The 72,089-nt window shown below is 33.6% G+C and overlaps 4 long non-coding RNA genes across 4 annotated transcripts; 2 read left to right on the top strand and 2 right to left on the bottom strand.

Annotated features, from left to right (window-relative positions):
- Positions 1 to 25,393: 25,393 nt before the first annotated feature.
- LOC123313854 lies at positions 25,394 to 26,348 on the bottom strand. Its single transcript, XR_006537782.1, has 2 exons — positions 26,298 to 26,348; positions 25,394 to 26,074 (listed from the first exon to the last, which is right to left on the bottom strand). It is a non-coding gene; the product is annotated as an uncharacterized LOC123313854 (long non-coding RNA).
- Positions 26,349 to 29,775: 3,427 nt separating this feature from the next.
- Positions 29,776 to 53,078, top strand: LOC123314300. Its single transcript, XR_006537795.1, has 3 exons — positions 29,776 to 30,126; positions 31,285 to 31,936; positions 51,966 to 53,078. It is a non-coding gene; the product is annotated as an uncharacterized LOC123314300 (long non-coding RNA).
- On the bottom strand, positions 41,913 to 43,948 carry LOC123314299. The gene is made up of 3 exons (XR_006537794.1): positions 43,734 to 43,948; positions 43,303 to 43,510; positions 41,913 to 42,382 (listed from the first exon to the last, which is right to left on the bottom strand). It is a non-coding gene; the product is annotated as an uncharacterized LOC123314299 (long non-coding RNA).
- A 3,959-nt stretch (positions 53,079 to 57,037) lies between the features above and the next one.
- On the top strand, positions 57,038 to 58,014 carry LOC123313915. Its single transcript, XR_006537786.1, has 3 exons — positions 57,038 to 57,178; positions 57,242 to 57,805; positions 57,867 to 58,014. It is a non-coding gene; the product is annotated as an uncharacterized LOC123313915 (long non-coding RNA).
- Positions 58,015 to 72,089: the final 14,075 nt, after the last annotated feature.

The following is a 72,089-nucleotide window of genomic DNA, read 5'->3' as shown; positions in this document are numbered from 1 at the left end:
ATTTCTTTCATAAACTTCATTAATGGTACTTTCCTACTAAACTTCTAGTCGAGACACTTCTTTTGGAAGTCTAATAACAGTTAGCCATTATAGGATAGTGTTTTCCTGCAGTACCTGGAATTAAACTCCTTAACTGGAAACAATATTTTTACTTATGTGTAGGGCATAAGAAGAATAGGGACCAATATGACTGCGTTAATTCAACAATGAAAAAACATCCTTGAAAAACTTCAACAAGAGAACATGCTGGACTTATATTGATGAACCTTGTATACAGATCCTTTCTGGGTTATTGAAAATTGAAATAAAAGATTAGTTTTCATCACATTTCTGACAAGTTTGAAAGTAGTTTTTGAAATATCATACTAAGTATACTTAAACGGTTCTGTCACATATTTCCTGAAAGTTCATCTTCACTCATCTGCCTTTCCTAAATCATGATACTCACTCAAGTAAACTTTTACATTATCAAGCAGTTTTCGTTGTCCTACTGCATTCATTTCCGCAGGTATATTTAGGTCAGATAATCATATAGCAACATTTTTTTCTCCTTTTCATTTAGCTCATATGCCTTCAGTACTGAACTTCAGAACTATATTGCTGTTGGTGTACTTCAAATTTTAAATGTCTGCACTAACTGTTCTCTTATACTGTATTAGATATTATTGTGATAAATTCGATTTCATAACTCTGGATGTACAAGTTTCTGATCCAATATATTAAAAACCAACGTTTTCTCTACGGATCAGATCATTCTGCTTAAAAATGTACATCTGTCCTCTAAACTCCCATTTCAGTTCACTGAGGTGAAATTTCTAATAATGATAGCTATCTACTCCAATTCGCGCTAGTGTGATGTCATTGGACGCAGCCGAGTATTTTCGTTCTCCACTTACGCCTCCTTTTCTATATCTCCTTGCATAAAAATACTTGTCACCCAAAAACGCTGGATTTTTCGATGTTGCACCAATATATCTTTTTGTTGTAGAATTGATTATGAAATGAAAATGGGTGAATTTCACCGATAAATTCCACGAAAAAAAGTTTCTGATATTGCCCAAAACTAAAAGAATTGTGTTAGAACTCAGCTTTCTCCTGGGATCCCGAATCGAACACTTCTTCAAAATATGATGGAATAACCATACATAATATGTTAGTTCTAGTACTAAGTTGAGGTCTTTGAGGTAAAAATTTTTGCTTCAGATCTTAACCAGTTTTATTCAACATTTCCAGTAACTTACCATGAATCCCTTATTAGTTTTTATCTTCTCAAACTTCGATCAGTACGGACTATTGGGAAGGCCATTTTTTATGTCGTTCCAAAACAAAAAATAGACATGAAGTTAAGCAGAATGACAACCTGTTATGCAAATAACGAAGCAGTCTTTCAATCTTCCAATATCCAAAGTTGAACCGTTTAATAGGTAATAGGTAAGTCAATTTTCGCAACCCATAACGCCTGGTTTTATTATCTGACAAAACAATTCCAACTCACGTTGAATGTCGATAACGAGATAGTAGGATATTTCAGGTTTCACTGCGGGGAATTCGATTATTTTCAAGCACTTCTCTAGTTGAATAGTAACGATGTTAGAATTGTTACGGCCCTATGAGGTTTACCTAGAAAACTCCAGCACTGTTCTGAGTATAATTGACGTAGAAACACGTTTATACTGTATTAATTAGCTGCGGCAAATGGAGAAATGAAAAATGAATGATTTTCAATGCAACAGAAACAATTATTACCAATCATTTTGCGGTTTCAGGTTTCAACGACTGTTAACTAGAGAAAAATATAACTATTACGCCTTATAATTCCAGAATGTGTCCTAAAAAAACTTGTTTAGAAAATATATATAGTAATATGCATGTTGCACAAGTTGAAATTCTTTCTACAAATTTTTCCGATCATACTGGGCAAAAAATTTCAATTGAAATACCTACATCGAATCTGAAAGAACCATTATATAGAAGACAATTTGATGAAAACTCCATGAATAGCTTCAAAATTACTTTAAGTGATCAAGATTGGAAAAGGGTGCTTGATATTGACAAGGATGATGTTGATAGTCAAAGGGAAATGTTTATGCAAACATTCATGCTCATTTTTGAGGAAAGTTTTCCACTGAAATGTTTTAAGAGTCATAATAGGTCAAAAAGTTATTATAATACACAGGAAGTAATAAACTGTAAAAAAAGACTTGATATACTTTTAACACTTAAACTGAAAAACAATGCTTTCAGGGAGGAATATAATAAAGAAAGATTAAAATACCAAAAATTTTTGATAAAAGCTAGGAAAGATTATTACAATGATAGGATTAAGCAATCGAAAAATAAGAACAAAACTATGTGGTCGATTTGTAACGAGATAAGGGGAGATTTTACGAATAGAAATACTAGTGAACGAATTTTCATGGGAGATTCAAGGGAAAAGGCAAAGGAGAACAACAGTTTTCTTGTAAAGAAAATACCTAAATTGCTCGGTGACTTGGTAGATGCACCATCCTTTCACAATATTCCTTTGAACAATAAATCATTTGAATTAGAACCAACAACGCCAGAAGAAAAAGAAGAAATAATAAAAAACTTAAAAATAAATTCACGAGTGGAGTGGGTGTACCCCCCAGTGTGATCAAAAATTGTGTAAATGAGGTCAAAAATATTCTCTCTTATATACTGAATAATTCCTTTCAGTACGGAATTTTTCCAAAACAATTGAAAATGTCACTTATTAGGCCAATTTATAAAAAAGGAGAAGTAACATGTATGAAAAATTATAGACCAATTAGTTTGCTATCGTCTTTTTCCAAAATTTTGGAACAAGCAATGTGTAAAAGACTGTTGAAATTTATTGAAGAACGTAACATCTTAAGTTGTTCTCAGCATGGCTATATCAAAGGAAGGTCTATACTACACAGTCTGCCACATACCAATTCACTTAAGAAATTCTTCGTTTACTTGAGGAACATGAATTAGCCCTAGGATTATTTTTAGATCAGTCAAGTGCTTATGATTGTTTAGTCCGGGAACTCCTTTTAAAAAAATTACATAATTTAGGTATAAAGAATACAGCAGGGAAATGGTTTCGCTCATATTTAACCGAACGTCTACAAATAGTTAGTATTGTGAATAATGGAAAAGAAACTAAATCTGAAGTATTGGAGTCGAAATTTGGTGTGCCACAGGATAGTATTTTGGGGACCATTCTCTATTTAATCCTCATAAATGATTTGTATTCCGCGATTTCAGACTTCATAACTGGTTTTGCGGATGATTTGAATATTATTATACATGTGACAAGTGACTAGTGACTTCAAACATATACTTGATAATGCAGATGACTGTTTCAGCAAAATTAAATTATGGTTCAATAATAATAAACTTATTTTGACCAAAGAAAAAACAGCTGCAGTATTGTTTAGTACAAGTAAATCAGGAATGAAAGAAAAGTCTATCAATTTGGATGAAAATAACATTAAACTAGAAGATTCAACCAAATTTTTGTGAATCTATATATGTAGATGGATTTTTGAAGTGGACACCTCACATAGAATATTTGTCGATGAAATTGAGTAAAATAGGGTATGGAATAAGATCTCTCCGTAACTATTTGAGTGAGCATTGTATAAAAGTGGTTTACTTTGCAGATTTTGAATCACTTTTGAGATATGGTATTTTATTTCGGGCAATAAGTCCCAGAGTGAATGACATTTTTATTGTACAAAAAATAATTAAAAGAGTATTATTTGGATTAAAATTTTCAGAGACATGTAGGGGAACATTTAGGAAACATAAAATTTTAACAGGTAATTACTTATTTGAATGCTTGATATTTTTTTTCAAGAACAAGGAAACAATGTTACAGCACACAACAGTTCATAATCATCAAACAAGAACTATGGACTTACATTATCCAAAGCATAGATTGAGCTTAAGTGAAAAACATCCATCTTATAATTGTATAAAGATATATAATAATTTACCAATTAGTTTAAGGGTTATTAATAATGTGAAATCCTTCAAGAGAAAAGTAAAAGAGATGTTAATAGATTTAGAATCATACTCATTGTCAGAGTATTTTGATTTTAGGTTCAGTAATCCATCAAAGGGTAGTTAATTGTAAATGTATATTTTTTGGACACTATTTCATTCTATGTTGTACATAATTTGTAATAAAGATATTTATGTATCTATCTATCTAAAAAGATCGCAAAACTTTTCACACTTGTAATGCAAGGTAATATGTTGATAGTAGTCACGTTGCTATTATAAATTCACAACCCCAGATTTTAATATAATGCTTTAACGTTGAGGTTATAAATTCATATCGAATAGGTTATTAATTGAAAATTGGGATGAAACGAAACACGGAACTTTTTTCTTATTTTCCCATGAAGTATTTCATCTCTCATTAAGAAGCTCTTAGAATGAAATTTTCCTGGAACGCTTGACAGTGAAACGGTTTCTGACCGGATGAAGATTTGGCGAATTAGTTGGGGTTGAAGAAACCGTTCCGCAGTGTAGCCGGCAATCCTAACTGCCATTGAGTCAAGTGGGGTTGTTAATACTAACAGTTAACAGGTGAATATAAACGGAAGTTACGGCATTATTATTGACGCTTGATTTTCATATTGGTACTGGTAATACGGAGGTCTGAATAATTATTTCACGCTTAGATAAGTTACGAAGAGTAAACTGCAGGCAAAGTCATTCGGAATGGTACACTATTGCTAAACAAGATTCATTATGTTAGATTGCTAGAGATAGAGATAGAGATACTATACGGGGTGTTTCATCATAATCTTGACAAACATATATGGTCGGTAAATGACACATATACCGCCGCCCCGTTTTCGACGCATAAGCGAGATACAGTGTGCTCAACGTCATTTTTGAGCAATTTTTATATAAGTGTAGTCAGTTATGTATAAACTTCAAAGTAACGGTTTCTGGCCACATCTGAGTATTATTCAATTCAGAAAAAACTCCGAAAAAAATTTACGAAATGGCAGAAAACCTGCAATGTGATTTTTATATCGGTTGTCAAATTAAATTTCATTTTCTGAATGAACACAATTTTCGAAGAATTTCTGTGAAGAAATTTTTTTCATAAATCGAAAACAATATTTTTTTACAGGTCAACAGAGGAAAAAAACATTTCACTTGAAATTGTTAAACTGTTTCCCGATTGTACTTAGTTTCATACCTGACAGGAATATAAAAATTCAATCGAAAAATATCGAACTATTTTCTTTACTGCAGAAGTCCAAATATCTCGCAGGAAGCACTAACATAAACAAAGAAAAAAAATGGTTGGGAAATTTTTAAACTGAGCTGTCGAAACATTTCAGATGCTAATATGAATTCATCAAAAAGAAAATTTTTCGCTGAAACTTTGTTGGGCGTCGAACTTGAGAATTTATGGTAGTACCCTCAACTGTTGAATGCGAATTGAAACTGATCTAAGATTAGTTTCAATTTACATTCGACAGGAGAGGGTAATACCGCAAACTCACGAGTTCGACTCAACTTTAATTGAAATTTTTTGTTGTTGATAAATTCATATTATCAGCTGGAATATTTCGACTGCTCAATTTGAAAATTTTGGGACTCAAAGCCCAACCATTTTTTTTTATTATGTTAGAGGTTCTTGCGAGATTTTTGGACAGCTGCAGTAAAGAAACGGTTCAATATTTTTCGATTTGGTTTTCATAATCGTGTGAGGTATAACAATCTGAAAACATTTCAACATGTAAAAAAAATTGTGTTCGATTTATGAAAAAATTTCTTCACAGAAATTCTTCGAAAATTGTGTTCATTCAGAAAATGAAATTCAGTTTGGCAACCGAGAAAAAATGATTACAAACATTGCAGGTTTTCCACCATTTTTAAAAAAAATTCGGAGTTCTTTATCTTTTCTGAATTGAGTGCTCAAAAATACTCCGATTTACTTTGAGGTTTATACATAACTGACCACACTCATTAGAATATTGCTCAAATACGACGTTGGTCACCCCCTGTAACTCGCTTATGCGTGGAAACCAGGGTATATATCCTAAAGCAAAAATGATTCTCCCGTATCACTGATAGGTATATACCGACCATATATGTTTGTACAGATTATGATGAAACATCCTGTATATGTGTGTAACATTAATCAGTAATATCAGATTGGGAGGAAATTATACCTTCAATTGTTTTCTGAATTGAGAAAAATAAAGTGTCAATTGTCACTGTCAAGTGACACAATTGAAATGTTGTCTCAGTTTGACTAGTTATAATTTGGAAATTTTTTTGATGATATTGGATTTCCAGCTCGAAATGCAGAGCATTTTTTTTTCGGCTATAGGCTACTGGTACAGAATATTTTTTTCAATCTCCTCTTGTTTTACATAATGTGAATATAAGACAGTCATAGATTACCAGTTTTTGGCGGAGAATTTGAGTAAAGTAGATGGCCTTACCGAGTATTTTTCATGTTAGGTGGATCATTAGCTCAACACCTTGAAATGTCTCTGGCACTTTTCTCATACAATGCGTTGCTATGAAAATATCACCATTTTATGAAGTCACTTCTTTTTTTGAAACTCTGGCTATTACTTCAACATTTCTTCGGTTATGTTGGATTTTTTGCCGGTGGTATAAAGCCACCATACTTTCTCCGTTGATATGTAAATACCGATATTTTATAAAATCCGATTTTCTCGTGAAATTCGTCTTCTTATGAAAAATAATAACAGAGATTCAGTGTTCACAGCATCAACGAATACTTCGTAATGAAAATGATATAAAGCAGTTGCTTATATGTGGTATAAAAAAAAACCTTAATTTTATTTGAAATGTTTGTTAACAGTTTTTTGTTTTATAATTGAAGGGCGTGATATTCTAATTATATTCCTTGTATTCAATTTCAATATCGACTTTGTTGAGACCAGAAAACAAATATCCTGGGCGACAAAACAAAAGTATGGTTTTGTTTTGTGACCAGGATGTTGGTTTCCATCACAACATTCGTAGGAATCAATTGATATCATTGAAATATGCTGTCGGATGTGCTATATTTTTATTTGCAATTTATGAAAAAATTATAAAAATTCAAAATTATGGACGAAAAGATCTTTGACTAGGACACAAAAGTATTTGGTGATCTGCTCCACGTCAAAGGTGTTATTTCTGTGCAATACGTTGTTTTGAATCAATAAACTTAGTTGAATTTGTACAATTTATATCAGAAATTAATGTTTATGAACAACTTTTCAATATACCATCATCACATTCACATTTGAAGAAATGTTTTACATATATTAGTTCCAGAATCTGCAGAACAACAATTAAAAAAACCTTACAGAGGTATACAAGACCTGTATGTTGGTCAGTCAGTATATATTCTTTATGACATAATATACAAATTGAATAATGAATGAAAAAACACACCAGGTTTCTGAATATGTTGAAGGAGTAGCAATTGAGAATCATTGAATGGACGTATAAAGTTCATAATTTCCCCTAAATGGGCCCTTCATGTAAGGGATGCTTCCTGCATACAACAATTTACGTGGATGAACAGTTCTCAATTGACTTGCCGTAAAATGTTCAGTGCACTTCGTAGTCTGTGATTGTCTTTACGCCCTGAAAATTTACTCTATTTCGATGTACTGAAAATGAAAATAAAAACCAATGAATGACCGAGTCACATGTTAAGTTTTAATACTTACATTTCCATTTTCCTTAGTAATAACACTTAATCAACTTTATTAGATCCACAGTTCTGTACCACGCAATAAGTTTGAGGTTTTCACCAAGAGATTGAACAAAAAAATTCAATAATCAACAACGAGAATCAAAACATTCAAAACCTCTTTGATCGAAATGGCCATATGGAATTTTATAAAATTTCATATGTTTCTGAGAATGGCCCTCGAACTAATATTTTAACCAGTCTCACGGTCTTAGAAACACAGATGGCGCTCACATCACTTTAGTCGCTTCGTTTCCCATCTTTCTAAGCTATAATAATCTTTGGGTATAAGAATATTAATTGTAATCAAATTGTTTTGTCGAAAATCAATATGATATTCTATGAATAGATGAAAGAATAATCATTTATTTATTTATTTAACAGGGGAACATACACAGGTAAACAAATACCCATAAGAATGATAATCATAATTACCTTCTGAGATAAAAACGCTTCAAATTTTACTTCCACTGCTCAAATTGACATTTTAATGAAAAAAATTATTTGTATTTTGTCGTACCATCCTTCAAACTATCCATAATTCTTCAACCACATTCTGATTCCCAATCTATACAATACATTTTTTTTCATTTCAGAAAATGGCTGCAGCTGAAAAGCCTAGAAATTTTGTCCGAGTTTCATCTATATATTTTCATCGGTTAACAACGTTATGAATGACATTGCTATCCAAAAGTCTCGTTTGTTGAGATCTACCTTTTCCCTTGCCCTTTACATCCTCTAACATTGAAACATCACGTTTCCGTCAGAAGCTTTTGTAAATAAATGGATTTCTTCAACGAAGACCTTCGATGTCCAGTAATAATAGTATATCGAGTTCGGTGGATCCCACAATGGGATACAATTAGACTGGTGATATCTGCTGACAGAGGCTCTGCAACCGTTAATGGAGGTCTCAGACGGCTAAACGGAAAGCAAGGTTTTTCGCTTCGGAAATCGAAAATTGATTCAATCAAACTGGGATATTGGGAGAATCCGAGGAATTTATTTTCTCTCACTGCCCCGTTAGTAAGTCGGATATAAAAGGGAATCTTTTTTTGAATGAACACTATGGTTTCGAGTGAAGCTTTCTACTTTACGTGTTTAGCTTTAGCTTGCCGCTGAGCTTGTGTTTTATTGAGTGGTGGTTATAAATTTTGGATCTTTTAACAGAGATGAAAGTTTTTACAATTTGAGCAATTGCTTTGAGGCCCTTCTTAAGGTTAGGTTAGGTTAGGTTAGGAATGTTTTTTTTGAATGAACACTATGGTTTCGAGTGAATCTTTCTACTTTACGTATTTAGCTTTAGCTTGCCGCTGAGCTTGTGTTTTATTGAGTGGTGGTTATAAATTTTGGATCTTTCAGCAGAGATGAAAGTTTTTACAATTTGAGCAATTACTTTGAGGCCCTTCGTAAGGTTAGGTGAGGTCGGAAGCGGAAACCAAAAACATCCACTAACCTTAGCTGCTTGTTCTTTGGTTCCGGACATCTCTGTCTTTGAAGCGTTGGATTATTTGTTTTTGTACACTATCGTGATAGTCAGAAGAAATCAACACAAAAACCTGTGTTTGTTCCGTTTAGACACCACTTCTTAGGATTTAAAAAAATATACTGCCTACTTTTTTAAATACCAATTTTTCCTCTGGTGTCCTGAATTCTGGATTCGAATGTTCGTTCCACGGTTCCACGATACCTACAAACAGCTTCTCAGCTTTCTTCTTTAAAAATCAAATAGAAGTTTCCCTCTTCAAATCTCAATAAATCAGTCTGTGCCTGATAAACCGAGGTTCATTGATTGCATATCGTAGCATCTAATTTTATATTGAAGTTATGTGGCCGATACTTGATGAAAATCCATATATCGATTGAAATTTATTCTGGGAGGATTCTGCATTTCTTCATAAACTTTTTAGGGTTTTCACTCCCAATCTCTGAAACAAAATCAATTAAAAATGAAATCAACGGTTTGCTCCTGCGTAAGTTCTTGCACTAATTTGTCAGGAGCAAATTAACTAGATAAAATTGTTGCCTGACAATGAACTGAAAATAAATAACGTTGAAATTATAATTCTAAGTTGTATTGACAATTAATGTCAAACAAAAGCCACAATTCAGAAGATTTTCGAAAATAGATTTTTCGTCTGATGAAGGAGTCTGATATAGACTCCGAAACGTTACAACTTAGAATTATAATTTCAACGTTATTTATTTTCAGTTCATTGTCAGGCAACAATTTTTTCTAGTTAATTTGCTCCTGACAAATTAGTGCAAGAATTTACGCAGGAGCAAATCGTTGATTTCATTTTTAATTGATTTTGTTTCAGAGATTGGGAGTGAAAACCCTAAAAAGTTTATGAAGAAATGAAAATCCATAATTGAACTTGAAACAGATTATACGATTTTCACAAAATGATTTTTCAAACCACGACATGTGTTTCGTCATCGCAATTTCATCTTCAGGCAAACAGAGTTTACCTTCACCCACCTGAAGATGCTTTTGTGATAGGTCCCTCAAGCTGGAGACCCGCCTATAACATTCTGGCAAATGAACATGATAGAAATTTTGTGTAAATTTTGTGCCGTAAAAAAAAATTTGTGCCCGTATATTTTCCGAGATATTCCGACTTTTCCGATGGGTCTCCAACTTGACGTTGGAATTGACAATTGGAATTTCTGTTGCGTTTACTTCATTTGCACCTTGTAGTAACGGAGGTGGCTATGAAGAAGGCTCTTAGGGTACGTTCATACCGAAGATGCATGGATGAGCGCGGTGGAGGTCGCGGTCGCGGTCGAGGTGTACATCGATGCCTGGCAGTACATGTCGAAGATGCTTTCCTTTCAGTGAAAGCTCATAAACGAACTGAAAAATAAATACGTTACCCTGGTGAATGTCACGTGATTTGAAGAGCGCCAATAAGCGTGCAAGGTACCTCGCGGCAACTGCCCGATCGCCATATAAAATCAAACTATTTTGTTCTGCTATCGACATCGCTGAAAACCGCGATGATGAGCGGCGAGGGTGAATGGGTGAAACATCCTTGGTATGTACGGTCTCATTAGAATATGAAGGTTTGTTTTGAAATCGATGTAAAGATCGCGACCGCGACCTCCACCGCGCTCATCCAGGCATCTTCGGTATGAAAGTACCCTTAGACTCTGGGAACAGGGACAATGGCGTGAGAGTGGACTGTTTAGGAGGTACGCGAGAACTCTCAAGATGGTGGAGGATGCCAATGCATTTCTTCTCCATAGAGAGGATCACGCGACCACAAGCTACATATTTTTACAATTTTTGGCTTATACAGGGTGTCCTCGCCATGGGGTAGCGGTGGATTACTCTAATTCTATAAACTTTACAAAAAAAGAGTTTCAGATAAAACTTTCCTCTTTTCAACTAGAGCGTCTCCTAAAAGTATTTAGAACTATACAAATTGTTTCGTTCCTTCTGCACAGTTTATTTTAAATGGAACACCCTATATATTTTTACATTTTTGTATTCCCTGTTAAATTTGAATTTGAGTTTAATGACACAACTATGTCTGAATTCTCAACGGATTTCGAGAAATTTGACTTCTTATTAATGTTTTGACAGTTTGACGTACTCACATAAAGGAGTAGAGCTCCGTCCCTATCCTATGTATTTGATTAAAATTTGGACTATGGATTTTTTTCGTAAATAACCATAATATATACAGGGTCCACGAAAACGTAGATCCACGTAGATCCATTATCAAAACAGAAATTCGTCAAAATCTTCATTTTTTCAAATGGCAACCCATATTTTCTTTTTGTTCATTATTTGAAAATTGTTTGTTCGCTTTTAGTTGTTTTGAATAATGAACAGGAAAAAAATATGGGTTGCCATTTCAACAAATTAAGATTTTGATGAATTTCTGTTTTGATAATGGATCTACGTTTGCATGGACCCTGTATATAATATTGTTATTTACAAAGAAAATTTTTTGTGTTTCATTTATTGACTAGCAATAGACCAAATATGAATCAATTACATATAAAAGGGACGAAGCTATAGTCATTTATGTAAGTACCAAATTTCTCGAAAACCGTTGAGAGTTAAGACATTGTGTCAACAAACTTATATTCAAATTCAACAAGGATTTCAAAAATGTGAAAATATATAGGGTGTTCCATTTAAAATAACGAAGTTGATAGCTGTGAAGAAGAAACGAAACACTTTGTATAGTTCTAAATAATTTCAGGAGATGCTCTTCTCAAAAAGAGGAAAGTTTCATCTGAAACCCTTTTTGTAAAGATAATAGAATTAGAGTAATCGACCGCTGCCCCATGGCGTGGACACCCTGTACATTCTTCGTTTTCAGTGAAATCGCAAAAAATAATGAAAAGAGTATTTTTTAGGTCCCGCCTCTACAAAAATGAGTCTTACATAAACTTGCTACTTCTTTTATTTTCTATAGTGCAGTTCTCTGTCTTTACGTTGGGACATGACATGACAGTTTTGCTGCAGCCAGTTTTCTTTTGTTATTTGTCTCTAGATTTCTCTGTTTACTTGATCATATTTGTGTTCGTTTCCTTTGTCGAATTTTTGTCTTTCAGTCATTAATTCTTATTGTAAACTATGATTATTGTGTCCTCCACGGTTAAACCAAAAAGAAATCTTTTATTTATTTATTTATTTATTTATTTATTCATTATGCTTCGCATAATTTATGAACGGTACAACCCATTTGATACATAATATGAAGAAAAATAAAACAAACTGCATACAATAAAATTTAAACTCTACAACAAACTCAAAACTAACACTTTAAACAACGATAATGATAAACCAAAAAACATGAAAACTGTTGTTTCATTGTATAGTAAAATTAAAGATCCTATTGATAAAGAAATTAGATCAGGCGTGATATACGGGATTCCTTGTCTAGACTGTGATAAGATATATGTAGGCCAAACCAGACAACATATACAGAGTAGAATTAAACAGCACAAATATTATATTAGGGACATTAAGAATAGTGAGAAGGCAGCTTTGTGTTCCCATTATTTCAAAAATGAACACAAACTTGATTTTTCTAATGTAAAAATATTAGATAACGAGCAACATTTTCAGAAAAGAAACATCTTGGAGATGATACACATTAATATCAATACACTAATAGCAAATACTCAGGGAAAGTACCTTTTTCAATATTTCAAGTGAAGTAGGATGTACTTTTCAAAATGCCCAATCAATCGAGATGTGTTTCATTTAAATTTTAAATAGAAGGAACTCGAATAATTAAACCCCGGCGAATTGCTACCTAATTAAATATTTCGATATTCGAAATGATTCGAATGATTGAAATGCATATTCAAATCATAATATTCCAATTCATATGATAACGAAACATTCAAATATTCGATAATTCGATTACGTGAAAAAACTATTATTTTATTTCGAGCTCGTAGTTAATTTTCAACTTTGATGTATTTTGACTTTATCATTCTTTCCTGGAATTCCTGCTATAACTGGCTATCGAGAGAATCTTAGGAAGGGGTATATGGACAATAAAGGGTTCAAAGGCAGACTTTAATCAAAAATAATAATTTATATGGTAGGAAGCGCAAAGCCTACATAACACGTGCCATGCAATCAACTGGTTAATAAATTTCATCCCTGTCTTTTCTCTACCATTATTCCCCCTAATATCCGAAGGCCGAGAAGAGGGGAACGTTGACGGACCTGGATCAGACCCTTGTCTCTTGCATATTTAACCAAATATTTTCAATTCGAAACGAGAATATTCGAATCGATAATTCTGCATGAATAAGTTCCGAGAATTTTCATAACTGAAGTATACACTCCAGAATATAAATCTGCTATTGTTGAAGGCGAATCGACTGCTCCCGCATTTAGTTATCTTGCTCTCCTTTATACACAGGTTTATTCGATATTTTTATATATTCGAAACGTTTATAATTTTTCGGCTTTGGCTCTATCCCCACCTTCATTTCAGCATCTTAATGGAGTTCTAGTTGATAGAATTTTCGCCATGAAGATATTATACAGGGTCTTCATAAAGAATTGTAAAATAGCAGTTGGCATGAGATTATTTTATAATGCACTTTATCGGACGATTTTGTAGGAAATATCATGGATTTCCGAAATTGATGCCTACTGCTATGTTATCAACATTCTGTATAATTGAAATGGGACAAGAGAACTTAGAGTGAGGTGTGTAAATAAATGACAAGATGAAAATCATTGTTTTGATATGTATTCATATCTATCTCATTCACTTTTATTTGATCAACATTCTGACAATTATGTTCCAATCGAGAAGAGTTTGATTTTTCTCCCATGATATTTATTGACGTCGTTGTGTATGGTGATTCTATTTTATTCTTATACCTACATATTTGAAATGCATTCTGTTGAACTCTTATCATAAATTAATATTTTCCAATTATTAAGATACAAAACAACAAGATTTAACCCTCTAATACCCAAGTCCGCCTTGAGACTGGTTGCATATAAGTGGATAAAAAATTATTCTGCCCATGTCCGCCTTCAGTATAGGTTCATTTTGTGAGTACAGGTGTTAATGTAAATCAGTTAACTATTTTCGAAAAAAAGATGTAGATTATACATAAGCTAATTTGAAACTATACGGAAATAATTTTAAAAAAGAAAAAAAACTTGGGCATTAGAGGGTTAAGTACAAACTCATGGATATTAATGATATTTTTCTTTACTCATGACTTCGGACAGTTCAATAATCAAATTTGGTTCCTTTAAATTCAAAGCTTCTGTAGTTTCATTTTTCGCAAGTCTAAAGAAAAAGGGAGCTTGAAGGGACCTAAAATTTCAATATGGAACTGCCGTCCGGTAGGGATGTCAATAATCTACAGAATTTTATTCATTGTTAAATTGCCCAAGATGGATTTTGATACGTTCGGCACATGTCCGAATCATAAAATTCACTTCATTGACTTTTTCGCCAAAATAATATCCAACATCGAATAATTTCTTTTCTGATGCCACCACAAATTACAAATGAACTATATCAAAATTGTATATTGTGGTTCAAAATGATAATTATTATCTGATATATATTCACTGCGATAGGCTGTTTAATCATGAGACATATTTTCGATTAAAATTGAAAAATATCAATAACTCCTGATCGTGTTATGTACCTACAATATTTTTGCTCCATCCTCCATCCAAACAAGTCGCTACTGGTTTCTATACTCCATTCACTTCTATTTTAGCATTCGGTTGGACCATGGAAATTCGACCCATAGAGTACTCTAACTATTTATCAAAATCAGCTGACCGTTCAATACGTGGGGCACACAAAGCTTTTTATTATCAGTGAAAAGAGGCATTTCTTAGAAAGTTATAGTCTACTCACTCTAATCTAACGTAGGGAAGAACATTTTTTCCAAAAACATGCACAAAACACAATACTCGACCAAAACAGCATGCGAATCAAAGGAGGGAAAAGCTTGTGTGCCCCACACAACGAACGCTTAGCTGATTTTGACAAATCGTTAGAGTTCCCTATAGGGTACTCTAACGATTTATCAAAATCAGCTGACCGTTCAGTACGTGGGGCACACAAAGCTTTTTATTATCAGTGAAAAGAGGCATTTCTTAGAAAGTTATAGTCTACTCACTCTAATCTAACGTAGGGAAGAACATTTTTTCCAAAAACATGCACAAAACACAATACTCGACCAAAACAGCATGTGAATCAATGGAGGGAAAAGCTTGTGTGCCCCACGACAGCGGAAGCTTAAATGATTTTGACAAATCGTTAGAGTTCCCTATTCGTATATAACGAAAATGTGAGGTTATGACGCTTGTCAAAACATTTTTGGGTTTTAAATCAGCACTATGTTGTCCGTTCTACGTAAAAGTCTCAATAATTACGTATTTTATCACAATGACGAATCACTTCGGAAATATGTCGAAAATACGTGACGAACATAATTGAGGTTTATACGAACTGATTGAAGGCATACCAAATCTAGTTATTTGTATGGAAAATACAAGAGATCAGTATTGCTTTGAAATACAAACATGCGTTCTTCTAAGATCATCTCAAAAACTAATACATTCACCAATTCAGCACATTTTTATTATATGAATTTGTCATTACAGATTCGAGGATAAATATTTCATGAGAGGGCTCATTATATCCACTTCCGGATGCAGAATACAAATTTTTACAGATTCATTATATGGGCGGTTCAACACAAGGGGTACCTAGACCAAAGTCTTACAACAGCTTACAATTGTTCAATAAGGCGACTGAATGTGAAACAACAGCAAACTTTTCAACATCAACACAAGAAAGTAGTTGATTTTGTTCCAGAGATTGGTAGTGAAAACCCTAAAAAGTTTCAGGAAAAGAAAATAGTTCCTTTGTTCAAAACTGAAATAAATCATATACCATCTGATTAATACAAAATTGCTGTCAGAGCTGATCAGATGCATGTTGGATAACACGTCAGGCGTTTAAATGCATTTACAAATGATGAAGACATCATTGTTGTTGTGTGCGACAACTTGGAAATCAGTAATATTGTTTTACCGAAACAATCAGCTGCAAAAAGTGTATGAAACGTACCGTTTATATGATACTTTACAGCATACTATTTTATTGTGGCAGGGTAAAGAGGGTGATCACTTCGTTTCAAGATGGTAAATCCTTTCACAGGTAAATATATGTATAAAAATTCATACACATCGTTTTTACTTGGGCTTATTAATTTTACAATTTTTTTAGGCGCTGAAACTAACAAAAAATCAGTTCCGTGAATTACTTTTCATATCTACTGATAGTTTATGAAAATAAAGAGAATCACATTTTGAAATGTCGTCTATTCCGCTAATATGCTCTCAATATGTACGTCAATCATAGATTGAGGTGGAGTAGATTGAAAAATCTAACAATATCACGGAACATACAGTGACTCTAACAAGACATTGGCGACAATTGGAAATTTTGCAAGAATAAGACGGCTTAGAAGCACAAATTATAATGCTATGATCTGTAATTCGGAATGCGGATTGGGTAACGTCACGTCACGTGACCAACTCCGCCATGTTATTGCAAAAACTATACTTCATTCACTTTTATTTTAGCAGTCGGTTGGCCATGGAAATTTGACACATTTCACTCGGTAGTCGGTATAGTACGAAAATGTGGGGTTATGACGCTTGTCAAAACATTTTTGGTTTTTAAATCAACGCTATGTTGCCCGTTCTACGTAAAAGTTTCTGTTATTACGTATTTTATCACAATGTCGAATCTCTGCGGAAAAAAAGTGACGAACATAATTGAAGTTTATACAAACTGATTGAAGGCATACCAAACCCAGTTATTTCCATGGAAAATACAAGAGATCAGTATAATATCATAATATACACTAGCTTGAGGAGAGTTGATGTTCGTTATCTTCTTTGGCTTACATCATTAGTAGATTTCAAAAATATTAACCCGAAGATGAAATGCATATGAGGCAGTGGTTGGGAATGGGTATCTTCCGAAGGAATTAACAGATAATTACAAGAATGTTAAATTCTTCAACAAAAATCATCTTGCATCAATATAAGTAAAAGGAATTGAAGAATTGAAGGAAGTTTCAAGTTAAGATGAACTTCACCTTTGAACAAAAATTTCACATGAATAAACAAGTAACAGGGCAACTTGCGCGTATTTGTGGCTATTCATCTCAATACATTTATGTAATAATAATAATTATAGGTATTTATTAGTACCTTAAGACATTTACATTGTATAGGACAAGTCAAATGAAAAATAGAAAAATCCATTTTAGGGAACTGGGAACTTATTCTCCGATGACATTTATTGAAAAAACTGTAGTAAACTTTATTTCGCATTAATTCACTCAAACATAAAATTCTCAAATACCACCACTCCCAATTACGAAGGCGTAGAAGGGCGACATAATATTCTAAAAATATTTTTCCTTAAATTCCGACTTTTAAGTCGGAATTTAGTTAAATTCCGATTTCAAAGTCGGAATTTAACGAAATTCCGAGTTCAAAGTCGGAATTTAACTGAATTCCGAGTTCAAAGTAGGAATTTAATAAATTCCGAGTTCAAAGTCGGAATTTTATTCAGTTCCGAACTTCTACGACGACGTAGATTTGATCCTGAATTACAGTTTGCTTTACTACAAATATTCAAATTCATATAATACAAGGTGTTCCCACATTTGTGATGAATGAATAATTGTGTACACAGGGTGTACATTATTATTTGAGTTTTCTTCTATGAGTGGTCATAACAATGATCTGACAACCTTCTGCAGACATGTAATGACATGAATATTTTTTAGACACAACTGTTTTGGTATATTCCGGATATTTTATGAAAAAATTTCCTTCTCATATGTACTCGTGAGGCTATCTCAATGGACAAGAAATCAGTACACCCCGAGGTACACCCGGTGTGCTTTAATGTTTCTTACATGAAGAGATCATTACAACGGTGAGAAAACCTCATATAGGCAGCTCTATGACGAATTGGTTCATTTCCAAATATGCTGAGATATTCATGAGAGGATTCAGATTTCACAAAATAAACACGTTGTTCTTTAATAAATATTGAACTTGATGTATTTTATTGGAGATAATTGTCATTAGGTCCATGTTTTTGAATAATTATGAAATTATGGTCGTAGACAGGTAGAGGTAAGGTTGGGCTCAACTTCTTTCCCCCCCCAGTACTGAAATAGTAATCATTAACTAACATTGAGCTACCACCCAACTCGGAATTTTGTTAAATTCCGACTTCGAAGTCGGAATTTAAGGAAAAATATTTTTAAATTATTATGTGGCCCTTCTACGCCTTCGTACCTAATAGAAAGAAATTCTTTGCATCCTCTTCATTCACAATCTTTCTGATTGTGGAAATATGCAGCTGAAATATAAGTCGTTTAGATTCAGACGAAACATTATATTATACATTCTCTTACATTGAATATGTTCGCTACCGTCTGACGTATTGTGGATTTTAGAATATCAGGGTATAACTATTTGAATGAGCGGACCTGAATTCTAAATAGCACTTCCTGAAACCCTGTCTCTTTTTTCAATCAGTTTTGGCATTTTCGTAATAAAAATTGATATTAGTTGTGGCAACGACGTTATGAAATTAACGACATTTCATGAGTACCAACCTAACTTCGTTCTAGTTACAAAAACTTGAGAAAAATATTTCATGGCCAACCGACTGCCAAAATAAATTTGAATGAATTATATGAAAAACGAGACCACCAAGGCGCGTACAGTCATAGAACAAAACTTCGTATCGTAACACCGTCGCGTAACAAGTCTTGGCGACGTAACTGTCTCAAACTATCATTTATAGTATTATAGTACTATCTAATTCGTTGAATAATATTCCACTAAGTATAAATTTTTATACTGTTCGATGATGAAGAATTTACAAAATTTCTTGTGCATCCGATCGGAAAAACGAAAAGTATGTTTTTAAATTATTCAACATTGGACTTTCAAAATGTTGCCTCAGAAATGGAAAATCACATGAAACAGAAAAATCTCTTGTGAAATTTAAGACGCCCTGAAATTTTCACAGTATGTATATCAACAGTTGTAGTTTAAGCTCCTAAATATCCAAAGTGATGGCAAATTTAATAATTTTAGCTATAACGCTAACCCCTAGAAAATGAATAAAATTAATTTTGAAGGTCGTGCTGTAAAGAGCTATTAGAGCTAGTTCGAGAGGCTTTCTTCGAAAAAAAATTTTTTTGACAACTTAAAATATTTTTGATCGTATAATATGATGGTTAGTTCCTGACTATATTGTGAAGTTACCGTCCCCTGGATTCTCTGCAGCGACTACCACTCGGCCACATGAATTGAAAATTGCGGAATATCAATTGAGTTATATATACCACAACCAGAGTAAACATTCAGTTTCATGGGAACTTTTTTTCCACTATATCGATTTGTGTAATTCTACATTATTATTCATTCATTTTATCGCATAATCCTCAATGGGCAAAAAATGAAAAAGGCTTGAAAATAAACAAACATTGGCCATTCTCATAGAGAACCAAAAGTTGAACATACCACTGTTTTATATTCAACATGAATTATTACGTTTCATTCAACTCCATCCCTAGTTGCAGCTTGGCCCTGAGGCTCAGTATTTGATGACGCGTGGCGGGTCTCCCTATGCGGCGTCCCTTCCCAACATTATTTCATCCCTTGATGTTCCAGAAGACACGTGTCTAATATTTCATCCAAATCAAATAAAATCGTAACAACAAATATAAGTACCTACAGTATGGCTCTCTCTCTGTGAAATGAAAAGTTTTTTTGAGGTTGAATAGATACTTCGTATACAGGGTGTCCCGGAAACCTACGTCAATCCGGCACATGGTGATCGCTCAATTCTTTTCAGAATATCAAAATTTGATTCTAGTAAAAGTGTCTTGGTTTTCGAGATATTGACAGTTTTGTGGAATTCGTCGAAATCGTGATGATTTCGATGAATTCCATTGAATGTTTTCAGTACCACGGCTACAAAATAAAACTAGAACAAGAAATTAAGTCTGCTTTTTAAGAAAACAGTGCGAGTAAATTTTTTTTCTCAGCACACCATAGGAATCGTGGGATAATTTTTGATCATGTTGAATAGGCTGCTTCATCCTTAATATTCGATTAAAAAAAAAACAACAAAACATCAACATCGTGGTAGGTACTGAGAACAATCAATGAGGTGATGATTTCGACAAATGTCACAAAACTGTAAATATCTTGAAAAACAAGGCAGTTTTACTATAACTAAATTTTGATATTCTTGCCAGAAATGAGTATCACTATGTGCCGGATTGACGTCGGTTTCCGGGACACCCTGTATGTTTACAAAACCAGTTGAGTATAATTGTCATATTTTGCCTCTGAGATGAAGGACATCGAATATACCAACTCATGCAGATACAAAGAAAGACTCATACAAAATATTTTCAATCAATGAAGTAATAAAAGATAGAAATTTAAAAAAAAAGAAACTGCGCATTTGTGGAGATTTCTCGCAAAACTCTCACATTTAATTTAGTGAATCCAATTGTTTTTGAGATATGAGTTCATCGATAGCTTTTTCGAGGCCTATTAAAATTTTTATGACTATTCTTGAAGCGCACCTACTGTTTTAAGTAGTACTATGCAGATAAAAATTCCACTGAACGTTCCTCAACTTGCTATCAACACAGTATAGACACCTGGTGTCTATACTGTGCTATCAAGGAATAGAATATTTATGAATTCAGTGTGTAAGCCTGATAATAATTAACAAATTTCCAACCAATTGGCCATAATCCATTTTTTAGTATAATGATAATAAAAGACTTTGTACGTAATTAGATTTTTATTTTTTATATATTATCACTCTACATGTTTCACCTTACTGGGGCATCTTCAGGAGTTCTGTAATTTGGGGATTAGATTTTACAATGAGTTTCAATGATTATATACTTAGATATCGATTGAAATTTATTCTGAGAGGATTCTGCATTTCTTAATAAACTTTTTAGGGTTTTCACTCCCAATCTCTGAAACAAAATCAATTAAAAATTAGTGCAAGAATTTACACAGGAGCAAATCGTTGATTTAATTTTTAATTGATTTCGTTTCAGAGATTGGGAGTGAAAACCCTAAGAAGTTTATTAAGAAATTATATACTTACGTCCAGTTTCATAATCAAATTTAAAGTCACTTTAAGCTAAAAGCTTCCTTTACTGTTATTTTTGGTAGGGTTAAAGAAAGCTTCAAAATCAAAGGGACTTTAAGTTTTATTATGAAACCGACTGCTACTCGTCCAAATTTACAGCTATTGCACATATATTCTCTGGTTATGCTGAACTCAATAAAATTTCCTAGATGTTAATAATCAAGCCAGTGGCGGCTTGTCCTATGAGGCAGGTGAGGCAGTGCCTCACCAAATAAATGCTGGAGATTACACGTATTAATCGAATATTTTATTAATCCATTTCATCATCTTTTCAGTCCAATTTTCGAATTTTCCCATTATATCGTACGGCACTCTGTTTTCAATAATAATCCTGCTCAATCTTACGATTCTTCTATATTCATCCCACTTCCTCTTTGAGAAGTAAGAGGTTTGAGGCATGCCTACGCGCTTCCTTGTCTAGCGCGTGATCTACATCGATGCGACGCGAATATATCCACACGCCTTTGAAAGCGGCTTCTGCTTCTAATGATCATTTTGAGGCATGCTTCGGCTCTCGTACATGTCCTCGGCAAACTGCAATTATTCTGCAGTGTTCGGGAAGCGGGAGATAGCGCTTGGATCTACCAAGAATACGTGAAGTTTAAAAGAATTATCAGGCAAAGAATTATTTTCCTATGTGTAGATATGTATACAGGGTGTTTCCGAAGGTGAGGCCTTCTTTTCAACGGAATAGAAGTGGTTAAAATGAAGCGTTTCACCAAGAATAAAATATCCGAAACTTTCAAAATGAAAAAGTTGAAAAAAATAATTTGAAAATTATTACTCAAATAGATCCTAATACACCTTAGACCGTTTGTTAGGTGAATTATCGCAAAGCAGTGAGAAAAAACTTATCTCCTGATTCGACCATGTGTTTTCGTTTAGGATAATCGCTCGTTCGATATTCACGTGGTAATGAAAATGGAAACTTAGGATTGCCGAATTGTTCTCATTATTTTTTAGTAACTTTAGCCCGTTTGCAACAGCCGAGAATTCTTTAGAGAATTTACTCGAGAATTCATGCGCCGTGAATTCTTTACCGTTACATACGCACTTTCGGTAGAATTCACTGTTCAGTTGCATACAAAGTAATCTCTGCTCTTTTCATAACAAAATTTGGTAAAGAATTTTTCAGAGAATACTCAAAATCTCACCAATAAAATTGGTTTAAATTATTCACGAATTTTTCCACAATGGGCATCACAATCTTTTCGTTCGAACATTCCAACAATCGTCCTGAAAATGAGATGAAATGGGGAAATATCATAGCACTTTTTCAACATAACTACCATAGCACTTTCAAGAAACTGCCTCGATTTTCTAATTTTTTTTTCATCCTGAATTGAACGACATACCAATTTTGATTTTCTCAAAAGTGACCTGATGCATCTAATCCAATGAACTTGGTACTGAACCATTCATTGTCCAGCCATATGTTTATATGTTGTGTTTCGTTTTATCTTCCACAGTCCCGTACATGAAATTTAATGAAATTTCGTCGAACTTCTAGGAGTTGTATCTCAGCCATCTTGGATATTTTATGTAGACAATTTATGGTGAAACGACTGATTTGATGAGTTCCAAAAAAAAAGCCTCACCTTTGAAAACACCCTGTATACAGTAGTGTTCGCTCACAACGGCTCCGTTTTCAGCGAACTTTCGCATATAACGAACCAATTTTTAGAGAATAAAAATAATAGTTAATTCCTGATAGCTATTTACATTTATCCTATATTGCGAACTTTGCTTTTAGCAAACCGTTTTTGGTGATCCCTTGAGGTTCGTGTTTTTTTCTGATATGCCTCACCATCTCGTAGTGTCACTGGCCGCCAATGAATCAAGCTAACTTGATGAGAAAATTCTTTTAAAATCTTTATTCATGGCAACAGGCCTTGGCACGTTCAGGATCGCGACCTTTCGAACACAAAAGTTGGAGAGCCCAAGAAATTCTGGATTTACTCGAGTGTGTCAGATTAATATAAGGGGAGGTTCCTTGAACCCTGTACCTTCAATAAAAATCAGACCTGTGTATAGAGGGAAGTTTTTCCAAGAGAAACCGCGCATTTTTATATATTTTGGAAGTCGAAGTGCGCTCTACTTTTGATAAATTATGGGAATATTAATTTCGATAATTTTTGGTTTCAGCAATTATTCAACTTCACCTGTAATTTGTCATACGTTTTTATCTTGAACGATTTTCCAATGTTTGTTACCCTCTATATCAGATGATGAGCATATAGTCTCCCATGTCTATTTACTAATATTATTTTTTTCACGAAAAGGAATAAATTTTTGTCGCACCTCAGTAAAGACCCATTATATGGATAGAATAACTTAAATATTCGACATAATTGAAGAAATCGCAATCAATTCTGGATTTTCAGGTCCCACTAATTAAAATTGCAATGGAAAAATTTCAGACCCAACCGAGCCTTTGTTGTTTCTCCGATTACACAACGAATGTTGTTTCTCACAAAACGACACAAAACTGAACTTTTCGCTCGAAACTATGCTACACTCCTTACATATTTGTACTTTTAACCCCTTCTCACTATATACTATATATACAACCTACTTGTAACTTACATTTTCGTTTGGCAACAAAAATTCAAACAAATACCTCTTAGCATTCCATTTTTGAACTGCCTGAATTGGTATGCATGTTTAACTCGATACACCTACTGTTATCTATTCTACTGTTGTCTAACCTACTGTTATCTATTCTACTGTTGTCTAACCTACTGTTATCTACACCTACCAATTTTTTTTTCAAACTAAATTTTTCATTTAGAATATGCTGATAATGAATCAGCTAATACTAATAATTTTTAATTTTTTTTTTCAAAGTTAATGTTTCATTTTGTTCATAAAGCGCGGGATGGTGTCACAAATCCTACAAAACGTTTTGTTTTTATAGGTGTCGCCTTCTTCTTGATCTTAATGTACTCGTCTTGTTTAAAAAGTTTGTAATTAAGATCTTGTTTTCTTCTGATAGATGTCATGTTCAGAATCTCCTTCAGAATAAAAGACCTCGTCAAACGTTTCCTTAGATTTCCGTTCGACACATCCGGCTTTTTTTCGCCAACATCGGAATTTGATTTTTGCGTGATTATATCTTTCTGTTCACGATTATCTTGATTAACTTCTCTAATTTCAGCACAAGTTTCGGAGGTTTTCGAATTCTGAGAAAGATTTCCTTGCTTTCGTTCTCCTGCAAGTGACTTCAATAAATTCCGGATTTGAACTGTTCTCCTCAGGTTATTTTGCTTAGACTTCAATTTTTTCAATCCCGTTCTAAAGACCTGTTTTCTGTCCATCTCGTCTTCAAAACTGAAACAAATATGTAAGTATGAAACGATAATTCGATAATATCAAAGTTATAAAATGTAAACCACAACACAATATTTGCAGCACGTAGCACATTCACAACTGAATACTAAATAGTTGTGACATCTACTCCGCCGGTATATATATAGCCTCCACCATCCCTTCCTAGCACTCCCACCACCCTATTGCCCGTTCTGTTGTCTGATTGGCTGTTAGCTTGATCTGATTTAAAACTTCTACGGAAGCAACATATTAATTTGTGTTCAATCCATTTTTTATGATGATACTTAATAATGAACATAAAATATTTTTTGGTACTGTATCCTAGCACTAAAAATACGGAAAATTGGAGTGGAGAAAGTGTTTTATATACTTTTTGAAAGAGATATGCGATTTTGAATAACTATTATCCACAGGAATTTTTCTACAGCGGAATATACAATAGAAATATACTTTCTATTCTTTGGCAAAAACTTTCTCAGGAATTTGGACAATATTTTATTTTTCTCAAATTATATTTAATTTGCAAATAGAATATAATTTTTTGTTGAAGAATTCTATTCATGGATGATGACCAAGCTGATACTATTTATTGTTTCAAACGTTTTCAATGATATAAAACAATGAAATATCAATAATTAAATTAAAAGTTATAAGTTACAGATACACAGAATAAATATCTGCAGAAGAAAGCACTGAAGCTGTATTTATAAAAACCGCCGGAGAAAAAAAATGTAAAATTCATAGAACGTATTATGGAATTGTAGCAGATTGTAGAATTATTCCAATTCTAATATTTCTTACATGTCATCTAACATGTCCTTACATGTCATTTAGAATATATTGCCCTGGTTTGTGTAACGAATCCTGAATAAGGTTTTATTCCCGAAATTGGTGTGTCTTTTTTTTCGAAATCATTTATTTTGAACAGTTTGAGCTCCAAGTTTTCTTTTGGTTTTTTATATTCAACATATTTTTCTGTAACGGTATCACATATTCCAGAATTTATTCTTACAATTATGTCATTTTTGCTAATAGTACCTTTTCTATCTTCTTTTATGTCAGGAAAAATCATGGATTCTTCATATCTAAACAAAGAGTTTTTAGTTTTCGTTCTTCTATAAGCGCCCTCATAAAATTCCTGATTTCAACAATTCTCTTCAAATTCTTCTTTTTACTCCAGGTATTTTTGAATTTTTTCAATCCGGTTCTCAATATCGTTTTCTTATCCATCTTATTGTTCATCACACTAAAAAATATGTTTGGATAAAATGTTTATAGAGACAAGTTCACCGCCGAGAATCGATAATTCAGCAAAATAAGGGTATGCGGCGTAGGGCAAATGGTAATTGAAAGACTTTTTTAGCGAATATCTATATTTCGACACCAATTTGTGTCATCCTCAGGGTCTGAAAAAGTTGTCAGTCAGACAAAATTACGCAAACAACAAACACAATAACAGAAGAACTCACAGCCAATAGTCATGAAAAGTATGCTACAGTCATCAGCAGGACCAAGTAGAATTTCCTAAATATAAAATTCTCTCTATACTTCTTCAATAGTCAAAATGTCAAATGAAACGAATATCATAATTTTCTAGGTTGTGTATGAACTGTGATTTTTGAACTATTATTAATTTCTTGATTAGATGTGAAATGTCACTGATCTACTTCATTCTTTTTCTTAGCTATAAAATAAATACAAAATATACAAACTCTTTCAAAAAAACGATGTAATACAATCTTGAATCTATTATGAACTTCAGAACTACAAAATGCATGAACAACAACGTGTAAAATTAATATTTCAAGGTTATAAAATGTAAACCACAACGCAATGTTCGATATTGTTACGATACTGGTAGTTTATTATATTTGAGTCTATACACAAAGTGAATATTTTTATGAGCAAATAATTTCAGCATATGAATTTTTCTATGAGATGCTCCTTTCCCTATCTTTTTTACAAATGAGGAGGATATGAGCGAGTAGATATAATTTCAAAAAATATCAAACTATCGTATCGTTGATAAACATCAATGACTTTTTCTTCGAAAATCATGAAGAGGCATTTGCTTGAAGACTATCCTAATCTTTCAAGAAATTGTTATCTCTTTTGAAAACCTTGAAACATCCTGACTCATAAGAAAAGTATACTTACGAACTTGAAAATTTCTCTACCTAAAAGCTGAAATTTGATCGTATATCTAAAACGATTTTGGAAAGGCCGTTTTATAGAATAAATTCTATTTTGAGATGCTGGGGTTCGAATATGAATAGATACAAATTGGAATATTTCGGAAAAATGTGTCAACAATCATAAAACTCATTTCAAAATACATTAAAATACAATTTCTTGTTTTCGCAGGTAGTATTTATGACCTAATTGGTCCGTTGCGGGCGGAAACGTTAAGGGGTGGTTCATTGTATTGGTTATATTGTGCCCGTCACCCTATCAAAGTAACAAATATTTTCGTGTACCTACTTCAATGGTTTTGAATAGGGTTCTTATTTGCTTATCAAGATTCAAGAAATAGTTTTCTCGCAGATCAATTATGGCAGTTTTATGGTTTCCATGATATTTTACTGGTTTCTTTCACAGAGAAATTCCTTTTGTATTTATCAAAAAAAAAGTTTTTAATTTTTCAGTCAAGAAAATGAATGATATTTTGAACATGCATCAGATTAAATCAGTTTCACTCAATCATTCAATCGATTGACTATTTTGATGTTTAAATCGTAGTATTTTCTCAATTAAATTCTGAAATCAGTCGATAAATAATATATTTCAATCTGTAAACAGCCTATATGAGTGGAAGTACTTAAAACAGTACCCACCCTTGTCTTTTCTGTACACCTACTTCTAAATGAATTATTATCAGTAATAATAACAAGAGACTTTGTACGTAAATGGATTTTTATTTTTTATATATAATCACTCTACATGTTTCGCCTTACTGGGGCATCTTCAGGAGTTCTGTATTTTGGGGATTAGTTCTTACAATGAGATTCAATGATTATATACTTACTCGTCCAAATTTACAGTTATTGCACATATATTCTCTGGTTATGCTGAACTCAATAAAATTTCCTAGATGTTAATAATCAAGCTAACTCCCAACTTATACAATACAATTATTTTCGTTTTTTTAAAAATTATTCTATTTATTTTTCAAAAAACAAAAATTATTGTATTGTATAAGTTGGGCTTGATTTTAACATCTAGGAATTTTATCGAGTTCAGCATAACCAGAGAATATATGAGCAATATCTGTAAATTTGGACGAGTAAGTATATAATCATTGAAACTCATTGTAAAAACTAATCCCCAAAATACAGAACTCCTGAAGATGCCCCAGTAAGGCGAAACATGTAGAGTGATAATTGATAATATATAAAAAATAAAAAACCATTTAGGTACAAAGACTTTTGTTATTATTACTGATATTAATTCATTTAGGACATACAGCATATTCTGAATAAATCATTAAGTATGAAAAAATTTAAAAATGGTAGGTGTACAGAAAAGACAAGGGTGGGTACTGTTTTAAGTACTTCCACTCATAAAGGCTGTTTACAGATTGAAATATATTATTTATCGACTCATTTTAGAATTTAATTGAGAAAATACTAAACATCAAAATAGTCAATCGATTGAATGATTGAGTGAAACTGATTTAATCTGATGCATGTTCAAAATATCATTCATTTTCTTGACTGAAAAATTAAAAACTTTTTTTTTGATAAATACAAAAGGAATTTTTCTGTGAAAGAAACCAGTAAAATATCATGGAAACCATAAAACTGCCATAATTGATCTGCGAGATAACTATTTCTTGAATCTTGATAAGCAAATAAGAACCCTATTCAAAACCATTGAAGTAGGTACACGAAAATATTTGTTACTTTGATAGGGTGACGGGCACAATATAACCAATACAATGAACCACCCCTTAACGTTTCCGCCCGCAACGGACCAATTAGGTCATAAATACTACCTGCGAAAACAAAAAATTGTATTTTAATGTATTTTGAAATGAGTTTTATGATTGTTGACACATTTTTCCGAAATATTCCAATTTGTATCTATTCATATTCAAACCCCAGCATCTCAAAATAGAATATTTTCTATAAAACGGCCTTTTCAAAATCGTTTTAGATATATGATCAAATTTCAGCGCTTAGGTAGAGAAATTTTCAAGTTCGTAGGTATACTTTCCTTAGAGTCAGGATGTTTCAAGGTTTTCAAAAGAGATAACAATTTCTTGAAAGTTTAGGATAGTCTCCAAGCAAATGCCTCTTCATGATTTTCGAAGAAAAAGTCATTGATGTTTATCAACTATACGATAGTTTGATATTTTTTGAAAATATATTTACTCGCTCATATCCACCTTATTCGTAAAACAGATAGGGAGAGGAGCATCTCATAGAAAAATTCATATGCTGAAATTATTTGCTCATAAAAATATTCACTTTGTGTATAGACTCAAATATAATAAACTACCAGTATCGTAACAATATCGAACATTGCGTTGTGGTTTACATTTTATAACCTTGAAATATTAATTTTACACGTTGGTGTTCATGCATTTTGTAGTTCTGAAGTTCATAATAGATTCAAGATTGTATTTCATCGTATGTAGATTTTATTGTTTGTTGTCTTTTACAGTTTTTTCGAAAGAGTTTGTATATTTTGTATTTATTTTATAGCTAAGAAAAAGAATAAAGTTCATACACAACCTAGAAAATTATGATATTCGTTTCATTTGACATTTTGACTTTTGAAGAAGTACAGAGAGAATTTTACATTTAGGAGATTCTACTTGGTCTTGCTGATTACTGTAGCATACTTGACTATTGGCTGTGAGTTCTTCTGTTATTGTGTTTGTTGTTTGCGTAATTTTGTCTGACTGACAGCTTTTTCAGACCCTGAGGATGACACAAATTGGTGTCGAAATATAGGTATTCGCTAAAAAAGTCTTTCAATTACCATTTGCCCTACGCCGCATACCCTTATTTTGCTGAATTATCGATTCTCGGCGGTGAACTTGTCTCTATAAACATTTTATCCAAACATATTTTTTAGTGTGATGAACAATAAGATGGATAAGAAAACGATATTGAGAACCGGATTGAAAAAATTCAAAAATACCTGGAGTAAAAAGAAGAATTTGAAGAGAATTGTTGAAATCAGGAATTTTATGAGGGCACTTATAGGAGAACGAAAACGAAAAACTTCTTGTTTAGATGTTAGATGTGAAAGAATCCATGACTATTCCTGACATAAAAGAAGATAGAAAAGGTACTATTAGCAAGAATGACCTAATTGTAAGAATAAATTCTGGAATATGTGATACCGTTACAGAAAAATATGTCGAATATAAAAAACCAAAAAAAAAACTTGGAGCTCAAACTGTTCAAAATAAATGATTTCGAAAAAAAACTACACACCAATTTCGGGAATAAAACCTTATTCAGGATTCGTTACACAAACCAGGGCAATATATTCTAAATGATATGTAAGAACATGTTAGATGACATGTAAGAAATATTAGAATTGGAAAAATTCTAGGTTTGTATACCGAAAATACAAAAGTACTGTTTTGAGTACCATGTGATGAGAAATCCAATCCACTAAACATAAATGGCCTCATGTCAAAGAACCTAATAACTGAACTTAAAGCAGATACAATTTGCTACAATTCCATAAAACGTTCTATGAATTTTGCATTTTTTTTCTCCGGCGGTTATTATAAATACCGCTTCAGTGCTTTCTTCTGCAGATATTTATTCTGTGTATCTGTAACTTATAACTTTCAATTTAATTATTGATATTTCATTGTTTTATATCATTGAAAACGTTTGAAACAATAAATAGTATCAGCTTGGTCATCATCCATGAATAGAATTCTTCAACAAAAAATTATATTTTATTTGCAAATTGAATATAATTTGAGAAAAATAAAATATTGTCCAAATTCCTGAGAAAGTTTTTGCCAAAGAATAGAAAGTATATTTCTATTGTATATTCCGCTGTAGAAAAATTCCTGTGGATAATAGTTATTCAAAATCGCATATCTCTTTCAAAAAGTATATAAAACACTTTCTCCACTCCAATTTTCCGTATTTTTAGTGCTAGGATACAGTACCAAAAAATATTTTATGTTCATTATTAAGTATCATCATAAAAAATGGATTGAACACAAATTAATATGTTGCTTCCGTAGAAGTTTTAAATCAGATCAAGCTAACAGCCAATCAGACAACAGAACGGGCAATAGGGTGGTGGGAGTGCTAGGAAGGGATGGTGGAGGCTATATATATACCGGCGGAGTAGATGTCACAACTATTTAGTATTCAGTTGTGAATGTGCTACGTGCTGCAAATATTGTGTTGTGGTTTACATTTTATAACTTTGATATTATCGAATTATCGTTTCATACTTACATATTTGTTTCAGTTTTGAAGACGAGATGGACAGAAAACAGGTCTTTAGAACGGGATTGAAAAAATTGAAGTCTAAGCAAAATAACCTGAGGAGAACAGTTCAAATCCGGAATTTATTGAAGTCACTTGCAGGAGAACGAAAGCAAGGAAATCTTTCTCAGAATTCGAAAACCTCCGAAACTTGTGCTGAAATTAGAGAAGTTAATCAAGATAATCGTGAACAGAAAGATATAATCACGCAAAAATCAAATTCCGATGTTGGCGAAAAAAAGCCGGATGTGTCGAACGGAAATCTAAGGAAACGTTTGACGAGGTCTTTTATTCTGAAGGAGATTCTGAACATGACATCTATCAGAAGAAAACAAGATCTTAATTACAAACTTTTTAAACAAGACGAGTACATTAAGATCAAGAAGAAGGCGACACCTATAAAAACAAAACGTTTTGTAGGATTTGTGACACCATCCCGCGCTTTATGAACAAAATGAAACATTAACTTTGAAAAAAATAATTAAAAATTATTAGTATTAGCTGATTCATTATCAGCATATTCTAAATGAAAAATTTAGTTTGAAAAAAAAATTGGTAGGTGTAGATAACAGTAGGTTAGACAACAGTAGAATAGATAACAGTAGGTTAGACAACAGTAGAATAGATAACAGTAGGTATATCGAGTTAAACATGCATACCAATTCGGGCAGTTCAAAAATGGAATGCTAAGAGGTATTTGTTTGAATTTTTGTTGCCAAACGAAAAAGTAAGTTACAAGTAGGTTGTATATATAGTATATAGTGAGAAGTGGTTAAAAGTACAAATATGTAAGGAGTGTAGCATCGTTTCGAGCGAAATTTAGTTCAGTTTTGTGTCGTTTTGTGAAAAACAACATTCGTTGTGTAATCGGAGAAACAACAAAGGCTTGGTTGGGTCTGAAATTTTTCCATTGCAATTTTAATTAGTGGGACCTGAAAATCCAGAATTGATTGCGATTTATTCAATTATGTCGAATATTTAAGTCATTCTATCCATATAATGGGTCTTTACTGAGTTGCGACAAAAATTTATTCCTTTTCGTGAAAAAAATAATATTAGTAAATAGACATGGGAGACCATATGCTTATCTTCTGATATAGGGGGTGTCAAACATTGGAAAATCGTTCAAGATAAAAACGTATGACAAATTACAGGTGAAGGTGAATAATTGCTGAAACCAAAAATTATCGAAATTAATATTCCCATAATTTATCAAAAGTAGAGCGCACTTCGACTTCCAAAATATATAAAAATGCGCGGTTTCTCTTGGAAAAAATTCTCTCTATATACAGGTCTGATTTTTATTGAAGGGACTCTACAGGGTTCAAGGAACCTCCCCTTATATTAATCTGACACACTCGAGTAAATCCAGAATTTCTTGGGCTCTCCATTTTTTGTGTTCGAAAGGTCGCGATCCTGAACATGCCAACGCCTGTTGCCATGAATAAAGATTTAAAAAGAATTTTCTCATTTTTTCAATCAATTATTTGCAGAATAATTTTTTGAACGACACAAGTTAGCACAGATGTAGCACTACATAACATACTATAACATAACATTTATCCTTAGCATCAAAAATATTCATGCCTTCTCAGTTAACTTTGAATGAATTCTTGAATATTGTAAATTGTATTTTGCAGAAGTAGGCCCAGTAGATTTCCCTTCATATGATACTTAAATTAGTACTTTTGTCTTTTCGGTATACCTACAAACCTAGAATTTTTCTAATTCTAATATGTCTTACATGTCATCTAACATGTTCTTACATGTCATTCAGAATATATTGCCCTGGGTGGTGAAACGAAAACTGAATAAGGTTTTATTCCCGAAATTGGTGTTTTTTTCTCGAAATTATTTATTTTGAACAGTTTGAACTACAAATTTTTTCTTTTTTTGCAAAAGGTATCTTATCCAGGGTTTTTTTGAATATTACAGCCTTCGTCGAACCTACATTCAGATTTACTCCTGACGAATTGGGTTTTTTATATTCTACATATTTTTCTGTAACGGTATCACATATTCCAGGATTTTTTCTTACAATTATGTAATTTTTGCTAATAGTACCTTTTTTATCTTCTTTCATGTCAGGGGTAGTCCTGGATTGTTTCACATCTACACAAGGAGTTTTTCCTTTTCGTTCTCCTATAAGTGCCCTCATAAAATTCCTGATTTGAACAGTTCTCTTCAAATTCTTCTTGGTACTCTTGGTATTCTTCAATTTTTTCAATCCGGTACTCAAAGCGGCGTAGGAGGACAAATGGTAATTGAAAGAATTTTTTAGCGAATACCTATTTACCTATTTCGAGACCAATTTGTGTCATCCTCAGGGTCTGAAAAAGTTGTCAGTCAGACAAAATTACGCAAACAACAAACACAATAACAGAAGAACTCACAGCCAATAGTCATGCAAAATATGCTACAGTCATTAGCAAGACCAAGTAGAATCTCCTAAATGTAAAATTGTTTCTATACTTCTTCAAATGTCAAAATGTCAAATGAAACGAATATCATAATTTTCTAGGTTGTGTATGAACTGTGATCTTTGAACTACTATTAATTTCTAGATTAGATGTGAAATGTCTCTGATCTACTTTATTCTTTTTCTTAGCTATCAAATAAATACGAAATATACAAACTCTTTCAAAAAAACTGTAAAAGACAACAAACAATAAAATCTTACATACAATGAAATACAATCTTGAATCTATTATGAACTACAGAACTACAAAATGCATGAACAAAAACATGTAAAATGATTATATCAAGGTTATAAAATGTAAACCACAACGCAATGTTCGATATTGTTACGATACTGGTAGTTTATTATATTTGAGCCTATCCACAAAGTGAATATTTTTATGGGCAAATAATTTCATGAATTTTTCTATGAGACGCTCCTCTCCCAATCTTTTTTACGAATAAGGAAGATATGAGCGAGTAAATATATTTTTAAAAAATATCAAACTATCGTATCGTTGATAAACATCAATGACTTTTTCTTCGAAAATCATGAAGCTTGGAGACTATCCTAATCTTTCAAGAAATTGTTATCTTTTTTGAAAACCTTGAAACATCCTGACTTATAAGAAAAGGGTACCTACGAACTTGAAAATTTGTTATTTCCACAGGTAGAAACATTTCTCTACATAAGCACTGAAATTTGATCGTATATCTCAAACGATTTTGAAAAGGCCGTTTTATAGAAAATATTCTATTTTGAGATGCTGGGGTTCGAATATGAATCGATACAAATCGAAATATTTCGGAAAAATGTGTCAACAATCATAAAACTTAGTTCGAAATACTTCAAATACAATTTCTTGTTTTCGCAGGCAGTATTTATGACCTAATTGGTCCGTTGCGGGCGGAAACGTTAAGGGGTGGTTTATTGTATTGGTTATATTGTACCAGTCACCCTATCAAAGTAACAAATATTTTCGTGTACCTACTTCAATGGTTTTGAAAAGGGTTCTTATTTGCTTATCAAGAAATAGTTATCTAGCTGATCAATAATGGCAGTTTTATGGTTTCCATGAAATTGTTCTGGTTGCTTTTACAGAAGAATTCCTTTTGTATTTATCAAAAGAAAGTTTTTAATTTTTGTGTCAAGAAATTGAATGATATTTTGAACATTCATCAGATTAAATCAGTTTCACTCTATCATTCAATCGATTGACTATTTTGATGTTTAAATCGTAGTATTTTTATCCATTAAATTCTAAAAGAAGTCGAAAAATAATATATTTCAATCTGTAAACAGTCTTTATGAGTGGAAGTACTTGAAACAGTACCTACTCTTGTCTTTTCTTAAGACAGTATGTACGCTGCATGAATAGTCATAAAAAATTAGGATTGGCCTTTGAAAAAGCTATCGATGACGTCATATCTCAAACACAATTTGATTCACTAAATTAAATGTGAGAGTTTTGCGAGAAATCTCCACAAATGCGAAGTTTCATTTTTTTAATTTGTATCTTTTGATACATTGAAAATATTTCGTTTAAGTATTTCTTTGTATCTACACGAGTTGGTATATTCGATGTCCGTCATCTCAGAGGCAAAATATGACAATTATACTTAACTGGTTTTTCAAACATATAGGGTGTCCCGAAAATCGACGTCAATCCGGCACATAGTGATAGCTCAATTCATTTCTGGCCGGAATATCAAAATTTAGTTATAGTAAAACTGCCTTGGTTTTCGAGATATTGACAGTTTTGTGAAATTGGACGAAATCATCACCTCGTTGATTGTTCTCAGTACCACGGCTACAAATGTTGATAGTTTGTTGTCTTTTTTTTTCAATCGAATATTAAGGATGAATCAGCCTATTCAACATGATCAAAGATTATCCCAAGATTACTATGGTGCGCCGAGAAAAAAAAATTACTTGGACTATTTGCTCGAAAAGCAGAATTATTTTTTTTTGGTGTAGCAGGGGGAAAATCTGCAAGTCAGACGAACCACCCTCTCCTGAGGGGGAACAAGTGTGGGGTTCCTCACTCTCCTGAGCTCGAGACCCACTAAAATCCCTCAACTGCTTCTTGAATTTTGGTTCCGGGCATTTGCCTATAAACCGTTCATTTCTTAGTCGGTTGTCTTCTCGCACACTATCGTGCTGAGATTTATGTATACATCCTCTCTCTATTGGAGTAACACTTTATTGAATTTTTCAATAAGTTTCTGTTGTGATTTTATTCTCTTTTTAATTGATCTCTTGGCTTCGGTTAATTCGCATTCTCCTTTTGTCTTTCTCTGGGTCGTAGTCCACTGGTCTCCTGAGTTCTTGATTCGGATGGTTTTTCGCTGTTTCGAATAATTTCTCTGCTTTTCTGTTCATGAATTCCGTTATGGTTTCCCATTTTAGTTCCTTATAAATCTGTCTATTCCTGACAAACCAAGGTGCATCTATTGCACATCAAAGCAGCTTGTTTTCAGTGGCCTTAATTCTTTTGATATGGCTCTTTGCCGCGAAACCCCAGGCAACTGATCCATAAGTCAGTTGCGGCCTAGCAACGGCTTTGATTATCTTCAATTTTGTATCGTTAGCAGAATTATTTTCTTGTCCTAGGCTGATCGTCCATTGGGACGGAAAGCTTCGAAATCGATCCCAGTACGTATATCTTTTTGGGGCAGCGTCCACTGGATCCGCATCGTTCGTCAGTTTTCGTCCGTATACGATGTGCGATCCGATCCCATTCTGTTGGGATTTTAGTTGCGAATTGAGGGAAAGGAAACTCAGGATATATATGGCATGACAACTTTATTTTTGAAAGCTCTATCAATCGAAATTACCAAACCCCTCACAACAATTTTCAATTTCAGTCTAGAGACACTCTAGATAGCAAAAGTTACACTGATACATAAGAAAGGGGATGTAAACGACCTGTTAAACTACCGTCCAATTTCCATTTTGCCAGCCTTATCAAAAATTCTTGAAGAAATTGTTAAGTCAAGACTCTTATCATGCTTTGAACAATATAAAAATTGCTTGGAGGACATCAACGTACTTTCAGGAGCTCTAGGTCGACAACAATTATGCTATTACAAGCGATGAATGAAATAATAGAAGCCCTCGATGAAAAATGGCCATCTGAGATCATTTCACGAGATTCATCAAAGGCCTTTGATACCGTAGATCATGAAATACTCGAAGGAAAACTGCGGCTCTATGGTCTGTGTGCTGCTGATATCTTCGTTTCTCTCAAACACGAGACAGCGGGTTGTATGGAGCGGCGTACTTTTAGGGTCAGAGAGTATGAAGTATAGGGTTCCACAGGGATCAAAGCTAGGACCATTACAATTCATTATATTTATCAATGATTTGAATCTCACCAGGACTCAGCAAACCATGCATTTAATTACACTCCTGTTTGCAGATGATACTTCCTTTCTTTTGAAGGCGACAGACATTGATAAACTGAGAATATTGGAGATATATGTTTATTGGATATCAAACAACTGGTTCAACTGTAATGCTCTAGCCATTAATAATTCTAAAACAAAACAACTAAGTATAAGAAGTAGCAAAGACGAAAAGATCAATTTACTGCGAATCATATTTGATGCAGCACTTTCTTGGGAATCATACATCACCGAACTGAAAAAGAAACTTACAGTGGCAATATACACAATTGTAGTAGTTAGCAAGGTTTCCTCCAGAAATGCAGCAGTGATGGCCCATTTTGCCAACTTCCATTCCACATATGGAATACTCTTATGAGGTGTGTCAACTCACTCAGGCGACATACTCATTATCCAGAAAAAAGCAATAAGAACAATATTGTGTCTTAAATAAATGGATAGCTGCAGGAATGCATTTCAGTAGCTCCATATACTTAACGTACCGACAGCCTATGCTCTGGAATGTGTCTCATATGTACACACATACCTGAACACTTTTCCAGCAAATAACTATTTCACAGATTCAATACGAGGAGCAAAAATCAACTTACCATACCATAGCTCAACAAGGGATAGACTACTGTGGCTCTAAAATTTATAATAGGCTACCCGACGATATCAAACAGTTTCAAGGAAGAAGATTCAAAAACTGTGTTCGAAAAATACTTCTGCAAAATACAATTTACAATATTCAAGAATTCATTCAAAGTTAACTGAGAAGGCATGAATATTTTTGATGCTAAGGATAAATGTTATGTTATAGTATGTTATGTAGTGCTACATCTGTGCTAACTTGTGTCGTTCAAAGAATTATTCTGCAAATAATTGATTGAAAAAATGAGAAAATTCTTTTTAAATCTTTATTCATGGCAACAGGCGTTGGCATGTTCAGGATCGCGACCTTTCGAACACAAAAGTTGGAGAGCCCAAGAAATTCTGGATTTACTCGAGTGTGTCAGATTAATATAAGGGGAGGTTCCTTGAACCCTGTAGAGTCCCTTCAATAAAAATCAGACCTGTAAATAGAGGGAATTTTTTCCAAGAGAAACCGCGCATTTTTATATATTTTGGAAGTCGAAGTGCGCTCTACTTTTGATAAATTATGGGAATATTAATTTCGATAATTTTTGGTTTCAGCAATTATTCACCTTCACCTGTAATTTGTCATACGTTTTTATCTTGAACGATTTTCCAATGTTTGACACCCCCTATATCAGAAGATAAGCATATGGTCTCCCATGTCTATTTACTAATATTATTTTTTTCACGAAAAGGAATAAATTTTTGTCGCAACTCAGTAAAGACCCGTTATATGGATAGAATGACTTAAATATTCGACATAATTGAATAAATCGCAATCAATTCTGGATTTTCAGGTCCCACTAATTAAAATTGCAATGCAGAGCCGGAGCGAGGGCGTGGCGAGAGAGGCGGTCGCCACGGGCGCTAGCGATCTGGGGGCGCAAAATAAAAATAATAAAAAAACAGTATTCTCTCCAATTGAATATTTTTCATTTAATATTTAACACAAAACATAATATTATAAAAATATGCTATAACACATTATACATATGTGTGTGAATTAAATTAATGTGAACGTAAACGAACACTATACATGTGTAATTGTAAACAACGTCCGTAGTCCACACCATAGACTGGAGAACAATAACCAAATACTTAATAATAATACATTATCAAGTATATAGTCCACACCAAAGATTTTAGAGTAACTCTATAATCTTTGGTCCACACCATCAGTCTGAAAACATAATGCGTTGGCACAGCCTTCTGAAGAACGTCTCTATAGATGGCTATAGATTGGGGGTATTTCCTTCAGAACATAGACAACAATGGCCCCTTTTATCGGAGACAACGCTCGTGCATTTGTGTTTCTAATGGTTTTACTTCTATATACTAAATTAATGAGTGAAATTATAATATGAGCCTGGAAATCATTCGAACTGGAGAGCTGGTAAATTATCGCAGATGAAGATTACAGAAGAGGAAAAGAGGAGAAAAATAAAAGAGCCTGGAGGAGAAGCTGATGATGAAACATTTAATTTTGACTAGAAGATTAAGCTAAAAAAGGATCTCATTCAAGTATTGAACTCTATTTCAGTGCAACCTGAAGAAAGATTCAGTGTTTTGCCAGAAGTTGCTGAAGGCAGCTTTCTCGAGGGAATATGTTTGCAAGACTTTCTACTTGGCGAACTAAACAAGAAAGCATTGAATTATAGTTCCGATTCAGATGCAGACAAATTTATGGCCACTCAAAATATTTTTGACTTTATCAGTAACTACAGCTGCCACAGCTACATATTAACGTTCTTTCAACAATTTGAAATTCGTGAAAACCTACTTAAGGTCTTCAACTGGACAGAAAAGGCTGACTTATTTAGCATAGCAGTCCCATCAATAAAAAAGAATCACGACATCATTGATATTCTTGCAGAAACCAAAGCAAGAAAAGTGAAATTATAGTTCATTTTGAATGCATGTTATTGTTATTTTGTATCCCTTTTATTTTGATTTAATTTGTATCAATTTCTTTAAAATAGGAAAGATTTTTCCGAGCAAAAAAATCTAGGTATTCGATTATGAAAGATAAATACAAATCAACATAAGAAAGAGAATCTCTTAGGGGCGCATTATGAGAATTTGCCACAGGCGCCAGAATCCTAGTTCCGGCTCTGTTGCAATGGAAAAATTTCAGACCCAACCGAGCCTTTGTTGTTTCTCCGATTACACAACGAATGTTGTTTTTCACAAAACGACACAAAACTGAACTAAATTTCGCTCGAAACGATGCTACACTCCTTACATATTTGTACTTTTAACCCCTTCTCACTATATACTATATATACAACCTACTTGTAACTTACTTTTTCGTTTGGCAACAAAAATTCAAACAAATACCTCTTAGCATTCCATTTTTGAACTGCCTGAATTGGTATGCATGTTTAACTCGATATACCTACTGTTATCTATTCTACTGTTGTCTAACCTACTGTTATCTATTCTACTGTTGTCTAACCTACTGTTATCACAGCCCTCTTAAAAACAGAGCCATGAACACTATGTCGCAACACCGCAAATAGCTTGGTGCGGAAGGCCGACTTTAGGCTGCAGTGAGTGCGCTATAGGAGCGCGATTTTCGAATACATTTCAATTAGTATTCTAAAAATCGACATGGGATGTCTCATTTTTAATAAAATATCTATAAGACACTATCCTAAGCCATACTTGGTCAAAGAATTGGATTGACTGATCATATTATGATTCGAGAACCAGTTAATGAAAATAATTTGATCTTTATAATAGCACCAAGAATGAATGATAAATACAATGATTGTGGCAATATTGCATATTTTGAACCCTATTTATCGTTCATCAAGAACCAACAAAAAGGTGTGGTGTCATCTCTTCCCACAAAATTGTGTAAATGAACTCATGAGTCCAAATATTATAAATGAGTTAACAGTTAAGGAGGTATGAGCAAAAACTGAGAAGAACTGTACGTTGAATAAATTTGCTCACACAAAAAAACAAAACTGAAATAGAATTGTCCATACCAATATTTAACTCAAAATATGAAATTCAAATACCTACATAAATAATTACAATCGACAGAGGTGAATCTTGAAGAACTATCGTATTCCCATTTTATCCAATTCTTTATTTTTTAGGTAATTTCAATAAATTATCACGATCGAGAACTGTTGCTTTCTTTTTTCTAGAGAGTTGGAAAAGGTTTGATAGTTTATATTTTTCACATGATTATTCAATTGAATATGTAAACAAAAGTTGAGCGAAGTGGATACAAAACACTTTTTCAAATCACTTTCACAACTGCAAGTCCGTGAAAAATCACCAATATTAAATTCTAATTCAACACTACGACTTTTAATTCTACCAAGTCTGTTTTTGATATGTAGCAAGAAAAATTTGGATACATTTGATGACTTTTTCAAAAACTCCACATTCTTTCAATTGTGGACATTTCTTTGGCATAGATAAATGTTTCAGTGGTGACTGTCTTGAAATGCTATCAGCTTATAATATTAAATTTGATAAAATTTCACAATTCACAATATCGTTAGTACGTTAGTATCAAAATGAATTTCGCAAAATGCACTGTATGTATTTATTTATTTTGGAATTTTTGGAGAAGGAAAATATACCTACTAACATAATCATTTTCTGAAGATTTATTATTGCTTTGCTGCTAGATTTACAACATTTATTAGGTATGATACGAAATCGATCCTACAAGCAAAATCGATTTCAAAAACGTTAGGTACTTTACCAAACGAAAGTTCACTTCATTTCTTTTCAATCTTTTTATCAAACAATTCACTTCACTCATAGAATTTTTTCCTCGGCATACAATTCACTTCACTCATAGACTTTTTTCTCCTTCAGCACACAATTCACAGCACTTTCAAGCACTAAAAACAAAAAACCAAAAACTACACATAACCTACAAACAACACGACGCCGGCAAGCACGATACGAGAACTAGAAATTCTAGGCCTTTCCCTGTGTTGCCAAACTTCCCCTCATCACGGCTATGTGTTAAGAGGGCTGTGCTGTTATCTACACCTATCAATTTTTTTTTCAAACTAAATTTTTCATTTAGAATATGCTGATAATGAATCAGCTAATACTAATAATTTTTATTTTTTTTTTCAAAGTTAATGTTTCATTTTGTTCATAAAGCGCGGGATGGTGTCACAAATCCTACAAAACGTTTTGTTTTTATAGGTGTCGCCTTCTTCTTGATCTTAATGTACTCGTCTTGTTTAAAAAGTTTGTAATTAAGATCTTGTTTTCTTCTGATAGATGTCATGTTCAGAATCTCCTTCAGAATAAAAGACCTCGTCAAACGTTTCCTTAGATTTCCGTTCGACACATCCGGCTTTTTTTCGCCAACATCGGAATTTGATTTTTGCGTGATTATATCTTTCTGTTCACGATTATCTTGATTAACTTCTCTAATTTCAGCACAAGTTTCGGAGGTTTTCGAATTCTGAGAAAGATTTCCTTGCTTTCGTTCTCCTGCAAGTGACTTCAATAAATTCCGGATTTGAACTGTTCTCCTCAGGTTATTTTGCTTAGACTTCAATTTTTTCAATCCCGTTCTAAAGACCTGTTTCCTGTCCATCTCGTCTTCAAAACTGAAACAAATATGTAAGTATGAAACGATAATTCGATAATATCAAAGTTATAAAATGTAAACCACAACACAATATTTGCAGCACGTAGCACATTCACAACTGAATAGTAAAAAGTTGTGACATCTACTCCGCCGGTATATATATAGCCTCCACCATCCCTTCCTAGCACTCCCACCACCCTATTGCCCGTTCTGTTGTCTGATTGGCTGTTAGCTTGATCTGATTTAAAACTTCTACGGAAGCAACATATTAATTTGTGTTCAATCCATTTTTTATGATGATACTTAATAATGAACATAAAATATTTTTTATTACTGTATCCTAGCACTAAAAATACGGAAAATTGGAGTGGAGAAAGTGTTTTATATACTTTTTGAAAGAGATATGCGATTTTGAATAACTATTATCCACAGGAATTTTTCTACAGCGGAATATACAATAGAAATATACTTTCTATTCTTTGGCAAAAACTTTCTCAGGAATTTGGACAATATTTTATTTTTCTCAAATTATATTCAATTTGCAAATAGAATATAATTTTTTGTTGAAGAATTCTATTCATGGATGATGACCAAGCTGATACTATTTATTGTTTCAAACGTTTTCAATGATATAAAACAATGAAATATCAATAATTAAATTGTAGCAGATTGTAGAATTATTCCAATTCTAATATTTCTTACATGTCATCTAACATGTTCTTACACGTCATTTAGAATATATTGCCCTGGTTTGTGTAACGAATCCTGAATAAGGTTTTATTCCCGAAATTGGTGTGTCTTTTTTTTCGAAATCATTTATTTTGAACAGTTTGAGCTCCAAGTTTTCTTTTGGTTTTTTATACTCAACATATTTTTCTGTAACGGTATCACATATTCCAGAATTTATTCTTACAATTATGTCATTTTTGCTAATAGTACCTTTTCTATCTTCTTTTATGTCAGGAAAAATCATGGATTCTTCATATTTAAACAAGGAGTTTTTAGTTTTCGTTCTTCTATAAGCGCCCTCATAAAATTCCTGATTTCAACAATTCTCTTCAAATTCTTCTTTTTACTCCAGGTATTTTTGAATTTTTTCAATCCGGTTCTCAATATCGTTTTCTTATCCATCTTATTGTTCATCACACTAAAAAATATGTTTGGATAAAATGTTTATAGAGACAAGTTCACCGCCGAGAATCGATAATTCAGCAAAATAAGGGTATGCGGCGTAGGGCAAATGGTAATTGAAAGACTTTTTTAGCGAATATCTATATTTCGACACCAATTTGTGTCATCCACAGGGTCTGAAAAAGTTGTCAGTCAGACAAAATTACGCAAACAACAAACACAATAACAGAAGAACTCACAGCCAATAGTCATGAAAAGTATGCTACAGTCATCAGCAGGACCAAGTAGAATCTCCTAAATATAAAATTCTCTCTATACTTCTTCAATAGTCAAAATGTCAAATGAAACGAATATCATAATTTTCTAGGTTGTGTATGAACTGTGATTTTTGAACTATTATTAATTTCTTGATTAGATGTGAAATGTCACTGATCTACTTCATTCTTTTTCTTAGCTATAAAATAAATACAAAATATACAAACTCTTTCAAAAAAACGATGTAATACAATCTTGAATCTATTATGAACTTCAGAACTACAAAATGCATGAACAACAACGTGTAAAATTAATATTTCAAGGTTATAAAATGTAAACCACAACGCAATGTTCGATATTGTTACGATACTGGTAGTTTATTATATTTGAGTCTATACACAAAGTGAATATTTTTATGAGCAAATAATTTAAGCATATGAATTTTTCTATGAGATGCTCCTTTCCCTATCTTTTTTACAAATAAGGAGGATATGAGCGAGTAGATATAATTTCAAAAAATATCAAACTATCGTATCGTTGATAAACATCAATGACTTTTTCTTCGAAAATCATGAAGAGGCATTTGCTTGGAGACTATGCTAATCTTTCAAGAAATTGTTATCTCTTTTGAAAACCTTGAAACATCCTGACTCATAAGAAAAGTATACCTACGAACTTGAAAATTTCTCTACCTAAAAGCTGAAATTTGATCGTATATCTATAACGATTTTGGAAAGGCCGTTTTATAGAATAAATTCTATTTTGAGATGCTGGGGTTCGAATATGAATAGATACAAATTGGAATATTTCGGAAAAATGTGTCGACAATCATAAAACTCATTTCAAAATACATTAAAATACAATTTCTTGTTTTCGCAGGTAGTATTTATGACCTAATTGGTCCGTTGAGGGCGGAAACGTTAAGGGGTGGTTCATTGTATTGGTTATATTGTGCCCGTCACCCTATCAAAGTAACAAATATTTTCGTGTACCTACTTCAATGGTTTTGAATAGGGTTCTTATTTGCTTATCAAGATTCAAGAAATAGTTATCTCGCAGATCAATTATGGCAGTTTTATGGTTTCCATGATATTTTACTGGTTTCTTTCACAGAGAAATTCCTTTTGTATTTATCAAAAAAAAAGTTTTTAATTTTTCAGTCAAGAAAATGAATGATATTTTGAACATGCATCAGATTATTGTTTTCAGTGGCCTTAATTCTTTTGATATGGCTCTTTGCCGCGAAACCCCAGGCAACTGATCCATAAGTCAGTTGCGGCCTAGCAACGGCTTTGATTATCTTCAATTTTGTATCGTTAGCAGAATTATTTTCTTGTCCTAGGCTGATCGTCCATTGGGACGGAAAGCTTCGAAATCGATGTGCGATCCGATCCCATTCTGTTGGGATTTTAGTTGCGAATTGAGGGAAAGGAAACTCAGGATATATATGGCATGACAACTTTATTTTTGAAAGCTCTATCAATCGAAATTACCAAACCCCTCACAACAATTTTCAATTTCAGTCTAGAGACACTCTAGATAGCAAAAGTTACACTGATACATAAGAAAGGGGATGTAAACGACCTGTTAAACTACCGTCCAATTTCCATTTTGCCAGCCTTATCAAAAATTCTTGCAGAAATTGTTAAGTCAAGACTCTTATCATGCTTTGAACAATATAAAAATTGCTTGGAGGACATCAACGTACTTTCAGGAGCTCTAGGTCGACAACAATTATGCTATTACAAGCGATGAATGAAATATTAGAAGCCCTCGATGAAAAATGGCCATCTGAGATCATTTCACGAGATTCATCAAAGGCCTTTGATACCGTAGATCATGAAATACTCGAAGGAAAACTGCGGCTCTATGGTCTGTGTGCTGCTGATATCTTCGTTTCTCTCAAACACGAGACAGCGGGTTGTATGGAGCGGCGTACTTTTAGGGTCAGAGAGTATGAAGTATAGGGTTCCACAGGGATCAAAGCTAGGACCATTACAATTCATTATATTTATCAATGATTTGAATCTCACCAGGACTCAGCAAACCATGCATTTAATTACACTCCTGTTTGCAGATGATACTTCCTTTCTTTTGAAGGCGACAGACATTGATAAACTGAGAATATTGGAGATATATGTTTATTGGATATCAAACAACTGGTTCAACTGTAATGCTCTAGCCATTAATAATTCTAAAACAAAACAACTAAGTATAAGAAGTAGCAAAGACGAAAAGATCAATTTACTGCGAATCATATTTGATGCAGCACTTTCTTGGGAATCATACATCACCGAACTGAAAAAGAAACTTACAGTGGCAATATACACAATTGTAGTAGTTAGCAAGGTTTCCTCCAGAAATGCAGCAGTGATGGCCCATTTTGCCAACTTCCATTCCACATATGGAATACTCTTATGAGGTGTGTCAACTCACTCAGGCGACATACTCATTATCCAGAAAAAAGCAATAAGAACAATATTGTGTCTTAAATAAATGGATAGCTGCAGGAATGCATTTCAGTAGCTCCATATACTTAACGTACCGACAGCCTATGCTCTGGAATGTGTCTCATATGTACACACATACCTGAACACTTTTCCAGCAAATAACTATTTCACAGATTCAATACGAGGAGCAAAAATCAACTTACCATACCATAGCTCAACAAGGGATAGACTACTGTGGCTCTAAAATTTATAATAGGCTACCCGACGATATCAAACAGTTTCAAGGAAGAAGATTCAAAAACTGTGTTCGAAAAATACTTCTGCAAAATACAATTTACAATATTCAAGAATTCATTCAAAGTTAACTGAGAAGGCATGAATATTTTTGATGCTAAGGATAAATGTTATGTTATAGTATGTTATGTAGTGCTACATCTGTGCTAACTTGTGTCGTTCAAAGAATTATTCTGCAAATAATCGATTGAAAAAATGAGAAAATTCTTTTTAAATCTTTATTCATGGCAACAGGCGTTGGCATGTTCAGGATCGCGACCTTTCGAACACAAAAGTTGGAGAGCCCAAGAAATTCTGGATTTACTCGAGTGTGTCAGATTAATATAAGGGGAGGTTCCTTGAACCCTGTAGAGTCCCTTCAATAAAAATCAGACCTGTAAATAGAGGGAATTTTTTCCAAGAGAAACCGCGCATTTTTATATATTTTGGAAGTCGAAGTGCGCTCTACTTTTGATAAATTATGGGAATATTAATTTCGATAATTTTTGGTTTCAGCAATTATTCACCTTCACCTGTAATTTGTCATACGTTTTTATCTTGAACGATTTTCCAATGTTTGACACCCCCTATATCAGAAGATAAGCATATGGTCTCCCATGTCTATTTACTAATATTATTTTTTTCACGAAAAGGAATAAATTTTTGTCGCAACTCAGTAAAGACCCGTTATATGGATAGAATGACTTAAATATTCGACATAATTGAATAAATCGCAATCAATTCTGGATTTTCAGGTCCCACTAATTAAAATTGCAATGGAAAAATTTCAGACCCAACCGAGCCTTTGTTGTTTCTCCGATTACACAACGAATGTTGTTTTTCACAAAACGACACAAAACTGAACTAAATTTCGCTCGAAACGATGCTACACTCCTTACATATTTGTACTTTTAACCCCTTCTCACTATATACTATATATACAACCTACTTGTAACTTACTTTTTCGTTTGGCAACAAAAATTCAAACAAATACCTCTTAGCATTCCATTTTTGAACTGCCTGAATTGGTATGCATGTTTAACTCGATATACCTACTGTTATCTATTCTACTGTTGTCTAACCTACTGTTATCTACACCTACCAATTTTTTTTTCAAACTAAATTTTTCATTTAGAATATGCTGATAATGAATCAGCTAATACTAATAATTTTTAATTTTTTTTTCAAAGTTAATGTTTCATTTTGTTCATAAAGCGCGGGATGGTGTCACAAATCCTACAAAACGTTTTGAGGCATTTGCTTGGAGACTATGCTAATCTTTCAAGAAATTGTTATCTCTTTTGAAAACCTTGAAACATCCTGACTCATAAGAAAAGTATACCTACGAACTTGAAAATTTCTCTACCTAAAAGCTGAAATTTGATCGTATATCTATAACGATTTTGGAAAGGCCGTTTTATAGAATAAATTCTATTTTGAGATGCTGGGGTTCGAATATGAATAGATACAAATTGGAATATTTCGGAAAAATGTGTCAACAATCATAAAACTCATTTCAAAATACATTAAAATACAATTTCTGGTTTTCGCAGGTAGTATTTATGACCTAATTGGTCCGTTGAGGGCGGAAACGTTAAGGGGTGGTTCATTGTATTGGTTATATTGTGCCCGTCACCCTATCAAAGTAACAAATATTTTCGTGTACCTACTTCAATGGTTTTGAATAGGGTTCTTATTTGCTTATCAAGATTCAAGAAATAGTTATCTCGCAGATCAATTATGGCAGTTTTATGGTTTCCATGATATTTTACTGGTTTCTTTCACAGAGAAATTCCTTTTGTATTTATCAAAAAAAAAGTTTTTAATTTTTCAGTCAAGAAAATGAATGATATTTTGAACATGCATCAGATTAAATCAGTTTCACTCAATCATATTAATTCATTTAGGACATACAGCATATTCTGAATAAATCATTAAGTATGAAAAAATTTAAAAATGGTAGGTGTACAGAAAAGACAAGGGTGGGTACTGTTTTAAGTACTTCCACTCATAAAGGCTGTTTACAGATTGAAATATATTATTTATCGACTCATTTTGGAATTTAATTGAGAAAATACTAAACATCAAAATAGTCAATCGATTGAATTATTGAGTGAAACTGATTTAATCTGATGCATGTTCAAAATATCATTCATTTTCTTGACTGAAAAATTAAAAACTTTTTTTTTTTGATAAATACAAAAGGAATTTTTCTGTGAAAGAAACCAGTAAAATATCATGGAAACCATAAAACTGCCATAATTGATCTGCGAGATAACTATTTCTTGAATCTTGATAAGCAAATAAGAACCCTATTCAAAACCATTGAAGTAGGTACACGAAAATATTTGTTACTTTGATAGGGTGACGGGCACAATATAACCAATACAATGAAACACCCCTTAACGTTTCCGCCCGCAACGGACCAATTAGGTCATAAATACTACCTGCGATAACAAGAAATTGTATTTTAATGTATTTTGAAATGAGTTTTATGATTGTTGACACATTTTTCCGAAATATTCCAATTTGTATCTATTCATATTCGAACCCCAGCATCTCAAAATAGAATATTTTCTATAAAACGGCCTTTTCAAAATCGTTTTAGATATACGATCGAATTTCAGCGCTTAGGTAGAGAAATTTTCAAGTTCGTAGGTATACTTTCCTTATGAGTCAGGATGTTTCAAGGTTTTCAAAAGAGATAACAATTTCTTGAAAGATTAGGATAGTCTCCAAGCAAATGCCTCTTCATGATTTTCGAAGAAAAAGTCATTGATGTTTATCAACTATACGATAGTTTGATATTTTTTGAAAATATATTTACTCGCTCATATCCACCTTATTCGTAAAACAGATAGGGAGAGGAGCATCTCATAGAAAATGAGATGAAATTATTTGCTCATAAAAATATTCACTTTGAGTATAGACTCAAATATAATAAACTACCAGTATCGTAACAATATCGAACATTGCGTTGTGGTTTACATTTTATAACCTTGAAATATTAATTTTACACGTTGTTGTTCATGCATTTTGTAGTTCTGAAGTTCATAATAGATTCAAGATTGTATTTCATCGTATGTAGATTTTATTGTTTGTTGTCTTTTACAGTTTTTTCGAAAGAGGTTGTATATTTTGTATTTATTTTATAGCTAAGAAAAAGAATAAAGTTCATACACAACCTAGAAAATTATGATATTCGTTTCATTTGACATTTTGACTTTTGAAGAAGTACAGAGACAATTTTACATTTAGGAGATTCTACTTGGTCTTGCTGATTACTGTAGCATACTTGTCTATTGGCTGTGAGTTCTTCTGTTATTGTGTTTGTTGTTTGCGTAATTTTGTCTGACTGACAGCTTTTTCAGACCCTGAGGATGACACAAATTGGTGTCGAAATATAGGTATTCGCTAAAAAAGTCTTTCAATTACCATTTGCCCTACGCCGCATACCCTTATTTTGCTGAATTATCGATTCTCGGCGGTGAACTTGTCTCTATAAACATTTTATCCAAACATATTTTTTAGTGTGATGAACAATAAGATGGATAAGAAAACGATATTGAGAACCGGATTGAAAAAATTCAAAAATACCTGGAGTAAAAAGAAGAATTTGAAGAGAATTGTTGAAATCAGGAATTTTATGAGGGCATTTATAGGAGAACGAAAACGAAAAACTTCTTGTGTAGATGTTAGATGTGAAAGAATCCATGACTATTCCTGACATGAAAGAAGATAGAAAAGGTACTATTAGCAAGAATGACATAAATGTAAGAATAAATTCTGGAATATGTGATACCGTTACAGAAAAATATGTAGAATATAAAAAACCAAAAAAAAAACTTGGAGCTCAAACTTTTCAAAATAAATGATTTCGAAAAAAAAAAACACACCAATTTCGGGAATAAAACCTTATTCAGGATTCGTTACACAAACCAGGGCAATATATTCTAAATGATATGTAAGAACATGTTAGATGACATGTAAGAAATATTACAATTGGAAAAATTCTAGGTTTGTATACCGAAAATACAAAAGTACTGTTTTGAGTACCATGTGATGAGAAATCCACTAAACATAAATGGCCTCATGTCAAAAAACCTAATAACTGAACTTAAAGCAGATACAATCTGCTACAATTCCATAATACGTTCTATGAATTTTACATTTTTTTTCTCCGGCGGTTTTTATAAATACAGCTTCAGTGCTTTCTTCTGCAGATATTTATTCTGTGTATCTGTAACTTATAACTTTTAATTTAATTATTGATATTTCATTGTTTTATTTCATTGAAAACGTTTGAAACAATAAATAGTATCAGCTTGGTCATCATCCATGAATAGAATTCTTCAACAAAAAATTATATTCTATTTGCAAATTGAATATAATTTGAGAAAAATAAAATATTGTCCAAATTCCTGAGAAAGTTTTTGCCAAAGAATAAGAAGTATATTTCTATTGTATATTCCGCTGTAGAAAAATTCCTGTGGATAATAGTTATTCAAAATCGCATATCTCTTTCAAAAAGTATATAAAACACTTTCTCCACTCCAATTTTCCGTATTTTTAGTGCTAGGATACAGTACCAAAAAATATTTTATGTTCATTATTAAGTATCATCATAAAAAATGGATTGAACACAAATTAATATGTTGCTTCCGTAGAAGTTTTAAATCAGATCAAGCTAACAGCCAATCAGACAACAGAACGGGCAATAGGGTGGTGGGAGTGCTAGGAAGGGATGGTGGAGGCTATATATATATACCGGCGGAGTAGATGTCACAACTATTTAGTATTCAGTTGTGAATGTGCTACGTGCTGAAAATATTGTGTTGTGGTTTACATTTTATAACTTTGATATTATCGAATTATCGTTTCATACTTACATATTTGTTTCAGTTTTGAAGACGAGATGGACAGAAAACAGGTCTTTAGAACGGGATTGAAAAAATTGAAGTCTAAGCAAAATAACCTGAGGAGAACAGTTCAAATCCGGAATTTATTGAAGTCACTTGCAGGAGAACGAAAGCAAGGAAATCTTTCTCAGAATTCGAAAACCTCCGAAACTTGTGCTGAAATTAGAGAAGTTAATCAAGATAATCGTGAACAGAAAGATATAATAACGCAAAAATCAAATTCCGATGTTGGCGAAAAAAAGCCGGATGTGTCGAACGGAAATCTAAGGAAACGTTTGACGAGGTCTTTTATTCTGAAGGAGATTCTGAACATGACATCTATCAGAAGAAAACAAGATCTTAATTACAAACTTTTTAAACAAGACGAGTACATTAAGATCAAGAAGAAGGCGACACCTATAAAAACAAAACGTTTTGTAGGATTTGTGACACCATCCCGTGCTTTATGAACAAAATGAAACATTAACTTTGAAAAAAAAATTAAAAATTATTAGTATTAGCTGATTCATTATCAGCATATTCTAAATGAAAAATTTAGTTTGAAAAAAAAATTGGTAGGTGAAGATAACAGTAGGTTAGACAACAGTAGAATAGATAACAGTAGGTATATCGAGTTAAACATGCATACCAATTCAGGCAGTTCAAAAATGGAATGCTAAGAGGTATTTGTTTGAATTTTTGTTGCCAAACGAAAAAGTAAGTTACAAGTAGGTTGTATATATAGTATATAGTGAGAAGGGGTTAAAAGTACAAATATGTAAGGAGTGTAGCATCGTTTCGAGCGAAATTTAGTTCAGTTTTGTGTCGTTTTGTGAAAAACAACATTCGTTGTGTAATCGGAGAAACAACAAAGGCTCGGTTGGGTCTGAAATTTTTCCATTGCAATTTTAATTAGTGGGACCTGAAAATCCAGAATTGATTGCGATTTATTCAATTATGTCGAATATTTAAGTCATTCTATCCATATAACGGGTCTTTACTGAGTTGCGACAAAAATTTATTCCTTTTCGTGAAAAAAATAATATTAGTAAATAGACATGGGAGACCATATGCTTATCTTCTGATATAGGGGGTGTCAAACATTGGAAAATCGTTCAAGATAAAAACGTATGACAAATTACAGGTGAAGGTGAATAATTGCTGAAACCAAAAATTATCGAAATTAATATTCCCATAATTTATCAAAAGTAGAGCGCACTTCGACTTCCAAAATATATAAAAATGCGCGGTTTCTCTTGGAAAAAATTCCCTCTATTTACAGGTCTGATTTTTATTGAAGGGACTCTACAGGGTTCAAGGAACCTCCCCTTATATTAATCTGACACACTCGAGTAAATCCAGAATTTCTTGGGCTCTCCAACTTTTGTGTTCGAAAGGTCGCGATCCTGAACATGCCAACGCCTGTTGCCATGAATAAAGATTTAAAAAGAATTTTCTCATTTTTTCAATCAATTATTTGCAGAATAATTCTTTGAACGACACAAGTTAGCACAGATGTAGCACTACATAACATACTATAACATAACATTTATCCTTAGCATCAAAAATATTCATGCCTTCTCAGTTAACTTTGAATGAATTCTTGAATATTGTAAATTGTATTTTGCAGAAGTATTTTTCGAACACAGTTTTTGAATCTTCTTCCTTGAAACTGTTTGATATCGTCGGGTAGCCTATTATAAATTTTAGAGCCACAGTAGTCCATCCCTTGTTGAGCTATGGTATGGTAAGTTGATTTTTGCTCCTCGTATTGAATCTGTGAAATAGTTATTTGCTGGAAAAGTGTTCAGGTATGTGTGTACATATGAGACACATTCCAGAGCATAGGCTGTCGGTACGTTAAGTATATGGAGCTACTGAAATGCATTCCTGCAGCTATTCATTTATTTAAGACACAATATTGTTCTTATTGCTTTTTTCTGGATAATGAGTATGTCGCCTGAGTGAGTTGACACACCTCATAAGAGTATTCCATATGTGGAATGGAAGTTGGCAAAATGGGCCATCACTGCTGCATTTCTGGAGGAAACCTTGCTAACTACTACAATTGTGTATATTGCCACTGTAAGTTTCTTTTTCAGTTCGGTGATGTATGATTCCCAAGAAAGTGCTGCATCAAATATGATTCGCAGTAAATTGATCTTTTCGTCTTTGCTACTTCTTATACTTAGTTGTTTTGTTTTAGAATTATTAATGGCTAGAGCATTACAGTTGAACCAGTTGTTTGATATCCAATAAACATATATCTCCAATATTCTCAGTTTATCAATGTCTGTCGCCTTCAAAAGAAAGGAAGTATCATCTGCAAACAGGAGTGTAATTAAATGCATGGTTTGCTGAGTCCTGGTGAGATTCAAATCATTGATAAATATAATGAATTGTAATGGTCCTAGCTTTGATCCCTGTGGAACCCTATACTTCATACTCTCTGACCCTAAAAGTACGCCGCTCCATACAACCCGCTGTCTCGTGTTTGAGAGAAACGAAGATATCAGCAGCACACAGACCATAGAGCCGCAGTTTTCCTTCGAGTATTTCATGATCTACGGTATCAAAGGCCTTTGATGAATCTCGTGAAATGATCTCAGATGGCCATTTTTCATCGAGGGCTTCTATTATTTCATTCATCGCTTGTAATAGCATAATTGTTGTCGACCTAGAGCTCCTGAAAGTACGTTGATGTCCTCCAAGCAATTTTTATATTGTTCAAAGCATGATAAGAGTCTTGACTTAACAATTTCTTCAAGAGTTTTTGATAAGGCTGGCAAAATGGAAATTGGACGGTAGTTTAACAGGTCGTTTACATCCCCTTTCTTATGTATCAGTGTAACTTTTGCTATCTAGAGTGTCTCTAGACTGAAATTGAAAATTGTTGTGAGGGGTTTGGTAATTTCGATTGATAGAGCTTTCAAAAATAAAGTTGTCATGCCATATATATCCTGAGTTTCCTTTCCCTCAATTCGCAACTAAAATCCCAACAGAATGGGATCGGATCGCACATCGTATACGGACGAAAACTGACGAACGATGCGGATCCAGTGGACGCTGCCCCAAAAAGATATACGTACTGGGATCGATTTCGAAGCTTTCCGTCCCAATGGACGATCAGCCTAGGACAAGAAAATAATTCTGCTAACGATACAAAATTGAAGATAATCAAAGCCGTTGCTAGGCCGCAACTGACTTATGGATCAGTTGCCTGGGGTTTCGCGGCAAAGAGCCATATCAAAAGAATTAAGGCCACTGAAAACAAGCTGCTTTGATGTGCAATAGATGCACCTTGGTTTGTCAGGAATAGACAGATTTATAAGGAACTAAAATGGGAAACCATAACGGAATTCATGAACAGAAAAGCAGAGAAATTATTCGAAACAGCGAAAAACCATCCGAATCAAGAACTCAGGAGACCAGTGGACTACGACCCAGAGAAAGACAAAAGGAGAATGCGAATTAACCGAAGCCAAGAGATCAATTAAAAAGAGAATAAAATCACAACAGAAACTTATTGAAAAATTCAATAAAGTGTTACTCCAATAGAGAGAGGATGTATACATAAATCTCAGCACGATAGTGTGCGAGAAGACAACCGACTAAGAAATGAACGGTTTATAGGCAAATGCCCGGAACCAAAATTCAAGAAGCAGTTGAGGGATTTTAGTGGGTCTCGAGCTCAGGAGAGTGAGGAACCCCACACTTGTTCCCCCTCAGGAGAGGGTGGTTCGTCTGACTTGCAGATTTTCCCCCTGCTACACCAAAAAAAAATAATTCTGCTTTTCGAGCAAATAGTCCAAGTAATTTTTTTTTCTCGGCGCACCATAGTAATCTTGGGATAATCTTTGATCATGTTGAATAGGCTTATTCATCCTTAATATTCGATTGAAAAAAAAGACAACAAACTATCAACATTTGTAGCCGTGGTACTGAGAACAATCAACGAGGTGATGATTTCGACGAATTTCACAAAACTGTCAATATCTCGAAAACCAAGGCAGTTTTACTATAACTAAATTTTGATATTCCGGCCAGAAATGAATTGAGCTATCACTATGTGCCGGATTGACGTCGATTTTCGGGACACCCTATATGTTTAAAAAACCAGTTAAGTATAAGTGTCATATTTTGCCTCTGAGATGACGGACATCGAATATACCAACTCGTGTAGATACAAAGAAATACTTAAACGAAATATTTTCAATGTATCAAAAGATACAAATTAAAAAAATGAAACTTCGCATTTGTGAAGATTTCTCGCAAAACTCTCACATTTAATTTAGTGAATCAAATTGTGTTTGAGATATGACGTCATCGATAGCTTTTTCAAAGGCCAATCCTAATTTTTTATGACTATTCATGAAGCGTACATACTGTCTTAAGAAAAGACAAGAGTAGGTACTGTTTCAAGTACTTCCACTCATAAAGACTGTTTACAGATTGAAATATATTATTTTTCGACTTCTTTTAGAATTTAATGGATAAAAATACTACGATTTAAACATCAAAATAGTCAATCGATTGAATGATAGAGTGAAACTGATTTAATCTGATGAATGTTCAAAATATCATTCAATTTCTTGACACAAAAATTAAAAACTTTCTTTTGATAAATACAAAAGGAATTCTTCTGTAAAAGCAACCAGAACAATTTCATGGAAACCATAAAATTGCCATTATTGATCAGCTAGATAACTATTTCTTGATAAGCAAATAAGAACCCTTTTCAAAACCATTGAAGTAGGTACACGAAAATATTTGTTACTTTGATAGGGTGACTGGTACAATATAACCAATACAATAAACCACCCCTTAACGTTTCCGCCCGCAACGGACCAATTAGGTTATAAATACTGCCTGCGAAAACAAGAAATTGTATTTGAAGTATTTCGAACTAAGTTTTATGATGGTTGACACATTTTTCCGAAATATTTCGATTTGTATCGATTCATATTCGAACCCCAGCATCTCAAAATAGAATATTTTCTATAAAACGGCCTTTTCAAAATCGTTTGAGATATACGATCAAATTTCAGTGCTTATGTAGAGAAATGTTTCTACCTGTGGAAATAACAAATTTTCAAGTTCGTAGGTACCCTTTTCTTATAAGTCAGGATGTTTCAAGGTTTTCAAAAAAGATAACAATTTCTTGAAAGATTAGGATAGTCTCCAAGCTTCATGATTTTCGAAGAAAAAGTCATTGATGTTTATCAACGATACGATAGTTTGATATTTTTTAAAAATATATTTACTCGCTCATATCCTCCTTATTCGTAAAAAAGATTGGGAGAGGAGCGTCTCATAGAAAAATTCATGAAATTATTTGCCCATAAAAATATTCACTTTGTGGATAGGCTCAAATATAATAAACTACCAGTATCGTAACAATATCGAACATTGCGTTGTGGTTTACATTTTATAACCTTGATATAATCATTTTACATGTTGTTGTTCATGCATTTTGTAGTTCTGTAGTTCATAATAGATTCAAGATTGTATTTCATTGTATGTAAGATTTTATTGTTTGTTGTCTTTTACAGTTTTTTTGAAAGAGTTTGTATATTTCGTATTTATTTGATAGCTAAGAAAAAGAATAAAGTAGATCAGAGACATTTCACATCTAATCTAGAAATAAATAGTAGTTCAAAGATCACAGTTCATACACAACCTAGAAAATTATGATATTCGTTTCATTTGACATTTTGACATTTGAAGAAGTATAGAAACAATTTTACATTTAGGAGATTCTACTTGGTCTTGCTGATGACTGTAGCATATTTTGCATGACTATTGGCTGTGAGTTCTTCTGTTATTGTGTTTGTTGTTTTCGTAATTTTGTCTGACTGACAACTTTTTCAGACCCTGAGGATGACACAAATTGGTCTCGAAATAGGTAAATAGGTATTCGCTAAAAAATTCTTTCAATTACCATTTGTCCTCCTACGCCGCTTTGAGTACCGGATTGAAAAAATTGAAGAATACCAAGAGTACCAAGAAGAATTTGAAGAGAACTGTTCAAATCAGGAATTTTATGAGGGCACTTATAGGAGAACGAAAAGGAAAAACTCCTTGTGTAGATGTGAAACAATCCAGGACTACCCCTGACATGAAAGAAGATAAAAAAGGTACTATTAGCAAAAATTACATAATTGTAAGAAAAAATCCTGGAATATGTGATAACGTTACAGAAAAATATGTAGAATATAAAAAACCCAATTCGTCAGGAGTAAATCTGAATGTAGGTTCGACGAAGGCTGTAATATTCAAAAAAACCCTGGATAAGATACCTTTTGCAAAAAAAGAAAAAATTTGTAGTTCAAACTGTTCAAAATAAATAATTTCGAAAAAAAAACACCAATTTCGGGAATAAAACCTTATTCAGTTTTCGTTTCACCACCCAGGGCAATATATTCTGAATGACATGTAAGAACATGTTAGATGACATGTAAGACATATTAGAATTAGAAAAATTCTAGGTTTGTAGGTATACCGAAAAGACAAAAGTACTAATTTAAGTATCATATGAAGGGAAATCTACTAAACATATTGGGCCTAATGTCGAAGAACCTAATAACTGAATTTAAAGCAGATATAATATGCTACAATTCCATAATACGTTCTATGAATTTTTTTTCTCGGCGGTTATTATAAATACCGCTTCAGTACTTTCTTCTGCAGATATTTATTCTGTGTATCTATAACTTATACCTTTTAATTGTTGATATTTCATTGTTTTATATCATTAAAAACGTTTGAAACAATAAATAGTATATTCCTGTTGTACATTCCGCTGTACAAAAATTCCTTTGGATAATAGTCATTTAAAATCGCATATCACTTTTAAAAAGTATATAAAACACTTTCCATTTTTCCGTATTTTTAGTGCTAGGATAAAGTAACAAAAATTAAAAAAATGGATTGAACACAATGTAATATGCTGCTTCCATAGAAGTTTAAAGTTAGAGCAAGCTCAGACAACGGAGCGGGCAATAGGGTGGTGAGGGTACTAGGAAGGGATGGTGGAGGCTATATACCAGCGGAGTAGATGTACCAAGCATTCAGTATTCAGTTGTGAATATGCTAAGTGCTGCAAATATTGTGTTGTGGTTTACATTTTATAACTTGGATATTATCGAATTACCGTTTTATACTTAGATTTTTGTTTCAGTGTTGAAGACGAGATGGACAGAAAGCAGATCTTTAAACTGGGATTGAAAAAATTGAAGTCTAAACAAAATAACCTGAGGAGAACAGTTCAAATCCGGAATTTATTGAAGTCACTTGCAGGAGAACGAAAGCAAGGAAATCTTTCTCAGAATTCGAAAACCTCCGAAACTTGTGCTGAAATTAGAGAAGTTAATCAAGATAATCGTGAACAGAAAGATATAATCACGCAAAAATCAAATTCCGATGTTGGCGAAAAAAAGCCGGATGTGTCGAACGGAATTCTAAGGAAACGTTTGACGAAGTCTTTTATTCTGAAGGAGATTCTGAACATGACATCTATCAGAAGAAAACAAGATCTTAATTACAAACCTTTCAGACAAGACGAGTACATTATGATTAAGAAGAAGGCGACACCTATAAAAACAAAACGTTTTGTAGGATTTGTGACACCATCCCGCGCTTTATGTACAAAATGAAACATTAACTTTGAAAAAAAAAATAAAAATTGGTAAAACAGACAAGAGTACTGTTTGAAGTACAATGCACAAAAAATTGCCACAGAACGCTCCTTGACCTCCGATCAAGGAATAGAATATTCATAATATTGAAGTGCAAGTCTGATAATGATTCATTATCAGCATATTCTAAATGAAAAATTAAGTTTGAATAAATAATTGGTAGGTGTAGATAACAGTGGGTTAGACAACAGTAGAATAGATAACAGTAGGTTAGACAACAGTAGGTATATCGAGTTAAACATGCATACCAATTCGGGCAGTTCAAAAATGAAATGCTAAGAGGTATTTGTTCGAATTTTTGTTGCCAAACGAAAAAGTAAGTTACAAGTATGTTGTATTATATAGTATATAGTGAGAAGGGGTTAAAAGTACAAATATGTAAGGAGTGTAGCATCGTTTCGAGCGAAGTTTAGTTCAGTTTATCGTTTTGTGAGAAACAACATTCGTTGTGTATCTAATCGGAGAAACAACAAAGGCTCGGTCGGGTCTGAAATTTTTTTTCCATTGCTATTTTAATTAGTGGGACCTGAAAATCCAGAATTTATTGCGATTTTTTCAACTATGTCGAATATTTAAGTTATTCTATTAATATTACGGGTCTTTACTGAAGGTGCGACAAAAATTCATTCCTTTTCGTGAAGAATATAATATTAGTAAATAGACATGGAAGACCATATGCTCGTCTTCTGATATAGGGGGTGTCAAACATTGGAAAATTGTTTCAAGATAAAAACATATGACAAATTATAGATGAAGGTGAATAAATGCTGAGACCAAAAATTATTGAAATTAATATTCATTCATATAGCGCACTTCGACTTCCAAAATGTTTAAAAATTAAAAATGCGCTGTTTCTCTTGGAAGAGAGTTTAGATTTCTGTGGTAAGACCGAGGGGACTTTTTCTGACAAATAGGTTTCCAGTTGCAAAGTATGCTGTGTAAAGTTATAGTGGATTTAAGTTATGGTTATCTCTGAAAATATCACCAAAACAAACTGTGGACTGATGACTTTATTTTTTGTACAGAATATTGAACGACTATTCGAAAATATTCTCGCACAAGAGTCGAAATGAGACCTGATATTTCATGTACGAGACTTTTCTCGGTCTCATCTCGAATCTCATACGAGTGTTTCGCAGTGATCTCGTGGTCTCGTGAATACTTTGACGATAAAACACTTAAAGGAGTACCTATTGCTTTCAAATTTGAAAACTAAGGAATCATTTCGTGTAAACAGAGTCAGTGAGGTTGGATTCAGCTTTGGTTGGACGGGTGGCGAGTCGTGATGGGGATTGAAAAATATCTCTCATAGCTTTCTCTTTAAAACACACCATCCTCCGGTTGTAATCGAGAATGTACACGTGACTTTTTCACAAGTTTGCCTCCATTCCGCACTTTTTGTTCAAGCTCACATTCATCTTAATCTGACACGCTCCAGTATCTACAATAATCAGTTTTTTTTTACTATTCTGACACTCTGTGCTAGACAATTCCATCTATATACAGGTCTTATTTTTAGTGAAAGTACTCTACAGGGTTCAAGGAACCTCCCCTTATATTAATCTGACACACTCGAGTAAATCCCGAATTTCCCTCTTCGGCTCCCCAACTATTATGAATGAATTATGAATAAAGATTTAAAAAGAATTTTCCCCTTTTTTCAATTGATGATATACAGAATAATTTTTTGAACGGCACAAGTTAACACAGATGTAGCACTACATAACATACTATATAATATAACATTTATCCTCAGCATCAAAACTATTCATGCCTTGTCAGAAGATATTGTAAGTTAATTATGAATGATTTCTTGAATATTGTAAATTGTATTTTGCAGACACAGTTTTTGATTCTTCTTCCTTGAAACTGTTTGATATCGTCGGGTAGCCTATTATAAATTTTAGGGCCCCCGTATTCTATCCCTTGTTGAGCGTAATTCTTGCTATGGTATTGTATGGTAAGTTGATGTTTGCTCCTCGTAATGAACCTGTGAAACAAGTTATTTGCTGGAAAAGTGTTCAGGTATGTGTTTACATACGAGGATGTATTGATATCTAGTTAGCCTAGACCAGTTCAATGCATAAAAAAAATATTGCTCATAATATAACTCATTGGAAGTGTCAGTGTGAAGTTTGAGGTCAAAAAATCAAAACAGGGTTACACAATAAATTAAAAAAAAGAAAATGTTCACCGAAATTGTGAAAATCGGAAAATTGGAGTATACGGCCATTATCAAGTTTCTGTATTTAGAAGGGTTAAAAAGTAAGCAGATTTACGAAGATATGCTCAATACCCTTGGTGATCAATGTCCTTCGTATGCGATCGTAAAAAATTGGACTGCAAGCTTCAAAAGAGGTAAATTATCCATTGAAGATGATGACCGATCGGGAAGGCCAGTTTCTGTGTCAGTCCCAGAAAATATCGATGCAGTTCGTGACATGTTTTTATCAGACCGTCGAATTGGGCTAAAACGGATATCTGAAGCACTGAATATTTCATACGCACGCGTATGAAATCATATGATTTACGTCAATTTGGACGTATGGCAAATGATTAGATATATAGTTTAATGACAATATACAATGGTGACGATTCAAATTTTGATGTTCTGTGACTTGGATATGCTTGAGTTTTCTGAACTCTAGTATCATATTCTTGGAAGTTGAGGCAATCAATAGTCTTCTTAACAAGAAGATGTGAAATTATTTTCTGCACCTTAAAAACGTCCCCCGCCTCAGATGAACTACCCCAGAAGACCGTGTTGTAATTCATATGAGCATATGCAAGCGAATCATATACAGTTATCAATTCTTCCACAGGTAATATATTTTTTAGTATTTTTAGAGCATTAGAGGTGCTGCTCAGCTTTTTACAGACTGAATCAATATGATTTCGCCAATCTTATCTTTTGTCTATCATCACCCCTAGAAATCTCACATGGTTAGATGCTTTAATATTTCCATTGGGAAGAGTTAAGAGTAAGACGAACTCGTCCACGGATCTTCTTCTTTGAAAGTATACTAGTTTACATTCCACATAATTGTATTCCTATGACACCATTCCATGAAGGAGCAAACAAGAATCTCACATATTTCCTTCAGATCTGAAACATTCTGAGCTGACACATGAAAAGATGCATCGTCCGCGAAGAGAACGATCGAGACATTCAACAAAACAACGACCTTATGTATTCCGGCAGGTCATTCTCAATCATAATGAAAAGTAGGGAACCAAGTACGCATCCCTGAGGTACACCCTTATCTACTGGATACCTTCTCGAGTTGTGCTGGCCCACTCTAACAAATAACGAGCGACTCCCAGAAAGTCTTCTACCCACTCCAGTGAAGTGAAACAATTTTCGACTAGGAAAAACGAAGGTACTTTGTACTTTTTTCCGAAATCTGATATTTTCCTTGAAAAAAAATTCATCATGTTTGTAAAAAGAGTACAGAAGTGACGAACTAACTTTTGTTCGATTTCGCGATTTCCTGGTAGATTCGACGATAGTCGTTAAAATATTCACAGAACAGCTCACAAATCTAGCACAAATTTTTAAAATTTTTTTCGAGTTTTTGGTAAACTTCATTTTAAATTTCCCTGGAGGGATCTTCGCGAAAATTCGAAGAGCACAACTCAGAAGGTAGATATAGAGCACAATCTTTTTCAGCCGCTAAAACTCTGGGCTAACCCATTATATGTATACACATTCATAGAACTATATGGTATAGAAAAAAAAAACGACACAATCTTCACTTGATATTGTGAAAGGAAAAATCAAATTGTCAAGATGTATTCTATTTCACAGACATTTTCATCAAAATTAATCCAATGAAAATCTCGAATAAATTATTTCAGCTCCGAAAAACAGAGTAAATCGAAAAAGATATAGGTGTGCCCAAATCAATATTTTCAAATTTCTCCATTCAGAATTTTCATTAGAGTTCTTCAATTATTCAAAATAAAGAGTGGAATTGTAATCAATATTGGAAATACTCCTAATTATGAAAACTCCCATGAAGCACAGGTACTGTACGGGAGCTAGAAATGCATTTTCCTAGGAATATTTTGATGACTGAATATCTTTTCAAATGAATACCGAAAAACTAGATAGATCCGTATAATAATCAAACTTCGACTTGTATACGACCTAATTATTTTATTTGGTTTTTTCGCAAGTTTCGACATATATAATAGGCTTCACCTCTCTTTTTTTCAAAAAGTCACAGTCTCATTGATTTTTTTCTTTATTTTTTGGTGTTTTATCATCCCTAAAACTATTGCTTGTGATTTCCGAACCTCTTTGTATGAGATACCCAAAGAATTTTCTGTTGTTTTTGCATTATTGATATAGTACCGTGAACTTTAGCACAGAATTATGCATAAAGGAAGAAACCTTTGTCGTGTTTGTCAAATTTCTTACAAAATTGTGGTTGATCATTTTTCTCTAACTTTTATAGTTTACTCCCACGTTTTTTATTGAGAAATATACCTCTCAAGGTCCAATGAATAACGAACTCTGCGATGCAAAGACGACTCGCAATATAGACAACAATGGGGAATTCTTCTCAATTTGGATTATCACTGCATATGCAAGTTTACGCTGAATAATTATGAGTTTCATTCATTTTTTTTTTCAAATTCACCGCGGAAACTATTCAAAATCATCCTTTAAATATGGGGTTTTAAAATTTAAATCGCTTTGTGCGGAGTTTACGATTTGGCAACAGCGCATACAAGACAATGAAGAGAACAATGTCCGATCAGCTTGTTTATAAAATAACAGCTGTTGATCTACAGGCACGTACTTACTGGCGAGCTTCAACTGCAACCGGCCATAAAAATCCCATAAAATTTTACTACCTTCCTCGTTCGTCGCAGACTTCATATACAGCCATCTTTGTCTATCTCATCAAGATAATGCATTTGTTGTCCTTTATTATCAAGGCATATTTCAGTCGATGTTGACAGCTTGTGCAATTCTCACAAAACGCTTTAAACTTTAAATACCCATTTTTATTTTTCATTTTTTAGTTATTTCAAAAATATTTCATAAAAAATACATCATTTTCGTCAGAAGGAGTATTCCCTATTGTTTCCATTTTCTCTGGTACTCTCTGGTACTTTCATAGTCTTAGGATATACGGACGAACTACCTTTTCGTCATTCTCCTTGTTTTAACTTGAACGGACTCTTGCCAGACCTATTTTAAAAAATAAATTGAACCCAAATAAAACTTATCAACCTAAAAACAATCACGATCGTAATTTTCCAACAACTCTCTGAAAAAAGTCCATATAATCAGATAAATAGCAAATTCATAAACATTCACTCCGACAGTTTCGATTTGCACACAATATAATAATATAATAATGCAATATCTCGCGAACTATTCGTTGAAGTGAGATGCGACAAAGAGCATTTTTCGTCAGAAATAAATACTTACCGAAGATGAAGGTCATATTCATTTGTATATTTATATTGATTCATTTCAAAACTGTCAATAGACCTCTTGAAGTGGAGCATATTTTCGAATCAAATTTATAATTTTAAATCTGAGTATTGTAGGTTATGAGAGTTGGATATATGGCATCGTGGATTTTTTCATAGAACTTTCGGAGCTCTACAGAATTCTACTTGGTCATTTTTCTCTATCTCTCATTGTTTTCTCAGCGTCGTTCATAATAGCCGGACTGAAATGGACTCCTTTCGATATTTCCATAATTATCGTCGAATTTCAACCGAAATCATAAACATATTATACGTATAAACCTTCCTCTTAAATCACTCTATCTATTGAGAAAAACCGCATCAAAATCCGTTGCGTAATATTGAAGTTCTAAGCATACATAGGGACAGACAGCCGAAAAGGACTTTGTTTTATACATAAAAAAAAATATATATGTAGTGATTGATCTCTAACACTCCTAACAGTCTCTCATAAAATCGAATAAGATAATTTGATGGAATTGATTATGATTCCAATTTAAATTTAAAAGGTAACCACAAAATTTTATGCTTAGAGTCATTTAAGGTAACTGAGCGCAGAGGGTAAGTGTGCGCAGTGCGCATATCTCGACTATGCAATGTATGAAAGAGGGGTTCATTTGGGTGAAGCAAGGGCGCAGAATCACCAAATTAGTTTTTCATAGAAGTGCGCCGTGCAACGTTTCGTTAACTTCTTATTTGCAATCAATCAAATTCTCTAGTTTTCTTGTTAATTTTTAGTAGGTATCTCTGCAAATTCTGCCAGGTCCAAGTTCCGAGTCCGACAGTGTTAAACAATACTTATTCGATCATGCGCATTTTAATCTAAATATATAATAACAAATTTTAGGTTCTCTTAGCTGCTCAACTCTATAAGAACGTCCATTCAAATTTTGGCTTACTGGGGAAAGCGTGCGCGGGTAAGTGTGCGCGGGTAAGTGTGCGCATAGATTCATTATATGGGCATTAGTTCAGTGAGGAATAAATTATGACATTGTTGATTTTCTTGGTTAAGACTCGATCAATATTCTCCTATTTGTTTAGAAAAATATGAAGAGCCACCAACAGGGGAATGTATCAAGTGTTGTGTTTACCAGGAATGGTGGCACGAACAATAATGCAGTGCTTGTAAAAAGGCGCTTCTGTATTGACAATAAAAAATCAAAATCTCACCAATAAAATTCGTCTAAATAATTCACGAATTTTTTCACAATGGGCATCACAATCTTCTCGTTCGAACATTCCAACAATCTTCGTAAAAATGGGATCAACTGAGGAAACATCATAGCACTTTTTCAACATAACTAACATAAGCACTTTCAAGAAACTGCCTCGATTCTCTAAATTTTTTTTCACCCCTAATCGCACGATACAACAATTATAATTCTCTCAAAAGTGACCTGATGCATCTAATCCGATGAACTTGGTACTGAACCATTCATTGCTGTATCCCGTTACCGGGAATAAATCTACAAAAAGACATAAAAAAAGAACAGACTTATAATTCCTTAGGGCTAATTGCGACTGTGTGCCCTCCTGTGACTGAAGAGACCCAATCGTGATCTACAGATCCTTCCACACTCCGGGCATGGATAGTCACCAACCAGATCTGGCCGCCGCTGTATTCTTCTCGTGTCTACATTATAACTATGCACCATACACCTCCACTGTGACCTGTCTAACGCTAGTTGTTCCCAGTTATGTTCGAATAATGGTTGTTTTTGCACACTAAATATATAATTAATTGAAACGAAGTACTGCAGTGTGTAGTTTATTAAACTTCAGTTAAGAACCGAGCGCTTTCGACAATATGTCATCATCAGGGTTCCCTGGAAGGGTAACTATGATTATTACAAGAGATAGAATTTATTTTGATAATTACCCGTCCAGGAATAACACCACAGGCGGCATGCGGAAGAGTCAATGTAAATTAAAATTAAAACTTGAAACTTTAAAACTAAACGCTAGAATCGGGTACAGTTTTCGCCAGAAGGAACAAACGAATACAAACGTAAACATCCGTCATTCGACGACAAGACAGATAAGTGACCTCCAAACGAATGAAGGGTGACTTATGACAGATGAAACAAGTGGCACGCAAATCAGTGGTGCCACCCTACAATAACATAATCTATGAACACACACAGTGTCAACAAACAGACGACAAACTAATATAGCTCACTAACAAACGTTGAAACACGTGTAAAGCAATGAAATGGTCATATTTTAAAAAATCATATTTTAAAAAACGTCATGGGAGTAGCTTCTTGAACAACGGGGTGAAGGTGTTATTGAGGTTCACTTGTGTATTCACGCATTTATTGTTGGACCGCATTTCTCGGTTGATAGCAAGATCTTCAAACAGGTTCATCTTGATGTTGTACTTATTGCCCGTAATGTTGTGTAGAACCTCAGAGTTCCGATTTGGGCTGAACTGGTGTCGAGAAAATGCGAGATGATGGCCAAATGTTGATAGTTGGGGTCTACTCAGATGTTCCTTTATTCTAGTGGATAGCTTCCTCCTAGTCTGGCCCACATACGATGTGTCACAATCACCACACTTAAGTTTATATACGCCACTTCGGTCCAGTTTTTTGACATTATCCTTTGAGTTCACTAATAAGGAGCCCAGCGAACGCATACCAGAATAGGAGATCCTATACCCGTCAACAGAACGCTCGAGGACGTGAGATATTGCCTCTGACAGGTGGCCCATGTATGGTAGAGAGCAGTATTTCAAGTTGTCCACAACATCTGAAATGTATGCTAAAGCTCTTCTCTGCTTATTTATTACGTTATTTTTGATCATATCAACTACCTCTGGGTCATCATATAATAGTTACCCATCCAGGGAACCCTGATGATGACATATTGTCGAAAGCGCTCGGTTCTTAACTGAAGTTTGATAAACTACACACTGCAGTACTTCGTTTCAATTAATTAGTTCCCAGTTATGATTGGCATTAACTGATTTTAGGGATTGATGTAATGTATCCTCAATCCGCTTATACTGGCCTCCTGGTTTCCGGGCTCCCTCTGTGAATTCGCCTCTTTTGGTGAGTCTTGCGTCTTGCATCCTCAGAATGTGTCCACTCCATCTGAGTCGGGCCCTCGTTACTTGAGTCTCAATAGTGGTACAACTCGCGCGTTGCAAGACTTCTGCATCAGATGGTTATCTGATGTGCATTATCTGTCTTAGATGACGTTGTTGCGTTTGTTCAAGCTGTTTAATATGTATGTCGCCTGTAGGGCGTCCAGCTTTTGCTTCCGTAAAGTAGCGTTGGGGGGACGACTGCTTTGTATACATCTGTCTTGGTCTTGATTGAGGTCGTGATTTTGAAATACACTGACCTTTAGCTTCCAGAATGCCCGCGATGCCGAATTGATACTGTTGTGTATTTCCGTGTCTAGGTTAGCCCTAGTATTTATGGAGCTTCCCAAGTATTTGAACTGCTCGACCTGTTCTACAGTTTCATTCTCCAGGCTGATATGTGTTTGAAGGCTTTTTTTGGTTTTGTCGATGTTGAGTCTAAGGCCTAAAGCTTCGTATATATGTTAGCAAATGTTAATTTGACCGCCTTTATAATATAATGACTATGTCCAACGATGAATGTCGAAGGAAGAATAAGAGTATAGAACCCATGATCTGTGCACTCTGTGCTCCAATGTAACTTGCTTTCTCTATGCTTAGGTCTAACGGACAATGAATCGAACTACCTTGTCGAGCGGTACGCTTTTTACCTGACCCTTTGTTAGAGCACCTCCACGTGCTAGATAACCGTCCGCCATCTTACTTTGCGAATAAAAAGTAACAACCACGTGTTTTTATTTCTAACATATATGTTTATAGGTGTCCAGCATTATCTGTAGATCCTCTGGGCTGCTAGCGCTAAGTGCGCAGTCGTCTGCATATTGAAGTTCTGTGACAAACTTGGTACGGGTTTTTGCTCTGAGGCGCTTCAGGTTAAATAGGCCTCCATCAAATCTGAATCTTATTCCAACACCTCTTACAGGCATACTCATGTCAGCATTCATTGTCCAGCCATATGATTATATTTTGTTCCTTAAGTACTTGAAATTCAATTGAATTTTGACCAACTTCTAGGGGTTGTATCTAAGCCTTCTTGAATATTTCATGTAGACAATTTTTGTGAATTCTACCTTCTGTAAAAAAAAGCCTCATCTTTGAAAACAACCTGTATATGTATTTTAAGTGTCTCAGTTTATTCAAAGAGAATAAACTCGAATATATATTCAAAATAATTATAATTTATGTTTGTTTCCATCAAACCATTATTTCTGTTTTTTTATGCTAGGTAATATAAAAATATTATGATATAAATCAATATCTGCTCTCTTCAAGCCAAAATACATATTTATTATTTCTTGATAGAAACTTATCTCTCTCCCCAGCACTTTCTGTTTCACCAATTCTAGCGTTACTTCTGAACATATATTAGATGTCAATAAATAAGTTAACGGCATGCAGACAATTATTGAATTCTGAAAAAGTACACCTCCGGGCAGTGAAATGTGAATGTTGTTCCCTTACCACCTAACAATCTCTAACCCTTGCGAACAATAAAACGTTCACAAGGAGACCCCTACTAACATATGAATTCTGGTTCAGTATAAGTCCGTCAACGCAGATGGAAACCGTTACCTCTGGTATCTTAGTTGGGAAGAGCACTTGACCGGCAATCAGAGGGGCGCGGGTTCAAATCCTGCCCGGAGGTGTACTTTTTCAGAATTCAATAAATGTCTGCATGCCGTTGACTTATTTATTGATATTTAATTCACAGACATTAATTCCACTACTAAAATATATTAGATGGTTATGGTTCATTACGGGAATGGGAAAACTATACCTAATTGTTGTAAATTTCACTTGGTAGGTATAAAATGACTCGTTCAGATACATCAGCCCTACCTCCCGGACAATGAATAAACATTTTAAATATTCAGTTTCAACAGCAACAAAACAATCACGAATTCTCGGTTGCCGGCTGATTCGATTCAGATGCGAACCCAGTCAACTATTGCAATTAGAGTTCGGTAACCGCCTTTCCACAAAATATAAATAGCTTTATTATTAAAACCATTCGAAATCCACGGATAAATTCCATTTACAAACAAATCACAATAATTTATGTATGTTTCCATTCATAATCGATTCCTGAAATAGCTTTCCTTTTTTATGTACAGGAAGTCCCAAATCGGATGTCTAGTGAGGGCATGTCGTAAACAAGAAGAGCTTGACCAAAACACATGACATATTTTTCAGCTCAAGAAGTATTGAAAATTATAGCCTCTTTTAATTTTCTTTTTTTTGAGTTTTCGGCCAAAAATGAGGTTCTAATGATTTCCCAAAACTTCTCTCGATATTTTGGCTTCGAAGATAGTGATCTCAAACGTGAACCTCTCTTTAGTAGAATTCAGTGACATTTTGAATAAAAATTGATATTTTTTAGATTTCGAACTGGGATAAGAGCTAATAATAAAATAAGGAAAATTTTGACCTCTAGTGGTATTACTAGTGAAAGTTTTTATATCTAAAAATAAAAAATAAATCGATTTTACTGATATTAATAATTTTGTCAAGTTATTAGTTTCATTTTATTAAGTATAAAAATAGTTAAGGATATAATACTAAGTAAGTGAAAAATAAGCAGTAAAAGATCGCAAAAGAACAAACTCACCATATCACTCAAACCCGCGGAATTTATATACTGCCTCGCGCTGGCACTTACGGCGGACTCTCGAGGCCTCTGGCAAGATGTAAAAACATTGAACTCTAAAAGAACATCTTCCTTCAGAGTTCAATGTGTAAAAACCATGAAAAATCAATGAGGATAAATTCAGATGCATACCACCCGACGATATGAATATCGACAAGTGTTACGATCTGAATTGAGCTAGCCAATTTGCCATCGTCAAGGCCCCAAATGGAGTACGTTCCACCAAAGAAAAGCAGATGCTGACCATGGTTTGGGCCTCATTTGGCCTCATCAGAGCAACATAGCATTTTTCCACGGTGGAGAACGTTTGGAATTGATGGAACTTTATTCAATGTTGTCATGTTTTACCGGGTATTATTTACCCAGAGCGCCATCCAACATGAAACGGTATCCGATTCAATCCCCTCCAGATAGAAACCAAGACGAAGACAATAGCATATGTCCCATATTTTCCCTAATTCAGTACGCCGATTCGCCTTTGCGAACGTCGGACGCATGATGAATTGGGAATTCTGAGACCGCGCTCAGGTCGCGGCAGAGTACGATGCCAGCGGTATTTATCCTCATTGATTTATTCAGTGCCGTAAAGGCGATATCACTCTTCACCATGAAAAATCTCCGTCCATTGGGGTAACTTCTTTTGATAGTTCTCCAAGTAATATGATTGTTACAGGAAACTTTTTCGGCGTAGATTATTTAACTTTGATCTACCTTAACAGTTTTCATTGAATGATTTCGATAAAATGCGTTTTGTTTACATATACAGAGTTTTTTCTGAGGTTTTTATCTCTGTTTTTTCATGTATCATCCGAAGATATGTATGGTATCCCGTTGACATTTTTCCTCTACTTAGACTGAGATCTGGAACGAGGAACAGGTTTTTAGGATCTGTTTTTTGTTGCCATTTCTTTACACCCGCTTCATTGTAAAAGTTTGTAACACTCTTTTTCAACAGAATATATATATACAGGGTGGTCCAGATCGTTATCAAGAAATTTTAACCACGTATTCTACATCAAAAATAAGGCCTAGTTTGTCATATGAACATATGCCGAGAAATGTTTCCTCTCCGAGATACGGGGTGTTAAATTTATAGAAAGAAAAACGATTTTTATTGATAACTTTCATACTGCTTGAAATATTTTTATGAAATTTGAGACGTAGGTTTTGAGCTTTAAGGAGCACTTTTTGCATTATATCATTTCTTTTTTATTCTACCAGTGGCGTCCGTACTGCAGCGAGACTGCATATTTTCAAATAAAAAAATGATACGCCACTGGTTTTTCCGACAATAAAAATTACTATTCAAATCCTTATTTCATTTGAAATGAATTTGGTCTCTTGACTTTTTGCTGTACGAGGCACCGTTTCCGGTTAAAAAAATAAAACACATTCTCATGCATGAAGAAATCGCCAAAATTTTACATGGTGGGTACATAATAATAAGACTATTTTTGCTATATCAAATTTTGGCGATTTCTTCATGCATGAGAATGTGTTTTATTTTTTTGACCGGAAACGGTGCCCCGTACAGCAAAAAGTCAAGAGACCGAATTTGCTCCAAATTAAATAAGGATTCAAATAGTAATTTTTATTGTCGGAAAAACCAGTGACGTATCATTTTTTATCTGCAAATATTCAGTCTCGCTGCAGTACGGACGCCACTGGTAGAATAAAAAAGAAATGATGTTATGCAAAAAGTGCTCCTTGAAGCTCAAAACCTACGTCTCAAATTTTATAAAAATATTTCAAGTAGTGTGAAAGTTATCAATAAAAAACATTTTTCTTTCTATAATT

This window comes from Coccinella septempunctata, chromosome 5, assembly GCF_907165205.1.
Source record: "Coccinella septempunctata chromosome 5, icCocSept1.1, whole genome shotgun sequence".
NCBI classification, from domain to species: Eukaryota; Metazoa; Arthropoda; class Insecta; order Coleoptera; family Coccinellidae; genus Coccinella; species Coccinella septempunctata.
This window is presented reverse-complemented; position numbering and strand designations above follow the sequence as displayed.